We start from the raw sequence: 72,089 nt of genomic DNA, 5'->3' as shown, positions 1-72,089 counted from the left end.
CATGGACACATGTCTGTGACTTTGGGCCCTCTGCTTCACCTCTCTGTGCCTCAGTTACTGATCTGTAAAATGGGGATGATAACTACTTCCTTCTTCATGGGGTGATTGGGAGAGTTAAATGCATTATTCTGTGCGCAGTGCTCAGAATATAGGTGCCAAGCACCTAACAGTGAGAGAGATGTGTTACTTATTATATTAATGTCTATGCATACACTTACTACACTGCTGTTTCTTTTTAACCCTGAGAAACTATCTTTAGTTACAGTGTACAGCTTCTATTGCTAGCGTCTCATTTTGATGGGCGGCTGCCTGGCCCCAGGCTTACGGGAACTGTGGTCAGACACCTGCTGCGGGTTCTGCCCCCCCCACGCCGGTTGTCTGATCGCCGCGAGAGATATAGAGCCCAAGCGCAGGAAACCAGCAGGCTTGGCTGTCTCTCCTTAGTAGGGCAGAAGAGAAAGGGGGGAACTGGGGCCCTTTATAGACCAGGCTTGTTTTGAAATTTAAACCTAACTTCTTATTCATGTTGCAAGGCTTGGACTGGTAATAAATTTTGGCTGTCTAAAACTGGAAATCAGAGAGAATTGGGTTTGAAAAGTGATTTTAATGTAAAATCTTTATCTAATTGCAGCGCACCTTTCCTTTGATGATCTTCAAGAAAGCTGTGCTGTGAACTGGCCAAGGTAATGAATGCTCCAGGGCCGCGTTCCCCATCAGAACCGCCGGAGTAGTCAAGTTAGTCCGTGTAAATTACTCCCTTAACAGTTGCGGGTTTTCCTGGTCTCTAGTGTCCACTTGGGACTGTACCTTCCCGTGAGAGATGGGTGGCTCTTCTCCGCATCGTTTCAGGACCGTTTCCGCCGCAGGCCTCCTGCCAGCTTTAGAAAGTACAGCCTTGCGGGGAGTTCCCGTGACTCATGCTCACCGCCCCACCCTTCTGACTGCCCTTGGCATCAGGCAAGGTCTGATTCATGCATTTTTCGGAGATGCTCTGACCATTTGCATTATGAGACTAAATGGCTTTTCCCAGATCGTATTGCTGTAACTGACCTACGCTCAGCTCTGGGGAATGTTCTTACATGCTACCCGGCACCGGCCGGCACAGCAATCCTGCTACCTGTGTCTGGGGTTTTAGTGGCTTTCTCTTAGTTGAATAAAACTGGATGTAAGTAAATTAATACAAGGATGATCTACAGCTTTATCCTCCCTAATTTGATACGTTGATGAAAATCCTTTCCGTATATAAACCTCAATTTAATGTTATTTAGTGTTGAACAGGTCAACTTTAGCTCTGCCTGGGAGTCTGTTTAGTTCTGGGTTCCCAGAAAGAATATCCACATGGGGAACTTTCTCCAACAGGCCTTTTCGTGGATTCATGTACCTGCAGGTTTCAGAAAGGATAAGGAGACTGTTGTTACTACGCTCTGTATTCTAGAAGGTCAAGGAGGGGTGGTGAGGATATAGATACCCTGACTCACAGGTCCAGCTGGCGGAGGAACTGGCGTTCTGGTCAGTTCTCTTGCACGACAATGCCTTGGACCCCTTTATGTCGCATCAAAGGCTTTGTCCCAAAGAAGCGCATAAATTCTAAGGTTAAGTCTTCAAATGGGGTCATAAGCACTTTTCCTCTTTCCCTTTATATACACTGGGATTTCCATCTCTGTCCAAAATCTCATTTCTTTTTGGAGAAATATCAAGACAGAGGAATTAACCTAAATCTCACAGAGGGTGAGGATGCGGCTCCTGCAGCGTGCGTGGTCGCAGCCCACCGGAAGCCAACACGGAGAATCTGACTCACAGGGGTCTTGTTGGTTTTTTGTTTTGTTTGTTTCGTGTTTTTAGTTGGTTGTCAACATTTAAAATTGGAACCGTTTCCCATTTCTCTCAATCCTGGGAGAGCCATTCGGGTTTGGCCCACATAACCCTGTCGGCTGGAGCCAGGGGGAAGCTGTCCCTTGGCCGCGCGCTGCTCACTCGTCAGTGTCTGCCCTCGTTTGTGTGACTTGTGTGGTCCTGTGGGCATTTGAGTGGTGGCCGGGATCGAAGCCAGTGGCCTCCTCTGTTTTACGGCCGGGTATCTCGGAGCCTCGCAGAAAGGCCCAGGCCAGGTGTGGGCAGTGGCTAAACGGCCGCAGGGACGCAGGCCAGCGGCGCCAGGAGGTCCCGCCCGGGGTTGGGACGGGAGCTCGGGCCAGGGTGGGGGTGCGCGCTGAAGTGGCCGAGCGGCCCCTCTCCATCTGCTCATTCCTCATCCAGGGGGTGGGACATTTTTCAAAATATGAAAGAAAGCAGCCAGTGACCACGCCAGCCCGTTCGTAGGCTCATCAGACCGGCTCTCGGGACAAAAGGACCCGCTTCCTGTTTACCAGCCGGCCGGGCACAAAGCGGCTGTGCTTCCCGGCCGCGCGGGCTTGGCAGGCAGGCGGGGCCCTGTCCGGAGAGCCGGGGGCGCTGAATGCTTGCTCTGTGCTCCGCGGCGCCCCCGCGGCCTGGGGCCTGGATGCGGGCCACTCTCGGGAGGGCGCCCCCGGTTTGCTCCCGGACCGGCCCGGCTTTCTGAAAGGACGCAAGCGGGCACGGTGGCCTCGCCGCCTCGCTTTCTTTTCAGCTTTCCTTTCTCCACGGGCCCCCACCCAGGCGAAGGCCCTTGGCATAAACCTGAATGTAACAATAAACCCGTGTCTTTTGTTTTCGCGTCTCCAGGAAGCAGCATGCCGTGGGCGTTCGGCCGCCTGGTGCTGTCCTCGGGCGCGCTGGCCGGCGGCAGCTGTGCGCTCGTCTATTACCTGACGCAGAGTGAGTACCGGCCGCGCGGGCTTCCTCCCGGCTCGCTGCCCCTCTCCCGCCCCAGGGAAAAGCTTCGGAGCTTCCAGCAGATCAGAGAGAGGAGGAGGGAGCTATTTTTAGCAGCCAGGACGCCATTCCCATGGGCTGTAGCTTCCTGCTCATCCGGCGATCGGTTTCCCTGGACCTGCAAGTGCAGATAAAAGGCCCAGCTCCGTGGGCAGCCGAGGCCGTGCAGAAAGCCAGCCAGGCCGGCTCGCCAGGGCGCGCGCCAGAGAGCCCTTCCGGTTCCGAGACTCAGTAAAGAGGGGAGGGAGAGGGGGTACCAGATGGTTCACAGGTGGGGAAACCGGCTGTTTCTCAAGTGCCCTCCGCCTCTCTGCCCTGCCCCTCTCTGCTGCAGACTTAGTGGAGGAGGGGACTAGAGCAGGGGCTCTGGGGAGAGCAGAAAATAAAAGCAGAGTCCAGGATGTAAAATCTGGACAGAAGCCGCTTCCGGCCCCGCTGCCCCCAAATTTGAATTTGTAAAGACAGGCCACGGTGACTCTGGCGGCCAAAAGCAGCCATGGTTTTTCTCTAGACTTTCTTTGAAGATCCTTTATGCCCACCCAGCTTGGCTTCTCACCCTGACTCTGTGCCATTTTCACGTCCTGCCGGGATGCGAGTGTCACCAGCAGACGGCAAAGGGAGCTCAGTGTCTTCTGCGTCCACTCTGCCCTGCCTCCCTTCAGAGCTGGCCCTCAGGCCTCTGAGTCTCCAGTGGCCTGCGAGGAGCACCGCCTGGGATAGATAAGTCAGACGGGAATTCCTCAGTCTCCACTGCCCCTGCCTAAGGGATGGGGCCAGGACGCAACAGGAATGGATGCGTTTTATGGGTCGGGAGCCAGCCGGCCTTTCCCCCTTCTGAGGCCGGGGTTGGCCAGTAGACAGCTGAGACTCCGCACTGTCTGTGTGGCCCCGGGGGGCGGGGGTCTCTCCCCACAGTTACCTGTGTGATGAGGGATGATATCAGTGCCGGTGCCTGAGGTCGTTGTACAAGAAATCTCACAACCTGAGATACCGAGGATTGGAAGCTCTCTGAAATATTGAGGACAGTGTCTGAGCACGGAAATCGGAGCCAGCTTCTGCTCCCCCTTTTCCTGCCTTGGCTGGCCTGTTCCTGCCCACAGCCCCCTGCAGGCCCGGTCCTGGGAAGCAGCCCAGGAGAGGAGCACTGTCCCTGGCTTCTCCCGGCTCAGACTGGCTTTCCCGTCTGTTATGGGGATCGGGCCTACAGCAGCGAAGCTCTTTCTCGGTGCCAGACTGAACGCCGTGCTTGGGAGGCCGACCTTCACCCCTTCCCAAGGACAGCTTGTCTGCCGTGCGCCGCCAGGGCGACGCTTCCTGGAGTTACCAGCAGCCTTGGGGCCGGGAACGCACCTAACACTGAGAGAAGTTTAAAAGCTTTACCTGTGGGAACTGTTGCCTTAAACCTATAAACTTTGACAAATGAACACTTTCAGTGTCTGTTGCTTGGCCTAAGGGTTTTGCTGTTGAAGTTGTGGTCTTGTTTTTTGGTTGATCAGGACCTTCATCTCAGCGGAAGGGACAGTGTGTAGGAGTCCCGAGTCACAGATCTGGGCCCCAGCTCCGCCGCAGACTAGCCGTGTCACTTGGAGCAGGTCATGAGTCGTAGGACTTTAGAACCGAGAGGGAAGCTAGAGATGATCCGAGCCAAAGCTTGAGATGAGGAAACGAGGCGATGCCTGAGGCAGGAAATGAGAGATGGAGAAACTGAGGCACAGAAGGATCCAGTGCCTCGCCCAAGTCCATCTGCCGCGTTCCCCCAGGTGCCTTCTCTGAAATGGACCGCTTGGGAGTCCGTGGTCCCTCATTACTTTTCCATCCAGAAATTTCACATTTTTTCTGTTTCCGCGCTGTACATGAATTGTATCCTCTTTCTATAGAGAGTCTATGTGACCAAATCTAAAAAAGAAAAGTAAATGTGACAACTGTCTTTCCCCTCTAGAGGCCTTCTCCAAGGCTTCCTATTACCAGCTGGCCCTGGAGCAGCTGCACAGCCACCCTGAGGCCCTGGAAGCCCTGGGCGCCCCTCTCAGCGCGCACCACCTCCAGCTCTCCGACAGGGACAACTTCGTGGACATCGCCAGCGCCCGGGTAACGGCTTCCCCCGCGGGCTGCGGCCTGGGCGCCTGGGAGGCCGGGAAAGGACAGGAGAGGCTGCCGGCCGGGGGGCGTCTTGGAGGAGGCTGGAGTAAGGGATGGGGTGAGAAAATCACTAAGCCAAGCCACGACTGGGCATTGTGGAGAACCTTCTGTAAGAGCGATACGGATCAATTCATTGTCCTGTGTGGCGGGGAGGGCGTTGTTCTGGCTCGGGTCGCCACCTTGGACTGAGTGTTGTAGGGAAGGGACCGTGGTGGCGGACCACCGCTTCGGCTGGGGACGCGAAGTGCGTCCGCAGCCAGTGGGCGCTCCTGCGAGCGTGAGCAGCTCCTTAAACTGTAGTTTTCTCCCTTCCTCGCATTGCCTCCGAGGAATGCCGGCCGCTTTCTTCATGGCTCGTCCTTTCTGGTTCCCCTGGTAAACCCACTTGAGTGCGAAGTGCGCTCGTCTGTCCAACAAACGCGTCAGAGTCCGCGGCAAGTGAAGGACCGATTCTAGCTGAGTGGGGAATGCAGAGACGCAGAAGGCGCTCAAGGTCTCCGGTGTAAAACTTCCCAGGAAGACGGGGTGGGGGGGGGACCCCACACGGGCTGGGGTCTGCGCGCAGAGGAGGGGCTGCCAGGCCAGGGCCCGGCGCACGCAGTTCTTTTTTGGTGGCAGTTTGGGGCAGGTGAGATGTGCCATGTCTTAGCTCGTGAGAGGTCAGAGTGTGTTCCAAAAGATTTGCTGGTAATAGCTCCTCCTTTAAAACCAGGGATTTCTTTTTTCTTTTATTATGAAAAGTTTCAAACCTACAGAAAAGATAAAAGAATTTACACTGTGGCACCCACGTAACTGCCATCTGGATTCCGTGCGTGGCGCTGATCCTTGCCTGACACTGACCCGCGTGGGCCCACTTAACGCTGCGTTTCAGTGCAGCGCGGCCCCGTGGATGCATTTGCTCTTCCGTATGATTTTCTTGGCCTTTTTTCCCTCTTACTGTATTGTAAGACTAGAGTTAGAATACAGATAATACAAAGTATGTGTTAATCAACTGTCATGTTCTCAGTAAGGCTTCTAGGCAACAGTAGGCTTTTATTCGTTACGTTTTGGGGAAGTCAGAAGTTAGATGCGGATTTTGAAATCTTGTTCAAGGGTCAGCTGTTATTTTACTTGATTTGCTTTATCCCATAGCTGTTCATCTAGTCCGATCTGTCCATGAACACGTTATTTTCAGACATCCATACACTTCATCTAAACTCATAAGCAACATATCATTAAGCAGAGGTTTTATTTTTTTTGGGGGGGGGAAATTTCCCTTCAGGGAAGGATACAAATGTGTCTTATTTGATGAATTTTAATAAGTGCATACAATTTTAATAAGTGCAACTCAGGCCCCCACCTAGATGTAGCCTATTCCCATCGCCTCAGCGTGTGCACGCTCTTCCCAGCAGGTCCTCTCACATCCCTCAGCCCCGCTGGTGACAGTCACTTTTATGATACTTTCTCCAACATAGTTTAGCCTATTCCGGAACCGGAAATTGTGTGTTCCATACTTCCGGGCCTTTGACGTCCGTGTTGCCGCATGGAGCTGCGGTTTGTTCTCTTGTAGCAGTGGCTCTCCGAGTATCACTGTAAGTGCCCAGACCCTTGAGTTTGCCAGCGAGAGGGCTGCCACGACCTCACCAAACCGTCCGGAGAGGGGCAGGACGTTTGGATGGAGCCAGATGGAAAATCGGGGGGAAATTCTGCAGCTAGGCTCAGTCAGAAAACAGCCGATTCTGTGAACGATCATTGGACTTCTTAGGGTTCACTCTAAAAACATTTTTTCATTTCCTTAGAGGACAACAATCCAATTGTATCTCACATTTTTCACCCCCAGCTGAAGATTCCGGTCTCTGGCTCCAAGTCCCAGGGTCTTCTCCACGTCCACTCATCCCGAGACGGCCCCTTTCAGAGGTGTGTGGGAAGGTGGGTGGGAATGGGGGAGCAGAACTTTCTGACGGAAACAATCCTGATTCCTATTTTCACTTGTAGCAAAGTGATTGCCGTAATAGGAGTTTGTTTTTCAAAGCTTGGGGTCCAGGCTGTGAAACTTTCCAAGCCAGGGTGCTGGCTCTTCGCTCAGTCCAGACATTTTATCCGGTACAATCTCCCGAAGAGCCTCTCCTTGAAGAACTTCACAGTTAGTGTCTAGATCTCCAGTAATTGCTGCTGTGCAATAGCTTCTCACACGCCGGCCTCGGCCACTGCAGATGAATAAAGTCATGGGTTCCTGTTCCAGAACTATTCATCCCATCCCTTATATTAGATCTCCACCCCATTAATTGGCTTTTCTTGTCTGGTTGCCAGTAGCTACATTCGCTCATTTCCCCCTCGGGAAGCCTCCCTCTGCGATGCTTGCCGTTGAGCCAAGATGGGTTTGAATTCTCGAGGACGAGAGAGCAGACAGCCCTTGGGCAGCCCCCGCCTGGTGCCCCCTGGGCTCATAGACCCCTGAGCCTGGGATTAATGAAGGAGCTGGCGGAGCTCCAGCACAGCGCTGAAGGTGGATGTGAACTAGGAAGCGGGGAATAAGCCGCCCCAGCTCTTCCCCGGTGCCCCTTCCATTCACCCGTCATTCATTCTTTGCTGAACTTGCTTGACAGCGATGCTGGTTAAACACTGAGTCCATCAGACAATGTTCAAGCGTTATGGTAACGTAGCTGCAATATACAATAGTGTTTAAAGCTCTTAAGATATTGGGGCGCCTGGGTGGCTCAGTGGGTTAAAGCCTCTGCCTTCGGCTCAGGTCATGATCCCAGGGTCCTGGGATCGAGCCCCGCATCGGGCTCTCCGCTCAGCAAGGAGCCTGCTTCTCCCTCTCCCTCTGCCTGCCTCTCTGTCTACTTGTGATCTGTCAAATAAATAAATACAATCTTTAAAAAAAAAAAAAAAAAACCTTTTAAGATATTATTCAAAAATCAACTTTTTTTTTTTTCTTTCCTGGCCATGTCTGTTGCCTTGGTGTGCGTGAGTAGAGACTTTTCTTCTGTTTTTTTCTCAGATGGCGCCTTCAGGAGGTCGTCTTAAAGCTTCAGGATGGTCAGCAGATTCCCGTGTTCAAGCTCAGTGAGAACCCGGGTCATGAAGTAGAAAACAAGTAGAAATGATTGAAAAGACTGGGCTCCCTCCAGACACGGTCTTACCTCATCACCGCGTGCCCTCGTGGCTGCGAGCCAGGCGTCCCGCCGCCGGGGTGCTTGTGTGCGCCGGCATGTGGGGATTCTAATTCGACCACAAGTATTGTGGATTTTTTAATTTAGTTAGAAACGGAAATTGTACTCTAAATATGTAAGAGTCTGTTTGAAAGTTTGCGGTCTAAAAACAAAGTACAGAATGCCAGCAATCGGTACTAATAAGATGTTAATTTCGGCTAGTTCTCATCTCTCCTTTCTCCTCGCCCACCCCCTCCCCGTGGTTTTCAGTTCCGTCAGGGAGACCAGGACTCACTGGCACCGAGGAGGTCTTTAATTGTTAACACTAGAATGCCCTACCCTGAATTCATGTTGCTAAGTAGCTTGTGAACATTCCCAGTCCCTTAGGCATTTTTTTTTTTTTTTGGCTTCACTGCTGTTGTTTTTATCTTACTTCTCTTTTAGTTACCAACTGTCTGCCTGACTGAAGATTTGCAAAATAACTGCTTTAATCCAGACATCTTGGAAGCTTAAACTATTTATGTGTACATAGCACATGCAAAACTAAGTTAGGACTGGGTAGTTCGAAGCTAGCAGGTCCTTATCCTTCTCTTTCATGCACAACCCCCTATTCGAGAAGCGCACCTTTAGGTTTTACCTGTTTTATAAGGGAACAGTATTAGGAAGTCAAAGATCTTCCTTTCCTCTGAGCACCGGAGCTGATGGAAACCAGACATCTGATACCTTTGCTTTGAAAAGGCCAGTTTTACCCCCTTGGTGTTATTAGGCTTAATGCGGTTATAATTGCCTACAATGAAGGACATTCATGAGCGCTTTTCCTACATTCTTCATATTCCTTGAGGGAAGCCTTTCAGAAAATATTGAGCTTAAACACGCTGGTAGACCATGAGGCCTTTAGTCGTTGGAAGTTAGGTCTATTCTGCAGCTTGTTTCTTTAAAAATACATTCTTTGACTAGATTTTAGAGTGAAAAGTGAGTCTTTCCCTGAGAGCACTTTTGCCCTGTGTTTATTGATAAACATCACAATCTGTACAAGCTTTCAAAGTAAATGGTAACATTGGATACACAGTTTTATGCTGCTTTATTCTTTAAAAGTTGATACTGTTGATTGGAGATGTGTCGCTGTGTGTTGCTTCGCATCTGACTGTTCTGACTTTGGTTCCTTTCAGTGTTTGCTTGTTTTTCGTGCTGTTGCCAAATCACAGGAAACCCGGGCCTGGGTGGACCATCTGTTCTGAAGTCAAAGCAAGTGCCAGTTGTTGTTTGTGTAGAGCTTGAATTGAGAGACTTTCTAAGCTAACTGACAGGAAATACTATCATAGCAGGAGAAGATCCTGGACTTCTATTCGAAGGCACCATCTTGGGTGCTTTTCCCGGTTAAGTCTGCTTCCACGTATGCACTTCTTACCTTCTTGTATGATGGTGAACAGGCCAGAACTTGGGTCTTCGCAGTAGACAGACCTTGTCTTTCCTTGCTTTGAGCAGAGCAGTGACGTGTATCCGCAGCCCACGACGCCCTGTGTATCCAGTCATCACCGTGCCTCAGCCGTTGCCTCCCGTGAGCTACCGTGAGGACATCTTGTAATCCATAGTCATCAGAGGAAAAAGCAACTCGTCCCCATAAGCAGTTTGAGGAAGTGCCCCTTGCATACCCTGTAACGGACTGGACAGCCTGGGGACTGGAGAAGGGGCTTCACTAGAATCACAAGAATCGTAAAGACCGTGCAAGAGCGCACGCGGCCAACAACGTCACGGCCAGCAAATGGCAGTACGACTCCCCTGTGCCTCCTCTACAATATGCGGCTTGTTCTCGCCCCTGTAAGTTGCCGACAGCTGGCGTGCTGCGTGCGTGGGGAGGGACCGGAGAGCTGCAGAGTACTGGGATACTGTGCCAAGAGCGTTTCCAGCAGTGCTGTCAAACTGATGTAAAAGAGTGAGTTACTGTTCAGGAGCAAATCTAGGCGTGGTGCTCTGATGGGCCTGGAGATCTGAGATTTCACACAAGTGGAGAGAGCAACCCAGGGCAAGGCCTCAGCAGGACGAGTATGAACTGCGCCCCAGAAATAAGATGCCCAGTTGGCCAGGGTGTAGCTTAGCTGAAGACCTAGTAAAAGAAAGCCCTGGAAAGGTCAGCTGGCTCGAGCATGTGCCAGCGTTAGCATTTTGCAGGTGGCCGTTAGAGATTTTGGCGTAAGCACTGGATTCTACAGTTAATGAAGGTTTAAGCGACCATGATGAATGTGTCCTGACAGGGCTGGTGTAAGTGTGCTTTATTGACAGTCCTGTCCCTTATGCCAGTGTGTGAGAATTGGCTCCCTTCCTTCTGTCTTCCCTTCAACCACCCCCGAGTCTGGAGATTCACCACCACCCGAACAGACTAGGTGTGAGACTCCTGGTCTTGGTAAAGTTGCTTACAGCAAAGGTGAAGCTGAAATAAATTTCCTGTACAGGAAACAGCCAGAATTTGGCAAATAGTGATCTGTGGCTTCCGGTGTAGCGGAAAGGGCGAGGTAATGCTCGGTAGGCAGCAGCTCCAGCCTTCTCTGAAGGCAGCCGGCCTTAGGCCGCTTGACTCGGCTGTTTTCAGTTTGTCTGTATGGAAAGTAAGACTCGATCCTTCCCAAGCACCTGCCTTACAAGCGAGACCATGTTTACACCTGCCTGTCAGGCTGCTTGGGCAAAAGCGGCTGGTCCACCCACGACGCCTGATGACTGCCGGGGTCAAGGAGACGGCGGAAGGATGTGGGGAGACCTCCAGCGCCCGCCCACAGGATTCTCGCCTCCTTACTGACCTGTTCACGGTCCTGACTTGGGCCGACTGCAGCAGAGTCATTCAGTTGAAAGTACGGTGAGGAACGTGTACCGATGATACTTCATGTGGAAAACCCAAAAGATTCCACCCCAAAGTACTAGAACCATACAGCAGTTCAGTAACGTGGCGGGCTGCACAATCCACGCACAGTTGCTTTCTTTTACACTAACCGTGAAACTGTAGAAAGGGAAATTAGAGAATTGATTCCTGGGAATAAACCGAACCAGAGAGGTAAAGGATCTGTACTTGAGAACTACAGAACACTCATGAAGGAAACTGAAGATGACACAAAAAGAGGGAAGAGCATTCCGTGCTCCTGCTCATGGATCCGAAGAATAAACATTGGTAAAATGTCTGTGCTGCCCAGAGCACTCTATACTTCCAGTGCCGTCCTCATCAAAATACTGTCGGCATTTTTCAAGGTGCTGGAACAGTCCTGAAATTTGTATGGAACCGGGTAAGACCCTGAATCACCAAGGAAATGTTGAAAAAAAAAAAGTTGGGAGTGTCCTGTTGCCTGATTTCAAGCTTTATTACAAAGCTCTGATCACCAAGACAGCACAGTAGTGACAAAAGCGGACACATAGGCCAGTGGAGCAGAGTAGAGAGCCCAGATACGGACCCGCAACTGTATGGTCAACTCATCTTCAACAAAACAGGAAAAAATAATCCAATGGAAAAAGACAGTCTTTTCAGTAAATAGTGCTGGGAGAATTGGACAGCTGTATACAGAAGAATGCAATTAAGCCATAAACTCAAAATGCATGAAAGACCTCAATGTGAGACAGGAATCCATCAACATCCCGGAGGAGAACACAGGCAGCGACCTCTTCAACACGGGCCACCGCAACTTCTTTCAAGACAGGTCTCCAAAGGCAAAGGAAACAAACACAAAAACGAACTTTTGGGACTTCATCAAGATCAAAAGCTTCTGCACAGCAAAGGAAACAGTCAACACAAAGAGGCAACCCACGGAATAGGAGAAGATATTCGCAAATGACAGTACAAAGGGCTGATATCCAAGATCTATAAAGAACTCCTCAGAGAATCATGTCAAAAAATGGGCAGAAGACATGAACAGACACTTCTCCAATGAAGACATACAAATGGCTAAGAAACACATGAAAAAATGTTCATCATCACTAGCCATCAGGGAGATACAAATCAAAACCACACCGATATATCACCTTACACCAGTGAGAATGGCCAAAATCAACAGGACAGGAAACAAGTGTTGGAGAGGATGTGGAGAAAGGGGAACCCTCCTACATGGTTGGTGGGAATGCCAAGTTGGTGCAGCCACTTTGGAAAACAGTGTGGAGATTCCTTAAGAAATTACAAATAGAGCTTCCCTATGACCCTGCAATGGCACTACTGGGTATTTACCCCAAAGATGCAGATGGAGTGAAAAGAAGGGCCATCTGTACCCTAATGTTCATAGCAGCAATGGCCACAGTCGCCAAACTATGGGAAGAACCAAGATGCCCTTCAACGGATGAATGGATAAAGATGTGGTTCACCTATACAATGGAATATTACTCAGCCATCAGAAAGGATGGATGCTCAACTTTTGCATCAACCTGGATGGGATTATGCTGAGTGAAATCAGAGAAAGTCAGTTATATGGTTTCACTTACTTGTGGAACATAAGGAAATCGGAGGGGGAAACGAACCATGAGAGACGGTGGACTCTTGAGAAACAAACAGGGTTTTAGAGGGGAGGGAGTAGGGATTTGGGTGAGCCTGGTGGTAGGTACTGAGGAGGGCACGTACTGCATGGAGCACTGGGGGTTATATGTAAATAATGGATCTTGGGATACTACATCAAAAACTAATGAGGGACGCTTGGGTGGCTCAGTTGGTTGGGCAGCTGCCTTTGGCTCAGGTCATGGTCCCAGCGTCCTGGGATCGAGTCCCACATCGGGCTCCTTGCTTGGCAGGGAGCCTGCTTCTCCCTCTGCCTGCCATTCTGTCTGCCTGTGCTCGCTCGCTCTCCTTCTCTCTCTCTGATAAATAAATAAAATCTTAAAAAAAAAAACAAAACAAAACTAATGATGTACTATATGTTGGCTAACATAACATTTTGAAAAATCAGGAAAAGAAAAGAAAAACTAGAATTTTACAATCCAGGGTAGGAAAGTGGGAGATGAAAAAAACAGGCCTCTCAGATACAGGTCTATATCACAGATCACATACAGTGTAGTGTCTTTTATCACTAAATAATAAGCCTTAGAGGCAGAAATTACTTTTTCTCCACCACATAATACTTTTAAAAAATAGCTTTTAAATTTAGCTACCATGTGTCAGTTACGTTGCAGTCTTAAGAATTTACTTCCAAGTTTTATAAAGTGAGAAACTATAAACCAATCTCTCCCATGAATGTTGCTGCAAAATTCTAAATTTTAGCAACTGAATCTAGCAACATATAGTAAGTGACGTATTGTATTTTGCAAAATATTGTGCTGCCTATCCCTTTGCAGTGCCCCCCTCCATGGGATGACTATATAGCCCTGCTTTGAACTTAGGTGTCACCCCGTGGCTTGTTTTGGCCGGTGAATTTGTGAGTGGAAGTGATAGGGAAGACTTCTGAGTAGATGTTTTAAGGGCCAGGGAACCAAGGTCTGGTTCCCCATGTCCTCTTTTCGCTCTTCCCTAAAATCAGTAATATTCTAGATAGTAGCTACCCTGGGGACTCAGGTTCTGGAACGAAGCTATGTGACAGAGCTTACCGCTGAAGCATGATGGGCCGTGTAGCACATATGAGAAATAACCGCGATAAGCCCCGAAGATCAGCGGCCAGTTTTACATCAGCCTAGTCTAGCCTCTTGTAATTGTTCACATCAACTGAGAGAGGTTTATTTCAGGAGTGCTCGGTGGCTCAATCATTAATAGAGCTAAGGAGGCGAAATTAGGATACTTTCATACAGGATCCCCAGTTCCCCTTGCAGGAGAGGAGTGTGTGCACATGCCTGCATTCCCCAAAGCCAATAGCTCACTCAATGAGAAAACTACCAGAGGTTTTTTCCACTCAAGTCAGAAACAAGATGAGGATGCACTATATCCACTATTAACACTGTGTTATATCGGGTGTAGTTAGGCAAAAAAAAAAAAAAAAAAAAAAAAATGAAAAAAGCAAGAGGCCTAAAACCTAGGAAGAGGAAAGCAGTTACTGTTTAGGTAGATTATATGACTACATATCAGCAAAACCCAAAAGAATCTGTGGAAAACTACAGAGTACGTAGTGGAGAGTATAAGATTAATATAGAAAAATCTTCATGTATACAAGTAGTAACCAGTTTGAAGAAATAATGGAGATCAGACCCTATCTACAGCAGCAGAAAACAAATTATTTAGGAAAAAAACTTAGCAAAAAATCTGCCAAACTTAGAAGTGCTAAAACACTACCAACAGATGCAAAGTACGACTGGACAAATACAAAGGCTTACCACATTCATGGATAGCAAGGTTCTTCGTCGGAAAGATGCCAGTCCTCCTGGAGTTAAGTTTAATGTGTACCAGTAAAGATAACATGAGGGATTTTTAAAAGATCAGCTAATTAGTTATAAACTCATTTGGAAGAATAAGCAAAGGCAGCCAGGAAATCCCAGCAAAGCAAGAGCAAGGAGGGAGGGCTTGTCCTGTCAGACATTAAAATATAAATAATGCAGCGCCGACCCGCACAGAGAACACAGACGCATGTCCAAGTGCACACGGAAACCTGGTTATGGTAACCACTAGCATCCGAGTCGGGAGGGAGTGGGGGACATCTGAACAATGATGACAGCTGATAGCTATATGCAAAAGATAAAAACCGGACAGCTAGATGCAGAAAGACAGCATCGGATCCACTGTCAACCATACAAGTAACAATTAGATCAAAGATCTAAATGTAAAAGGAAACCGTCTCGATACTAGCAAAATTATAGGTAACTCTTAGAACCTGGAAGTAGAGAGATCTTCCCAATGAGTCACCATCTACAAATGATAAGGGAAATTAATAAGCTTGACTGTATAAAAACAAATTTCTGCATGTCTAGAAATAACAAAAAGCAAATGCTAAAGTGGGGGAAATATTTACCTTTTTTTACAAGACGTATTTATTTGAAAGAGAGTCAGGAGGGGCAAAAGGAGAAGGGGAGATCATCTCAAACAGACTCCCCAGCAGGTCCACAACCCACACGACCTGAGGGGAAACCAAGAGCCAGACCCTCACCAACTGAGCCACTCACGTGCCCCAACATTTATAATTTAAATCATGAAAGTTAACATCCATAATTTGTAAGGAGCAAAAGTAGAGAAAAACCATAACCTGGTAGAAAACTGAGCAAAAGATACTAATGAATGAATTCACAGAAAAAAAATGCAAGTGAATTATATTAAAGTTCAACCTCATTCTTAAAAAGAATGCAAATTAAAACTAGTGATACCATTTTTCTTCGAGCAAATTGGCAATAATTCCTAAGTGTGAGAACCTACTTTCTTGAAAAGCTGTGAGGAAACAGGCTCTCTTAAATTGCAGATGGGATGGGAACACAGTGATACAACTTCTGTAGAGGGGAACTTGACAATATCTAGAAGAATGTTATGTACCTTTACCATTTGACCCACCAATCCCATTTCTGAGACTGTGTGCTAAAAAGCAGCTGACAAAAATACAAAATGCCATTTACATAGTATATACTTAATGAACTCTATTTGTAATAGCAAAAACTGGAGACCTACAACCAAAATATCCATCAACAAACTTTGAAACCTTGGATACTTTAAAATCAATGAATCTCTATTATAAAATTGTGATTATTGAATGTTGGTTGATGAGTACATAGGGATTTATTTTACCATTTTCTTCTATTTTGTGAATTTCTGAAATTGGCAATTTTTATGTTAAGTAGCATTTCACTGTTTTCCAGGGGTAGTTTCCTTTCCTGAATATTAAGGCCACTGAAACATCTTTTTATGCTCTTTCATGAATTCTTATAATAAACCAGGAGTTTTCAGAGTAAGTGATAAATTAGGTATCATAACATTTCAGGCAAAACACTTCCCTTCTCCCTAGTATTTTTTTAAATTCTGCAACTAAATGAAGGTACTAGATGGTAAATAACCTTGAACAATTTTGACTATTTTAGTTTCATCAATGCAATTTAATTCTTACAAGTGTGTGTGAGTTTAAAATGTATTTAGGATTAGTTTGTTAATACTTGGCTAATAACCTTTCCCCCTACATAGGACCATCTATGTTGGTGCCAAGATCAATCCTGCTTTGGTTTCTGTGGCCTGAGCTAAAGACCACGCGTTACATTACTAGGACTGTAACTCAACTCTTGTCCAACATTCTCTGAGCAGCCTTTATGACTTTTTCTCTATTAAATTTTCTTCCAAACTGAGGTCAGTTGTAAAAGTTCTAGGAGTTTGTGGTTTTCTCTTAGCACCTGACCTTCCTCTAAAAGAGTGTGGCATTTTCTCCTACTTTTCATGTGAAAACAACAAAACATTAAAAATTTCCCAACTGACTAAAACCACTTATACATTTTGCCTATTTCATAAACTTCTCAAGCTAAAATATGACAATATGGAATTCATTATTAAAAATGGACTTACAAATTCTATGAACAAATTCAATAATACTGGTTTGGTTCTTCGTAAGCTTGTTAAAAGAAAAAATTAACATCATTAGGTGAGTATAAAGCTAACTGTTAAGTCACTAACGGAAAGATTTTATTTGGCCCAATTTCGTGAAGGCTCTTCAGGCCCTGTATAAGTCAGAAAATGTCAGTATATCTTTACATGTGTTTACAAAAGCCACTAAAGATGCAGCGCACTGCCAACAGCCAAGTGGCCAGCTGGAAGAAAACAGGTTTTTTTTTTTAAACAAATACAGCAACTACATTAAATGTATTTATTTTGAATGTAATGTAAAGTGGCTTGCAAAAAAAATCTAAATGTTACCTAAATGTTCTGGTTTTAAAACTGGACAAATCTATCAAGTATAAAACTGTGTCCCTCAATAGTGGACATTTTTTTCTCACCTCCCTTCTATTTTTGTCGGAGAGAGGTTTACAAAAATGTGCCTAAACTTGTGTTTTTCCTCTTCCAAGAGGAAGGGAACTTACCTGCGGCTTCACACAGTGGTCACGGGTTTTCACAGAAAACCCTGCCATCGTGGCAGCATTTCCTCTTCCTCCTCCTATAGCTCGTTTAGAAACGCTGGTTTCCGAGAAACTGTAAATACGGCCGATTTAGTGAGAAACTCAAACTGCCGGTTGGAACTGCCTCATCAGCTTCGGCTGATGCTGTATGAAGGTCGCGGGGCTCTGACACCTGCAGGGCAGGGTCCCGTACGGCACACCGCACACGCTTACAGCACGTGGTTAGGTGCTGCCACCAGCTCAGGACCCGGACATTTAAGAACTCGTGCAGAAGAGAGCATCGAGTGAGCCCCGAAGAGCAACTGTGAAGGGACTGGTCGGGCGACAGACCGGTTATATTCACAAGTCTCCTGACACCCTGAGCCTAATAAAAGATAAATAAGGACATGACTCAGACTTTTTTGTGTGAGAAAGATGTTTAGTTGCTTTAAGTTATACGGCGTACACTTTTACATTTCCATTTTTTAATAGGAATTTATTGCTCACTATGGGGCCTACTTCCAACTGAAGTGTTGATCCTAATCAAATTAAATTCTACGGAGTATCTTCATGTGAGTTCTGGGAATGGCTTCTTCCCTGATGACACAGTATCCAATGTCATGTTTTTCATGAACAAAATAAAGTTTATAAATATTTTGTTTTTTTATAACGTCTTAGTACAGTCAGAGGGCACAGAAGTAGAGGCTCAATGGCTAGGATGAATATGCTTCATCTCTTACCCTCTCGGGGGTTTTATTAACAAAAACAATGTAATAGCATCTTTTCACTGACCAAAGCAACCCCATGTTGATCAGATCACACGGACACTTGCAAGTGACAAGCACGTGAGAAGGCGGCACAGGTGCCACCTCCTTAAAGACAGTAGACAAGTAACCTGTGGTAGGGGAACTGGCTGAGAAGTCAGCACTGGTTTACGTTACAGGATTACTTAACCTTGACCTTAAAACCAGAATAGTCTGAGGTGAAAATTCATCACCACTCTTATGACACTGAAGAAAAAAAAAAAAAAATGAGCCAGGGCTTTTCACTGATAGGTTACAAGCATTAGGCAAAAGCAAAGACAAGAGAAGTCAAATCAAGTCAATATAAAGCAGTAATAAAATATAAAAATATTATCAAACTCTAGTGGATGTTATTCTAAATTTGGAAGATACATAATTAAAAAGCTTACTCCCCCCTCCAAAAAATCCAAAGTGAAAAAGTATCAATTTTAGCAAAGATATCTATATCTATATATATTCATATATATATGCAGATATAGATGCACATGAATAATGCTAAATAGATTTACAAAGATGTTAATTTGGCACTTTTACTTGGATTTTTAAAGAAAGGAAATACAGATATCTTTGCATAACAAATTCTCATTCTGGAGAAACAAGATTTAGAAAATAAAGGTTCAAACATCTCCCTTCTTAAAAAAATAACATGGACAGAGATAACTTTACCCGTTAAAACTCCTGTTTGGCAGCTTTATAAATCTGTCTTGATATAACTAACTCCACAAGTTTGACAAAGTTATTTTAGTTTCTATCAGTGATACCTGGTTTATCCACTTTCAGTACATGTACCATGTGGCCAGAAGTCCATAAATAATGTTTTCAATGCAGAAATCTTAAAGTTTTAAAGGGAAGTACTGCTCAGTAGATAAATTCTCCTGGAATTTCTTGTAGCAAAGGTTCCTCAAACTTAAATCGTTTGGAAATGGCCTTTTGCTCCATTTTCTCTTTTTCAGACTGTCTGCATTGTCCTAAAGTATATGAAGTAAATACAATTAACTCCTCTGTTGCACCTGATTCCTCGGTTTCCGGTTTCTGAGTATCTGAATTAATTTCAGGCACAGCATCACCTTCTTGGAGTGCATTTGCTGCTTCTAATGCCCCTTTCACTTTGAAAGAAGGATCGTGAACACTGCTCTCCGTCAACCACGGATGCTTTAGACATTCTTCGGCTGTGGCTCGATCTCTGTAAAATGAAACACATTTCACACTTAAGACAGTTTAAAATCTCAACTAGAGGGGCACCTGGAGGTTCAGTTAAGCCTCTGCCTTTGGCTCAGGTCCGTGATCTTGGGGACCTGGAATCGAGCCCCGCATCGGGCTCCCCGCTCAGCAGGGAGTCTGCTTTTCCCTCTCCCTCTGCCCTCAACTCATTCTTTCTCAAATAAATAATCTTAAAAAAAAAAAAAAATAAAACTTCAATTATAAATTAGAGCATACCGGGAGGTCCCCTGGCTAGCTCAGTCGGTAGAGCACGTGACTCCTGATCTCAGGGCTGAGTATGCGCTCCATACTGGGTAGAGAGATTACTCAAAAAATAAAATCTTAAAAATACGTAAATCAGAGCATAAGGTGTATTTATTGTATTATATATGGGGAGGTATGAAGAGTTGACAAGAATCTTATTGTGATCCCTGAGTAAGACTGGGAGTTTTGGCATCTGTGTGCAAATGCCATTCCCACAGTGTTGGAAAACACTCGAAGGAAGAGATCTCTGAAAAGCCCTTTTGGAAGACCAAACAGACAGACAATAGCTGTTTCACTGAGATGCGGCTCACGTTTTCTAAGAAACTTCATTTTTGACATTTCCTTTCAACAAATACAAATGGACTCAAGGTTTCATCTAGTTTAATGTCTACATTGTCCTGCCTTCCGTTTGGTGTTTCAGGTTAGCTGGCTTTTGCTGAGAGCAGATCACTCAAAAATGGACAAAGATCAGTATTCGCTAATACTTACTCAGGTTTCTTAACTAAAAGTGCCTTGATGAAGTCAATAGCAGACTCAGACACGACATCAAATTCTTCCTCAGAATAACTTAAACTCATTTGAGAGATGTTTAGGAATGTTTCTTGTTTATTATCACCTAAGAAAGGTGAGACTCCTGTGAGCATGACATATGTTAACACTCCAATGCTCCTAAAGCAGAATGAAAATATAAGAAAAATTAGTATCCTACTCATTTCTTGAAACCAATTTGATCAAGTTTTCAGAAATAACTCTTACCACATATCCGTCGCCATGCTGATAGGATCGTAACTAAGAATTTCGGGAGCTAGTATCAGAAACAAGAAAACATTTAGCTGTGTGAAAAAAAAATTCCTAATTTGCACTTTGAAATAAAAGTTTTTTTAAAATACGCATCAGAAACTCTACGACACCACCAAGATTTGGGCTAACATGAAATAGCATTATATAAATTAACATGAATTACTGTAAAGTCTAACTAGGTGTAATTAACTTATTTTCCCACCAGCACCCTCCATTGTTGGGTCTTAATATTTTTTAAATACCCGAATGCATGAGCACTGTAACAGGAAGTGACAGCTCTGACTCCTTCCTCTTCCCATACCCACGATAATCGAGCGTCCTCTCTGACAGATGACGGCTTTTAAATCTTTCTCGATGCCATCCAGGGCGCTGCTTCCCCCTGACTTGCACCCTAGTCCATGGCACTTTCCCCTGACCTCCCTGATCTCTTCTCCGTGCTGCGGCCGGAGGAGGTTTTAAGATGTCCACCCACTGACAAAAAGTCAATCAACAAGGTTAAAGAAAAAACTGGGCATTCTCAGATGACACGCATCACACACACAGACAACAAGTTGCCTCTGTAGAGTCCTGGAAAACAGCATGCTTTGATAACGTGTAACTAAACTGTCCCAGCAAGCGATACAAAAGGCATTCTCAAATGTGCAAGGACTTAGGAGAAATTTATGAAAATCCTCCTTGAAAGGCAAACTCACTGATATAATCCAGTCAACCACAAGATGAGTATTTTTTTCAAAAGTGGGAAGAACTCAAGACAGGCAATCAAGTATTGAATCCATTTATAAACAGATCAAAAACTAAACAACTGTGGTAATTACAATTTAAAAAAGGGGGGGGGTGAAGATATCTAATCCTAGGAAAAAACAAAACACTCAAGTCACATACTCATCACTGGTAGGGGACGGGGGGACACACACACACAAACACCCCAATATTGAGGGAGGAAGAAAAGGTTGGGAGAAAATGTTAGGTAGGTTAATTTCAACTTCACCTTCTGATACTGAGTCGTGAAACAGAGGTTATGAATATTATTTTAAAGTTTTAAAAGAAACTATTAGGAAATTTAAAATGAAATGCACAGCATCCAAACTACTGGAGGGGAAAAGGAGACCAAAGAACTGCTGGGAAGAGGGAGCAGGAAGTAAGAGTAGCTTCCTTTCTCATGTTTATTATAAACTGAACACGGACGTAAGAGTTGATAGAGCCAATCTGATGGGTAGTATTATGGTAGCCCCATTTTAGGGACAGAGGCATGGGGGGTCTAAAGAGATTTCAGGACCGAGGTCACGTGTACAGCCCGCTGCCCAGACAGGATTCTGTAAAGAGAACAAGTTGGGAGGCTTACACTCACCTTGAAAGTGCGGTAAGGAAAGAGAGGAGAGGCCCCCTGGTTTGTCTCTATTATATAGTTCTGAATTATTTTTAGTTTTCTTGGATTGGGAATTACTTTTATAATAAAGATAGTTCTGGTTTTTTGGAGGGGGGAAAAAAAAAGTTCTTGGTAGAAAACTGAGAATGGACCCAAAGAACAGAAAGCATAAAATAAAACATAAGAGAACTCCCTTCAGGGCAGTAACCACCACAAGGTTCTCATCTCACAGCCCTGCGTTCCGCGTTTGCTCCGGTCTGCAAGGCTCTCGACCGGCTGAGGGATCTGGGCTGCTGCTTCCCAAGAGGAGGCCTGCGAAGCCCCATCCTTAAACCTTCCTGAGTGGTCACGACACACACTGGAATTTAAGTGTTCTAGCCCACAAAGAACACATGAACATTCTGAAGGTTTGTCTGCCAGTGGTATCTTTCATTACCTAATTAAGGATGTTTCTAATCGTAGGACTTTAATTTTAAAGCGTTGAGTTATATATTTTGCACTATCATTGCCCAACAGCTTTGTTTTCCTCAACCCTATCCGTCCTCTGGAATTGACACTTCTTGTAAACAAAGTCCAACTACCCTCGGCTCCTCTCCGAAAGGAGGCCTCGGCTGCCCAGGCCCTCTAGAAATGCAGCCAGCCTGTCCCCTTCACACCTCCAACCTCCGCCTTCTCCCCTGCCCCTGGCTGCTGTCATCGGACACAAAACCACCCCCTGACCCGCCGGCCACCACCCTGGACAGTGTCTGCACTCGTGTCTGCCCTGGGCAGCCTGGCGTCCAGCTTCTGCTCCTATAGGTCTAGAGCGCCGCGGGCCACAGCCCTAGTAATGATGGAGAACTGTTCCAGCTCTGAAATTGTAATTGTAAATATTGTAAACTCTTGGTCACCACCTTTACACTCTTTCACTGCCTTGCTCTGCTTCCGGGTATCTTTTTTAACCTCATTCAGGCCACAGCTCCTTTTGCGTCCTGTAGTTCTGCCAGTCTGTCCAAAAAGTCAGAGTTCACTTATTTTTGAACCAAACTGAAAAGCCACGGTTCATCCCTTCGGCTGCTCTTGTACCTTCAAGGCTTAACACTTCTTTCTGCCAGAAGCTCTCGACCCTGCATTAATCCAACGACAACGAAATGCCACATGCCGACTGTTTCACAGGGCTTGCGATTACCCAGCAATGTTTGTTATGAACTTAAAGTTCTTTAAAGGTCCTTACTTGTTAAACATCCTCCCACCTTCAGGTAACCTGATATCCTATACTTTGTTAAGAAAATCCTTTTTGATTCCTTTTAGAAGCGAGCCCTTCAAATTCTCTTGATTCCCTTCAGGAAAGCTATCATCAGTTTGGTAACTTACCGTTTAATGTTTACCATTTTTAAATTTTTACACAAAAGAAGGACTCTGATGGTAGAATTTTAACACAGCAGATGGCCTGCCCCACTGTTAACCACGCCGCATGTGAGCTCCCTAACGAAGACGATGCCTGACCCCAAATGCAGAACATAACCCCCTCTCAGGAGTACTTACCCACATATTCAGGAGTACCCATAATTTCTCGGAGCTCTTCGCTGTTCTTCATTATTCTTGAAAGACCAAAATCAACTATCTTAATGTCACCCAGCGGAGATGCACTTGTCAGCAGAATATTCTGAGGCTAAAAAATACAGAAAGAGCAAGTAGCCCATAAAGCCTACACAGCTCGCCGGTGAAACCGGGATCGACAAATGGAACAGCAGCAGTCATTCACTAAATACTTCTACAATATATTTACAATACATAAGGCAACAGGCCTCATACAATCTCTTCCCCTTGTACTGGCTCCCGCTCAGCACATAAATGTGCATCTACCCCATCTTAAAAACAAAACCAAGCCACTCATAAATATCCTATAAAACTCCCCATTTCTTTCTAGCCAACGCACTCACTCCGGGCTACTCCCTCAAAGCTCAGCTTCTAGAAAGCACGGCTGTGTACACTTGCTGTCACTTCTCAGTGCAGCTTAGTCTGGATTTTGCCCCCTCTCTTAGCTCTAGCTGTTCTTACTAAGATCACAAAATCTTTAATAATCAAAGACCCCCCAAATCGAATGAATGTCTTTCAAGGCACCATTGTGGCTCTATGATTTGGCCTGCCAACCACCCTTTTACACACTCTTGGATGTTTTCCTCCTTAATAGATCTCTCACCATTTTCTAAAGATTTCTTCCTTGTTCCCTCCTTTTAAATACTGGTGTTGCCCCAGATCCCTCGTTGTCTGGCCCTCCACTATGTCATCTACTACCGAAGCTTCAACCGCCACTTACAGGCTAGTGACCTCTATCCTAAGCCCCTCGCTGATGCATAGATCCAATTAAAATCAGATCTTTTCATTTGGCTGAAATGGGCCACAGCTTCAACTCCCACTACTGAGCAAGGCCATCAATCCAGTAAACAGCTCGGGCAAGAGCTCTTCCTTCAGCCCCATCCACCCCATGTCTCTCCTCCTCCTCCTCCTCCTCCTCTTTTTTTTTTTTTTTAAGATTTTATTTATTTGACACAGAGAGAGAGAGATCACAAATAGGCAGAGAGGCAGGCAGAGAGAGGAGGAAGAAGGCTCCCCGCCGAGCAGGGAGCCCGATGTGGGACTCGATCCCAGGACCCTGAGATCATAACCTGAGCTGAAGGCAGAGGCTTAACCCACTGAGCCACCCAGGCACCCCATGCCTCTCCTTCTATACGCCCAATGTCATTGCCCGGGTCAAGCACTGGGCGGAATCAACCTAAAGTGCTGTCTCCTTCATTTTCAACCATGTCTCACACCTAGTGAAGTCACCAGCATGCCAGTACCATGTCCCAAATCTCAAAACCCCCAACTGCTTCAAGTTTGGGCTTTCATTATTTCTCACCTGGACCACTACCCTCCTGCCTCTAATTTTCCCCATCTTCAACCCATCCTTCACTGAACAATGATCTTGCCATAAAGTAAGTCTGATCATGATACTGGTTGCTAGTCCTCACCCACGAACACATTCTCGGAGGGAATGTATTTGACAATGGGCAACAGAGCTACCCAAGGCCAAGGCCAAATAACCTCAGACACTTTTACATAAAAAGTCAAACATATATGCTAGAAAATAAAATTCACTTTAATTTTTAAAATAAAATGACTTTTTAAAGATTTTATTTATCAAGAGAGATCACAAGTAGGCAGAGAGGCAGGCGGAGAGAGACGGAGGAAGCAGGCTTCCTGCTGAGCAGAGAGCCCAATGCGGGGCTCGATCCCAGGACCCTGGGATCATGACCTGAGCCAAAGGCAGAGGCTTTAACCCACTGAGCCACCCAGGCGCCCCAAAATAAAATCACTTTTGAAAGAAAAGTTTATGTTGCTTCAGAAAAGGGCTGCACTTCCTGTCTTCTGCCATTAAGAATATTTCCAAAGATAAATTGAGAACCATTTGTACCAATAAAGTATAAATACCTCACTACAGCACCCCAAGTGTTTCATGATCTGGCTTCTGCCTCCTCTTCACGATTCACCTCCTGCCACCCTCCCACAGGCAATCTGTGTTCCAAATCCAACAAGCTGTAATCCCTAAACAAGACGTGCACACCCCCATCTCATGCCCTTGCCTTCTGTGCTCCCTTCGCTCAGGAAGCCCTCTCCCCTTCTCTGCTTGCAAATTTAGTTCCATCATTCACTCCATGCGTGGCGGGTCTCAGCAAGGCATCGGTGCCTCAAGAAAGCCAACTCTGACGCCCCCTCTGGCCCTCCAGGGAGGGCTCGATGCCTGTCCCCCTCTACTCCACAACACCTTGTATGTGACAGACGTATGCCCCTGCTTGGTTTGTTGTCTTTTCCTCTCCCCTCTGTCACACTGTGGTTCTCCAGAGGTTTGTAATGAACGGTAACATCTCCCTTCCTTCCATGCATATCCAGCCACTCCATCTGACTTGTCTCCTCCTTCCTCTCCCATAGGTCACTACAATCCAATGACCTAATCCCACGCTTTCTGAACGACCGCCTTAGCAGTGCCTGACGTCGCTGCCGCTCCTTCCTTGTTTACAGACTCTTTTACTCTTGGCTTCCACAGCAAAGCACTATCCTGCTTTTCCTCCTAACTCTCTGGCTGCTGCTTCTGTCTCCTTTGTGGGTTCATCGTCCTTTAACTGGCCCATTCAATGGGTTTCTCACAGCCTGGTCTCGAGGCTCCCCGCTCTCACCTGACACAGTGCATCTGTACCCAGGGCCTAAGTATCGCCTAGACATTATGAGTCACAGATTCTTATCTCTGGCTCAGACCTCTTCAACCAACTGCTTACCTAATCTCCCTCCTTTGATGTCTCACAGCTACCTCAAATTCAGGACGCCCAAACCACACTATTTTCCCTCCCAAATCAGATTCCCCATATGCCAGTGACTGTCACTTCAGGGAATGCCACTCTCACCTAGCAAGGTAGAAGAAAACACTAAGAATCACCTTGGCCATTCCTCTCTCCCCACTTTCTCCTCATTTAGCTGACGTTTCACTACACCCTATGGAGTTTAAGTCATAAATTTAAGCATTTGTAGACTTTATTTCTCTCCAACTACAGAACACTCATTCAAGGTACCATCAAGTGTTTGCTCAATTGCAACAGCCTCTAAATGGTTTGCTAGGCTCTATTTCGCCCAGCCTTCTGTAGACAGAAGGATCTTTTGCTCCATACAAACCTGATCTGTCACCCCCTGCCTCAACCCGTCAGTAGCTTCCCGTTAGCCCTAACCTCCAAACTCCTTAGCGTGCATGCAAACCCCTGCTGGTCCGAGCTCCTCCCTGGCTCTCCAGACTCATCAGTAACCTGTTCCCCTTGGCTCGGCGACGGTGGAGACTGTCTCGGCAGACACTGTCCAGTGTCTCCTACTTGCCATGCTCGCGCTCACAACAGTATCTTTGTGTCCTTTTCTCCCCATTCTTCTATGCATCATGTCAGCTTGCTGAGAAGACCTCTAGGATGGCAGCGAAGAGATTCTAACAATGTTCAACAGGCAAGAACATATGAAACAGGAAGTTGAGGTCTAGGTGGTTCCTCTCTTTTAAAGGGGTTACTGTCTCCCAACCGTCCCTCCTGCCCTTCTCTATTAGGAAAATGCTTGTAGACTGACCCAAGTCTGGATTCAGGGGCAGAGAAGGAAGAATCCCCGGCTCCAGGAGTCACGCAGTGGGCCGGCACCCGGGGGGCACACATTAGCTGCTGCTTGAATGAAAGGAAGAGACAGAACTATACAAAAGAATCTAACAGGTGTCCACTTTGTGTCAGGATTGGAGGCACTGCAAATACGAGTGATCCCAACTCTCCGGTGACAGTTCCCCATCAGAAGAGAAATCACAGGGAAGCACCCAGCAGGCTCGACTAGCTCTGCTGTGCGTTTCAAGTGTGCTCGTGGACAAAGCGCTCAGGCCATCCATCAGCGAGAATAATTCAGCCTTGGAGAATTGTACAGGAGAGAAGTGAGCAGACCTTGGAAGAGGAAAAGGATACTGTCACTTATTCAAAAAAATTTTACTGAATGCCTACTGGGAAAACAGAAAATAAGACCTAAATCCCACGTTCTTTTGGAGGCTTACATTCCAATGGAGACAAAGAAGCACGAGTAAGTAGTAACACCTCGGGTGGTTTTAAGAACTAAGGAGAACTCAGTAGGGAAATGGATGGGAGTGTCTGCTGGGTGTGTCTGTTGTGCATGAGTGTGCTGGTTCCGGGTAGTCAGGCAAGGTTTCTCTGAGAAGGCAGTATTGAGCTACAAAGGAGCCAGTCACAGCACAATACTCGGGGGCCTGGCGTTGGCAGGGGGCATTCCGGGGAGAGGAAAGACCCCGCCAGAAGCAAGGACAAGCTATGAGTGGAGGAACGGCAAACCGGAGAACAGCACAAAGGTGGAAGGAACGAGTGCAGTGGCAGGCAAAGCCTAGTGAGCAGATGGGGGCGGAGGAACAGGAATCAGAGGCTTTGTGAGGCATTCTGCAAGAACTGGTAGAAGACAGACTAGAGGGGAGGTCAAGAGGACATCCCAGGGAAAGAAAAGGCCACACACCGAAGTATATATAGGTGAGCTAATATACAGCGTGATGCGTGCAAGGGATTCTCAAATACGAGAATGTCTTCGAAGAATGTGCCTCTACCCTGTTTTTGCAGTCCTGAAAGGGAGAGAGAGAATGAGGAAGATATGAAGAAGCACGGAATAAAACAAAACAAAACAAAAACAGAAGAAACTTTACACTTCCAGTGACCAAATCCACAGCCCAATGGGACTGATGCTGTGGAGGCACAAGGTGCTTAGATCATTCACTGATTAATAGAGCCAAGGTCAGCAAGAGAGGACAACTGGTTCCATTCGGATTCTCAGACCCAGAAGGAGCGGTGCCTGCAGAACCACCCCGGACAGCTGGCAGTTCAGTCTGGAGAGAGTCCGGGGCTGAGGATACGACTCCAGAGGACAAGGACACAGAAGCAAGACTAACACTATGGAAGTAAATGAGAGGAAGAGAAAACGGCAAGAAAAAAAGGGGCGAAGATGAGTTTGGACCAATAACTACATCAAATGGAAAGCAACAAGAGTGACGAGCACGTTCAGAAATAGTCTGAGGGCGCCTGGGGGCTGGGGGGTTCAGTCGGTTGCGCATCTGCCTTTGGCTCAGGTCATGATCCCGAGGTCCTGGGATCGAGTCCGACATTGGGCTCCCTGCTCAGCCGGGAGTCTGCTTCTCCCTCTGCCCCCTCCCCCGCGTACGCCCCCCCCCCCCCCCGGTCAAATAAATAAAATCTTAAAAAAAGAAAAGAAAGAAAGAGGAAAAAAAAAATAGCAGTCTGAGAAGTGAGGCTAGGAACCCAGGTACCATGTTGTAGTAAGAAAGTCAGGAAGGTGAGAGTCAAAGGTCCTCTTTGACATGGGAAAGAGTGAGGACCAAGAAAAGGCCACTGAATATAGCAAACAACCTCTGAAAGACTTTTGAAGAAGTAATTTTTAGTAAAACCCTGGAAGAAAAACCCAGATTATATTAAGTTGAAAAATAAGCCGAAAGGCTAAGTGATCTTTATATTACAGGTCATTCAGGCTTAATTATCTGCGGCTGTCCTCTAAACCGATGCTGTCCTAAGGGAAGGTAATGCAAGTCACAGAATGTAACTTAAAATCTTCTATGGACATATTATAAAAGGTAAAATGAAACAGGTGAAAATAATTTTAATACTTCTTTAATATATCTAAAATGTTATCCCTTCAACAGGTAGTAATATAAAATTTTTGAGCTATTTTACTTTTTTTTGCCCCCCATACTAAGTCCTTGAAATCTGGCACAAAGTTCACACTTGGAGCACATCTCTGCTCTCAAGTGCTCGACAGCCACAAATGGCCAGTGTTGCTGGATTGAACAGTGCAGCTATAAACGCCTTTAATTAAAAATAAAAAATCCAAATGATACCCCAATAAATGTTCAGAGAATTCTTAACATCTCTTGCATAATGTCCTAATTTATTACCACTACACAATTACATTATAGCAGTTCATCTTGAAAACTTAATCATAAAAACTAAGACTTTCTGTCTATAGTGAAAACAACTGGCTCAGTGTAATCTGTAATTTTGTACAAAAAATTGTTTTCTGAATCAAAGAAAGTTTTGGCTACAGTAAAAACTTAAAACAGAAAGACAAAAACCACGAATTGCTGTCACTACAGAAGTCTGGACTGCAGAGGCAAGCTAACTGTTATAAATTAATCCAAACCAGATAAAGCATCCCTCCTGTCACATACACAAAAGGACAGAAAATATGCAACTGATCACTGTTAGAATCAGTTTCTCTCTCTTTTTTTTTTAAGATTTTATTTATTTATTTGACAGACAGATCACAAGTAGTCAGAGAGGCAGGCAGGGACAGAGGAGGAAGCAGGCTCCCCGCTGAGCAGAGAGCCCCGATCCCAGAACCCCGAGACAACGACCTGAGCCAAAGGCAGAGGCTTTAACCCACTGAGCCACCCAGGTGCCCCAAGTTTCTCTTTTTAATCATAAAATAACAAGAGGTTTTGGTAATGTGTATAAACAAGCTTCATTATAAAGCTATTTTCTCTTTGTTAATTAGCTTCTAGCTATTTCTTAAGGGAAAAAACTAGGATTATGAGTCCCAAGACTTCTCAAGGCAATTTTTGTATTATTACACTAACTAATGAGATACTCCAGTAAAATAAAATGTCAATATTCAAGCAAATTAGATAAGAGAAGTTGCCTCTGTTACATATATTCATCATTGAACATGTTGTGCCCTCCCCAGTACATAAAAAATTCCAAGAGAAATATTGCAAAGTGGAAATCTTTACCATATCATAAGGGCCATCTGTGATTACTAAAACATGCACAGTCTGTAAATGTTCTTAAATACCATTTGTTCCTTTAAAATAGCTTAAATGTTTGTCCCTTATATTTTATTTATACTTTACATTCCCTGGGAAATGCTTTCTTTGGTAATCATGTAAAAATTAGTTGGAGTGGTGGTAATGAAGTAAATTCTAAATTAATGTGATCAGATTATTAAAACGTTACTGTATTTGAAATCTAGGCCCAGTCACATGCATCCATCATCTATCAAAGTGAGAGACATTAAACGGTTGACAGAGGGATTGCTAGGAAAAACCACGTTTTACAATCAGAGCTCTTTCAGGGAATTTCACAGTTAATGCTTACTATGTAATTTCTGCCAACTGCCCTGGTTTGACCACAGATACAGTTTAGAAACAGACCTTACTCTTCTAAATAAAACATAAGTACAGTTACAGGACTATAATCTGCCCATCTGTGATGGCAAAATATACCCACTTCCAGGAAGTGAGACAGCTGTGCTGCAAACAAAGAGAAGGACATTAGCATTTACAGCTGGACTAGACCTGCTTTCTAGAGAATCCAGTTCGCATTAACGAGCTGTGGCTCATGGCACCTAACTCTATTTAAAATGCATGAATCCCAGGTGGTAAAAGAAAACAAGAAGGTCGCTGGAGAAGCAATGACAATGGAAGAAACAGGAAACACACAAACTGTCCTCAAACAGACAAAGGCAGTCAGGAGGTCTTTGGATTACTTTATTTCTCTGCTTCACGGCGGTGGAGGAGGGGCGGCGGGAATAATTTCATTTATCTTGGTATTGTCATCTTCTCACATAGCTCATTTAATAGTTACTGAATCATCACCCCGGAATAAGAGCACTAGAAAGTTGAGGTTGACTTGCTTAATTAGCCTTAAGGTACCATGAACAAAATTTTGAGGAACATTTTTATCAGACAATGAAAATTCAAGCTTTTTATTTATTAACACCCAGTCATAGTACAGAAAGAGGTTAATACTACTGTCTAAATCAGTTTGGGAGACTGTTTAAAAATGTTACCCCTGGGTGCCCGGGTGGCTAAGTTGGTTAAGCAACTGCCTTCGGCTCAGGTCATGATCCCGGAGTTCCAGGATCGAGTCCCACCTGCATCAGGGTTCCCTGCTCAGCGGGGAGGTCTGCTTCTCCCTCTGACCCTCTCTCCCTTCTCTCTCAAATAACTAACTAACTAACTAACTAACTAAATAAATAAATAAAAATTAAAAAAAGAAATGTTACCCCTCTTTCAAGTAATACACTGATGTTCACACTGTCAGTGACGAACTTAAATCTCAAAACGGAAAGTTCCAGCTTCTAGTTCCTGGCCGGCTCCTCTGCTTGTCACATACATGAAACAGTGTGGACGAGCTCATGACCGAAGACCGGGTATAGAACTGTTGAGAGATCTAACCAACAAAGACCACTCAAATACAAAGAGCACCAGGTTTTAAGACTGGATTTCTCTGTGTTCTTTCTGGTCAAGTCCATCCTGTGACCGAAGCAGGCCACTATCCCAATGACTAATTCGCCAAATCGAGGTCATTTTGAGGTTTTTAGCTTTGTCCTGACTTTGGCAGAGCTGTTGTTTCTCAGAGTTTGTCAATCCTGCCACGATTTACGTGAAATGAGTGGGCTTTCCCTTCATCACAGTTTAGTGTCTTTTCTATTTTTGCGGTCGTAAAAACAGTCCAAGATCTGCATCTGCTACCCCTCAAAGCATTTGCCATGTTCAGTTTAAGATATCTGGCTGAGAGTCATCAGTGAATCAGTCTTTTGGCAAACTGCCCATCTGGGATCTGACCTGAAGCCAAATAGCATATTTCCCATTGTGACAATTATCTCTTTTATAGGACAACTACAATAGTTAGTCTAGTTTCTAACTACTTGTCTCTGGGACAAGAATGTCCCATTTTAACTATAATGGAGAATAAACAGTCTACTAACTCACAGTTGCCCTAGACATGGGGATTGTCAATTTGAACAGAATTAAAAGTTCAGAAAACATATTTAGCTTTGTAGCTTTCCAGCCCTTAGACTCAGAGTCAACATTATAAGCATAAATTGTCATGGCACAGATGGCTCTTAAAAGGTATGGGACAGCAGACTCTCTGTCCAGACTCAGAGAGGTCACAGAAAGTCAACTGGAGAGGACCTTTTGGTAGAAATCACTCCCATCAGCACGGCTGCAGTACCAACTCTGTCTCCGACCCTCCCCCTTCAGCGGTTCACGTAGGGACACATCTGACTGCACCTACGACACTGTGAGACAGAGGGACGGCTGAGAACCCCCCAGGCCACCCAGTCTTCTAGTTCCTCTGGGCCTACGAAACATGAAGAGTCCAGTTCCCAACATCAAAGGCCCATCATCAAAGCCTCTATTAAATCCAGAAAGAATTCTACACCAAGTGTACTGGGAGAAAGGAATAGGATTTATACTGAGTGTATTAGGGAGAAAGGGATATAATTTCCTTGAGTAAATACACAGTTAAACCTGGTATTCAAGAACTTAATTTTCACCTTCGGCTGCTTTGCTTTCAAGTAACATCAAAGACCCATGACACACAGTGTTGGCAACCTGTCTGACCTGCTACTTAATTAGTTCCTGAATAATAGTTAAAGGTTGAGCTGTCATAAATCGAAAGCGTATTTCCTATAGGTGCAATGTTATTTAAATTAGGGTCCATTCCTGGAAGTTCTTTTCACATCATAAAACCAGCAAAACATCATAAAAAATAAATATAGGACTTTCCAAAGTTAAGTGTGTAAAACCAAACATAAAAAAAGAAAAAAAAAAAAGCTTAGTGCAAACATGACGTGTGGGAATTCTGCTGCATGGCTGACACTAACTGAGGCTTCCTCAAGTCCGAGTCTACTGAAGTCTGGGCTGCAGAGACCATCTCTTCTGGCTAAGTGTTCCCGAGGGAGGCAGTGTTGTGTATTTCTTCCAGAAAATTTCCAAGCATATGACAGACTAAAGGGAAAAAATAAAGCCCTCATTCCCTCAGCCGTGCTAGGAGGGTTTTACACAGCCCATTTCAGCTTCACCATCCTGGGACTCCATGTGGGTACACCTGCTTTCTAAAAATGCCACTTTACCTACCATAATCTACAGTGTCATAACCATGCATTTTAGCCACTGGAGTAAAAAATTAACATCCCTGAGAAAAACAGGTTTACAGAATGAATGTAAATTGGCGTTTTTCAGAAAAGAACAAAAAAGTTTCCAAATTGTTTTCTTTCCCCTGTATTTTCTGTAGGAAACTAGCATTTGAAAATATCTATTGCCCTTCCACCTTATTTCAGACAGAGTTTTATCAAGTTTACTTAAGAAGTCAACCTCCAGAGCACACACCGTACACTCTTGTACTCCTCCCTGAGTGTTCCTTCACGCACTGAAGATAAAACACTGCTATTTAAACCGGAGGACATCTACCACGCCCCACAGCAGCAGTTCCCAAAATGGTGCCTGTACTGGTATCAGTACCCCATGGGAACTCTACAACTGGGGCCTAGCAATTTGCTTTGACAAGCCTTTCCTGGCGGTCCTGATCCCTGTCGTGGTTGGAGAACCACTGCCATAAGCAGCTCCTTTCTGCTAGAAGGTGAACTACAGCAGAAGTCAAGCAAGATCGGCAGATGAGGAGTAAAACGAGGCTGCAGAAGTCCAGAAGAGGAAAGCCTTTTTTGGGTCCAGGGGTTCCGTCTCCTTGGGTTACCTTCCTTCTTAACCCTGTCTCCTCTGGCTGATAAAGAACTGGAGTCACTGGTGTGTTCCTTGAGGAATGTTTCCTTTCCCACAGTCACACCGGGACTGGATATGGAAGCAACCATCAATGGGGATCGTAGACTCTCCTACCCCGGATGCCTGAAGCGATGAGCTAAGGATACTTGTAGTGGACACTCACAGTCTCCTGAGCACCCACCCACCCTCTGTTCTTTTAGAAAAAGAACTGATCTGAGAATCCAACTCTTCCCCACTCTTGGTCCAAATAAAACTTTGGATGGGAGGAGGAATTTACCCCTCTAGGGTTGGAGCAAATGACACTGGTAATGCTGGCCTGGCCAGTCAAAACCCTGCACCATCCCCCCACCCCCCACCCACACATGCTTATTATTAGTTCCAGACTGATCTAAGTTGGTTTGGTGAGAGTGCATCTCAGGACTTCAGAAAGAACTAATTAGTAGAACCTGGCTCTTTCCTGCTATACCTCTGGACAATTCTAAGGCTTAAATGGCAGCAGCTAACTTACCATCTTTTTGCCATTTTGAGAAGGCAGAGCTGGGGATTGAAGAAAAACCAACTACTCGTAATATTTGAATTAATGAATAGTGTCATACCTTAAGTTAAAATTATGCCTGGTCTTTCTAGCCAATAAAATTTCCCTTTTTGCGTCCCCTACTTTCAGCTGGAATTCTGATTACTTGATATGCTGCCCTTTGTATATTCTTTCTTCCCTCCTCTTCCTTCTTTGATAATTTTCAATTCTAAATCTACCTGCCTTAAATCTCTTTAGTTCTCTATTTTATTGACTGCTGCCTGCCTAATTTTCTACAACACGATCTTTCAGATATTCCTGCTAAAATGTCATCTCCCTCTCCATGATGAAACCCCTGGAATCTGGCCTTTTCTCAATTGTCAATATCTCCTATTTCATCTCTCAATTCCAGTGACACTATTCCATTTATGTTTGCCCCACAAGTTTTCCTAACTCGTGACAGAATTTTATCTTCTATTTTCTGAATTTTCCCATATTTTTTCCTATATTTTCTCTATCTATTTAAATCTTTTTTTTTTTTTAATTATTATTTTTTTTTAGGTCTAGCTCAAACCCTATCTTTTATCAGGAAGAGTTTACCTATCCTACCAATATCCTCTAAAATTGCTCCCTTTTTTGGATCAATTTATTTACCTTTCTATGTACACACCTGTACATTACTCCCTTGATAAAACTGGCTAGAGGATAAGAATAGACTTGACCTTTATTTCCTTATTACCTAATAAAGCATACAAACTTGATAAATGTTTGAATAAATCATGTTAAACACTTTACACCTGGAGTGTCACCATTCTTTAACCATCTCAAACTTGTAAAGTAATTTAGATCTTACCTTCAAATCGAGATGAACTACATCATGAGCGTGTAAAAAGCGGACACCTTCTAATATCTGCCTCATGAGTCTTTGAACATCTTTTTCTTTAAAGGCTTCTTCTCTGTCTGCAACACACTGGTCAAAGATTTCACCCCCTGCAGCACTAGGGACAGACAGAAATACACTTCAGTTATAAAGCAAAGGGGCTCATTAAAAACGAGCCTTTTTTTGTTCTTAACATTTTGCATTAAGTATCTTTATTTAAAGTATAAGCTGAGGGGCGCCTGGGTGGCTCAGTGGGTTAAAGCCTCTGCCTTCGGCTCAGGTCATTGATCCCAGGGTCCTGGGATCAAGCCCTGCATCGGGTTCTCTGCTCCACAGGGAACCTGCTTCCCCCTCTCTCTGCCTGTCTCTCTGCCTACTTGTGATCTCTGTCTGTCAAATAAGTAAATAAAATCTTAAAAAATAAATAAAAAATAAATTAAAAAAAACAATTAAAGTATAAGTTGAGTGTCTGTGAACTTCTGTCTACTTGCCTAAATCCATTTTTCGTTTTCAAGTAAAAATATGAAGCTTCTAATATGATCTAAGATTAACATTTCCAAAGCTAAAGAAAAACATCAGTTTAAGAACTTCAAGAATTAAATATTAATAGTGAAATATACTAACACCCTTTCAAGTGCAAATTTCTCTCTTTTTAAGATTTTACTTATTTGAGACAGAGAGAGCGCATGAGCAGGAAGGAGAGAGAGAAGCAGAATCTCCACTGAGCAGAGAGCCCGATGCGGGGCTCCATCCCAAGACCCTGGGACCATGACCTGAGCTGAAGGCAGACTCTTAACCCACTCAGTCACCCAGGCACCCCTCAAGTGAAAATTTCTCAAAATTTTTGATTACAGAATACACAGAAATATTTTTATAAAAAATACAAATAATGAAAATAAAGCAAACACCCTCCAATTAATTAAAGGTCCCTTCTCCAATCCTAGCTAGGGCCACATCTCCTTTTGGTGTACTATTTCTTTCCAGATTAAAAAAGAAATTTTATATATATATATATATTATATATTATATATATTATATATATATATTATATATATATATTATAATATATATATGATATATATATATGATATATATATATACATACACACATACATGAAAATATATACTTATTAAATGTACACAAAAATATTAGTTGTGTGGATTTTTTCAAAAAACATAAATGGTAAATAGGACACATTCTACTGATGCTGTTCTAAAATTTTTTCTTACTTAAACATGTCTTAAGAATCTTTCCTTTGATGGTTTTATATTTATCTACCTACCTCATAATTTTGAACTCTTATATCCCTGTGAATAAACCATACCCCTTTGAAGGATATTTACTTTCTTCCTAATTATTCACAATCACAAACAATGTTGTGGTAAGAAGGCACATTAGAGTTTCTCCCATGTTTCCTCATGTGCCAAGACCTCTCAAGTGTAGATACCTAGAACAAAACAGCTGGAGTGAAGGGAACGTGCATTTTAAATTTTAATAGGAAGAGCCTCTCTTCACCAGAAGTTTAATACTGATTTAAACTTTCTTCCAACCTCTGGGCAAAGCATCTCAGTTTGTTTTCCTCCATATAATTTTGCCAATAAGAGGAAAAGAAAAATAATCAACATTTAAAAATTTTATTTCTCTTAGGCTGAAAGTCCATACTTAAACATTTTGTTCATACCAAAAATGGCAGTTCATGTCTTATCTCAAAATGTCCTCTATGTGTGGAAAAAAGAAAAAGACTAGGTTGTTTTCATAAAGTTGCTATAAATTATCATGAAATATAAAACTCCAAACAGCCATGCTGCTGTCAGACCAGAGCTACTTATTAATTGCCTTTCAGTATGATAACTTAGTTCCTTTTTTTCTTTCCTTTTCTGTTACAGCAACCTATTTCCAAATTCTGCCCATATAAGGAAAGACAATTTGTCACCAGAATTAGATAAAAGCATACTTAAGTTTAGCGGAACAGTTGCAGGTGATGAAAGTGAAAGCAAATAATTCATTGGCTGATAAGGTTTTCATTTTGGCTAAACCTATACAACTGATTTTTTATTTTATTGTGATTATAGTATTAAAATTATGAAAGCATCAAAATAATTTTTATGTATTTAATTGTAAAATGCCCATATATAGGCATAGTTAAAGTAATATACGAGTCATAAGAAAAGAAATGAACAGTCACAACATCATTACAGAGTACGTTAACTGCAGCCTTGCTCTACCGTACTCTGTGAAGATGGATTTGATGACCTAAAGCAAGAGTCAGTATGAGCTACTCAGTCCCAAGCAGCTAGAGATACACCATGATGGAACATATGGCCCTCTGCACACGTACAGCACCATTTGCCAGTTACAACTGAGAACTGTCCTCCTCAACTAAAACAGAGAACTGTATTTTGGTTGAAAAAGTTTCCCAATCACAATGGAGTCTCCCGGAGTCTCTCAGCTCATTACTACCATTCACAATAAAATTCAATAAAGGTCAATTTACGTAAGTGAAAAGATTTAAGAGCAATTTCTTATTACTTCATTCCACTATAAGGTGTACCCATCCTTGGTTTAACCCAAGGGTTTCCTTTGTTTTCCCAACAATTTAAGTAGTTTACATAAGCAAAGCATATGAAGTACAAAACTACAGTTTTCTGAAAATTTTCAGAGATGTATTTCAAATGCAGACTATCAAAGCCGTAAAGGCTAGCCTTCACTGACAGCAAGACTCGCACACCCTTCTGACACAATGTGCAGTCATCCCGGTTTACATCTGCTGAAATGTAAGCTCGACCGCATTAGCTGTCATATTAGTGAATGGAACCGAACAAAATTATACTAAAGAACAATCTGCAACACTTAAAAGCATCTTGTTACATAGGGTTACCAGGACACAGAAGACTATTACCAACCACTTCACAGGAAGTATCTGCCTTCACAAAGAAGCCAGAGAAACACTACAAGTTTTGTTGTGCCCTTTCTTTTAACCGCAGCAACACTTCCACGATTATGGTGTGGTATATTTACTTTAGTAGTGCTTATATTCCACTACTTTAAAATTACCCAGAAACTGAGAAATTAACTTTATGATGAATTACATATAATTTTTTATCAAAAAAGTTTTTACAAAAACATTAATTCAGGAACTTTGCCCAAAAAATTTTACACAGAAACTATTTTTATAAAACATATAAAGAACTTTTCATTTCAACGTTCTAGTGGCTCTTAGAAAGTTAAGGTTAAGTATCTTTTGATCAACATTTTGCAGATCCGTGTATGTACATGATGTTTGCAGGCTAAATGCACTGTTTGCCTGGCTGCCTGCGCCTTGGCTAGACTCTTGACACCAAACATTCCTTTTTCTATCGAAACTAGCATATCCATTTGTACCTGCTTCAAGGCTCAGTTCAGATCTTTCCTCCCTCACTCTTCAAAATTAACAAATACCAATCAAATATGTTAGGTCCTGTGCAATGTGCTATGGATAGAAAGATAAATTATAAATAAGTATGGGGATGCCTAGGTGGCTCAGTTGGTTAAGTCTCAGGTCATGATCACAGGGTCCTGTGATCGAGCCCCACATGGGGCTCCCTGCTGAGCAGGGCGCCTGCTTCTCCCCCTGCTTGTGCATGCTTGCGCTGATACATAAATAAATAAAATCTTTAAAATAAAGAAATAAGTATGGTTTATAACTTCAGGTACTAGTGCGAGAGAGAAAAATGAAACATTTTAAAGAATACATATATAAAATAAATGTGCATGTGAAATTATATATCAAGTGATTTGATAATTCAGCAACTGAGCAATTCATTGGAAAGGAGAAAATAAAGCTTAGAAAAAATGACATTTATTCTGAGACTTGTAGAAGGAAGAGGAATCCACTAGCTGAAATGGTTAAGAGCACATCCCAGGCAGAGTGTACAAAGTATAAGGGCATGATGGTGTCAAAAATACAGGACATGACTCACTAAAGGTTAAGAACCTACTTCCCCTTTGAGCCAAATGGCAGAGAACTTACCCTTTAGCCATAAAAACTAGAAAATGAGCAAAGTATACGAGCCAACTGTTTTCAGACATGAGAACGCAAGCAGTTCAGACCATGATCCCAAAGAAAAGGGACACCAATAAGTAGCCCTACTGTCTGTCTTCCTATTTGGAAAAAATTTATGGACTGTGATACAGGGTGGTAGAGAAGCTTAAGCAGAATATGGCAGCCTTGCTAAAATGAAGACACAGACCAGGAGTTTGACAAAGCTAATGAAGTTGGATTTCAAGAGGAGTGACCTACATCTCCACACATCTGCTTAGCTGTATCTTGAAGTCTTAGACAAAATACTAATAAGGGCAAGCATAAGGTGAAACTCTGTAAGGTCAAGCAAAGAACTGCTGGGAAGTTAGAAGCTGAACAATTCCTAGCATTCACAGAGAACAGGAGAAGATATTTGAATCCTGTCCAGTTCAAGTAGACAAATCATGTGAACCACTTGGGCAGTCAGCAGGCCCCCCATCCCAGAAGGGCCATACCTTAGTAGTAAGATTAGTAGCCTCTGAACTGCCCCAACAAAACTGATTTACAAGTGATTTAACTGCCTGTCAAAACAAACGTCATCATTTTTAATGAAAGATCATAAAGTCCACTCAACACTGTGACAATCTTAATGTATGGCATCATTCCAAAAATTACTAGACATCTGAAAGTGCCACAAATTACAATCCATTAGGGGCACCTGGGTGGCTCTGCCTTTGGTTCAGGTCATGATCCTGGGGTCCTGGGATCAAGCCCTGCATCAGGCTCTCTGCTCAGCAGGGAACCTGCTTCCCCCCACCCCCTCTCTGCCTATCTGCCTACTTGTGATCTCTATCTGTCAAATAAATAAATAAAATCTTAAAAATTACAATCCACAACTTACAGGAAAACAATAAAAACAGACCCAGAAATAACAGAGATGTGGAATTGGCAGATAAGGCATTATAAATATACTCAAGGATTTAGAGTAAAATATGACCATAACGAGAGAGATGATGGGTATGAAAAAGGACCAAATGGAACTTCTAAAGTATCTAAAATGAAAACTGCTCTGGATGGGCTTTAAAGAACTGTAAAGAATCGGTGAATTTTAAGATATAGCAACAGAATTTTAAGACCTAGCAATTCAATCTTTAGAGAGGGAAAAAAAAAAAAAAATAGGATCCCAGGGACCTGAGTGACAATATCAAGCAGTTTAACAGATGGTAATTGAAGGAACAAGAGAAGAGAGTTGGGGGGACACAAATATTTTTTTAAATAATGGCTGAAAAATTCCCAAACTGATAAAAACTATAATCCCAAAGATCCAACCAAGTAGCTCAAAGTAAACCCCAAGCAGAATAAACACAAAGAAAACCAAGGCTCATCATGCTCAAATTTCTGAATTACTGTCTTTAAAAGACACATTTATAAAGGAACAGAGAATCAATGCAGACTTCTTGTCATAAACAACAAAAGGCAAATGACAACTCAATGATATCTTTAAGTGCTAAGAAAAGACAGTGTGTCTAAAATGCACACTGTGGCTGGAAAAGGACTAGCATGAGAGGAGGTGTAAGTCAGACAGAAAAATAGGAGAGGAGGTCAGAACAATCTGAAACATTCTAGGTAAGGCAATGGGTTAGTATATAACCCTAAATATCTCCCTCCTAGATGTATAAAGCAGTACAACTCATGGCTAAAAGCTCTGGAATCACACACTCCCAGACTGAATCTTGGCTCTGTTATTTAGTGTGACTTTAGGTTGATTGGTCCTCTGAAATTTTTTCTCGTATAAAATTTTGTTCTAAAATTTACAAATAAATCCAGTAAAGTTGCAGGATACAAAATCAATATACCAAAATCATTGTGTTTTTATACATTAACAATGAACTTTCAGAAAGAGAAATTAAGAAAACAATCCCATTTTCAATGGCATCAGAAAGAATAAAATACTTAGGAATAAATTTAACCAAGAAAGTGAAAGATCTACAAAATGAAAACTATAAAACACTGATGAAAGAAATCAAAGATGACACAAGTAAGTGGAAAGATATACCATGCTCATGGTTTGGAAGAATACTGTTGAATAGTTCATACTATCCAAGGTAATCTACAAATTCAACACAATTCATATCAAAATTCCAATGGCATTTTTCAGAGACACAGAAAAAAAAAATCCTAAAATTTGCATGGAACCACAAAAGGCCCTGAATAACAAAGGCAATCTTGAGAAACAACAAATCTGGATTTCAAAATATATTTCCAATTTCAAAATAAGTTACTACTCAACCATTAAAAAGAATGAAATCTTGCCATTTGTGACAACACAGATAGACCCTGATATGCTAAGTGAAATGATAAACACCATATAATCTCACTCATATGCGAATCTTAAAAAAAATGAACAAAACAAAATTCATAGATATAGAGAACATACTGGTAGTAACCAGAGGGTAAGTGGGGAAAGAGGTAGACAAAAGTGAGTGAAGGGGACCAATTATATGAAGATGGATGGTAACTAGACTTTTAGTATTGATCACTTTGTAGTACACACACGTCAAGTCAAATTTTGTACGCCTGGAGTTTACATAATGTTATATGCCAATTTTACCTCAAATACAAAAAATTTCTTGTGAAAAATCTGTGGGTGTGTGTGTGTATGTGTGTATTAAAGCTACAGCAATAAAAACAGTATGGTATTGGCATAAAAAGATAGATCAACGGAACAGAAATAGAAAGCCCAGAAATAAAACTATGCATAGATGGTCAATTAACTAATGAAAAAGGAGCCAAGAATATAGAGAAAGGACAGTCTCTTCAATAAAAGTTTTTTTTTTTTTTTAAACTGGATAGCTACATGTAAAAGAATGAAACAGGATGCTTACCTCACATCATGCACAAAAGTCAACTCAAAATAGATTAAAGATTTGAATATAAGACATGAATATAAAACTCCTATGAAAAAACATAAGCTGTAAGCTCCTTGACATCAGTCTTGGCAATTTTCCTGGTTTGACAACAAAAGCAAAAATAAATATGTGGGACTACATCAAATTAAAAAGCTTCTGCTCAGCAAAGGAAACCATCAACAAAATGGAAAGCAATGTACGGAATGGAAGAAAATATTTGCAAATCATATATCTGATAAGGGCTTAATATCCAAAGTATATAAAGAACTTACACAACCAATCTAATTTTAAAAATGGGTTGAGAAACTAAACAGACCATTTTTCCAAAGAAGACATATAAATGTTTAACAGGTGCATGAAAATGTTCTCAATATCACTAATCATCCAGGGAAAGGCAAATCAAAACCACAACGGGTATAATCTCATACCTGTTAGGATGGCTATCATCACAGAGACAAGTGTTGGCAAAGATGCAGAGAAAAGGGAATCCTTGGGCACTGCTAGTGGGAATGTAAATTGGTGCAGCCACTATGAAAACAGCATGGAGGCGCCAGGGTGGCTCAGATGCTTAAGAGCCTGCCTTTGGCTCAGGTCATGTGGGATCAAGCCCTGCATCTGGCTCCTTGCTCAGCAGGGACCCTGCTTCTCCCTCTCCTGCTATTGCTCCCCCTGCTTGTGCTTTCTCGCTCTATCAAATAAATAAAATCTTTAAAAAAGAAAAAAGAAAAGGAAAGGAAAGAAAAGACAGTATGGAGTTCATCAACAGAACTTCCATATGACCTAGCAATCCCACTTCTGGGTATATATACAAAGTACATGAAAACAGAATCTCAAAAAGATTAACACTCCCCTGTTCACTGAAGTATCGATGAATGGAAGAATGGACAAAGAAGATGTGTTATATACATAAAATGGAATATTATTCAGCCATTTTAATAGATTCCACATATATGTGGAATCTAAAAAAGCAAAGCTCCTAGAAACAGAGACTAGACTGGCAGTTACCAGTGGGTGGGGAGGTGGAGGAAAAGGAGAGATATTGGTCAAAGGGTACAAACTTCCAGTCACAAGACAAGTAAGTTCTGGAAATTTAATGTATAGCACAGTGGTGACAGTTACTAATATTGTATACTCGAAAGTTGCTGAGAGAGTAAATCTTAAATGTTCTTACCCATCCTCCCTCCCCCCCACACACAAAAGGTAATTATATACCTTGATGCAGGTGTTAACCAATGCTATGGCGGTAATCATCACACAATACATAAGGGTATTGAATCAACACATTCTACACCATAGACTTACAAAATGTTTTATGTAATTATATCTCAATAAACCTGAAAAAATTTTTTTAAAAATAAAACAATGTATATACAGCACGTGAATACTTTCTATAAAGCTGGCTGATTTGACTTAGCATAGTGCCTGGCACACACAGTCACTTCTTACACGACCATGACACTTTGTTTCCACAGCAACTAGCAAGCATTTCTGGTAAAACACAAACATCGCTGTAATCATTTATATTTCCTTCACTAAGCCTGTAGCATGGGGAGGGCAGAGGCTATGCTGTTCTTACTTTCATACTTTTTTACTTTCATACCACTTTTATACTATTAGCACCTAGTGCATATGGCAGGTACTTAAGTGTATGTGAAATGCATTAGTGACGCGGGGATCATAAACCTGCCTGTTTCCCTCACAACAATCTACTGATGTGGCTGAGAATTCTGATACCTCAATATCCAAAAGCATATTTCTAAGACTTTCCCTTCACACAAAAAGTAGAATACAAATATTTTTAGACAAATCATATTGATGTGTGGTCCTGAAACCATGATCACTAAATCAATAGAAGCCACCGAAGATTTCTAAGCAAGGGAATGATATTACCACATCTATGTCTTAGTAACCTACCAGAAGCCTGTGGAACATCCTAGAATTGAAGCCAGAGTGATCAGTCAAGAAGCTACTGAGAGTCCATCAGAGACCCAACAGAGAGAAACAGCAGGTACCAAGAAAAAGGAACACAGGGATGAGGTTTAAGTAGAAAACTTGGTAATTTATTACTTACAAGCTTTTAAAGGAGATAAGGGAAAGGAAGAGAGTCGAGGTTTCAGGCTTGAGCTATGAAATAAATGGGGAATAACAATGGAAATGGGGAACAGAAGAAAAACAGGCATTATCAGGGCAATGCAGGGGAGCCCACATATTCATATCCTGAATTGATAATGATGTGTGGCTGGATACAGAGAGATGCAGTTGGAACTTAGAAGGTCCAGGGCTGGAGACAAAGATTTGGAAATAATCACTATAAATAATAGCCAAAGCCACAAACACAGGTTGTTATCACTCAGAGTAAATGCACAGATATAAATGCATGACAAGAACGCCACTAACGAACTCTGGGGAGCACCTGTATTCACACGGCAGACGCAGGGTGAAAGGCTGTGACACATTTAAAAGGAAAAAAAAAAAAAAAAAAAGACCCTGAAAGCCAAGAAAGAAGATCATTTCAAGAAAGAAGGTATAATACAACAAAGGGTTTACAGAGAGTAAGAAGTGGAGTGAGCGCTGAAAAGAAGAGACGGATTTTGGCAAACAGGGTTTGGGAAGAGCAGGTGCAGCAGCGGAGAGTCACGGAGAGTCACGGCGCACCGGCCCGTGGCACGTGGCGAGGATCGGCCGAGAACTACACGGGCGAGGTGAGGAAAGCTGTGAACGCAGCTGCTCCTTTGGAGAGTACGGCAGGGAAAGACAAAGCAAGCCAGGACCATGGTTTAAAGACAGTCAAAGCTGAGGAAAAGGAATTTTAGGATAAGAGAGACAGCCACACTGGAAGACAAGGGCAGAGCACCCCCTTGGAAGAGGGGCTGAAAAGCTGAGAGAGGTCAGTGAACTCACCTTAAAACAAAACTACGGCCCTAGAAAAGAAGAGAGTTAAAGGGCACAAGTTAAGGTCTTAGCCTCAGAGGTAAGCAGTGGAAACTTCTGATAGAAACGAAGGGGTGAGGGATGCTGTGGGAGAGTGCCTGCCAGCCTTTACTCTCTCCAGGAAGGGGACAAAGGGCCAGGTGTCTCAAAAAAGATGGGAAGCAGGTGATGTAGTGAGTGTGTTAAAGGTTTTGAGTAGATCCTGGCAGGGGCGATCGGGGGGAGCACCTTGAAAGAATGAGAGATTAGGTAAAGAACTACCCAAGGACAGCGAAAGCTCATCTGAGACTGGGAGGAAGAAGGAAATAACGTGAGGTGCTGGCGAGAGACTAGCTGAACTAGCCACCGAAGAAAATCGCAGGAAGGAAGCGAGTCGGGAGCCCGCAGAAAGACTGGGAGACCTGGGAAGAGCCCAGGATTAAAGGCGGAAGAGCAGGTTTGGCGGGAACAGGAGAGGAATGAGATCTGGTCAGAGAGTAGCATTTCACACAGTCTTTTCTAGATCAAATTCCAGTCATGCCTTGATCCTCTCCAAAACAAACTGGAAACCAAAATCTAGGTAGGCAGGGGATTTATATATGAGATTCCTAGACCAACTTTTTTTTAAGTTAGAAAACTTTATTCAGATATGATCCACATATACATTTGTTAACCATCCCGTCATTTTTAATATTTTTATTATTATAATTAAAAATACCCTATGTGAAACACATTTTATAATTTCTCTAGAAGGGATTCCTATAAGTGAAATTACTGAATTAAAATTTGTGAACACAATGCTCTTGAATTACATTATCAAGAGGAAGCCACTATTTTAGCCATCTAGAATTTGCTTTCTACAAACTTTCAAATTTTTTAAGAACAATACTACACATTTGTAACTTTTTCCTTTTTAACAATATTTTTTAAAAATCTGTTGAAACATTTATATCCACCTTAGCTTTTTAAATGATTGCACAGCAATTCACTTTGTGACATTATCACTTATTTAACCAACTGAGCCCTTTCTATTAAACAATTAGGTTATTTCTTTTTTGTTACATTAAAAAAAAAACCTTCACTGAATATTTTCTAACACATCTTTGCTCAACTGCCCCATTATTTCATTGTGGAAAAATATGTAAGTGAAATTGCTGGATTAAAGAGTGTTCGTTGTCGTCGTTGTTTTCAGTTTTTGATACACAACTCCAATCTGTCCTCCAGAAAAGTTGCACCAATTAATATTCCCACCTGTAGCATAAATCAGAAGGTTCAACCCACGAACATCACTTTTTCTTTATGATCTCTGCCACTCTTATAAGGGGAAATATTTTTAAATTTACATTATAAAAATCCTAAGAATCAATATTTTTCATATACATATAGGCCATTTATATATATGTACATCTATGTGGAATTTCCCTTCATATCTGTTAAAAAGAAAAGCATAGGCCCAACCTGGTGTCACAAGATCAACAAATCACCAAACTGGGGCTTCATATCTAACCTAATTGCAGTTTTAACCTCCCCCAGAAGTATAAGTCTTTTTTTTTTTCCCCAAGATTTTTAATTTATTTATTTGACAGAGATCACAAGTAGGCAGAGAGTAAGGCAGAGAGAGAGAGGGAGGGGAAAGCAGGCTCCCCGCTGAGCAGAGAGCCCGATGCAAGGCCTGATCCCAGGACCCTGAGATCATGACCTGACCTGAAGGCAGAGGCTTAACCCACGGAGCCACCCAGGCGCCCCTAGAAGTATAAGTCTTAACCAGTCAGTCAGAAAATTTCTGACCAGCATCAGCAAGGAATCTCACATGGGCCTATCCATACCCCCAAAAGAAGATGAGGTAATGCACCTAATAAGAACCCCTGCCCTCCCCATAAGGGAAGGTGATGTTGCCTGAAACAATCCTTTTTTTTCCTCTTTTGCTAATAACTTCTTGCCACACCCTCCTTCCTAGAAAAGCTGTCCACTTTGTACAACTCCTTGGAGCTGCCCTCCACTTGCTAGAATCGCTTAATAAAGCTGATCAGATTTTCAATTTTACTTGGTTGAAATTTTGTTTAACATATCCTTTGGCCATTGTTTTTAAACTGGGAGGTTCACGTTTTTGGGTAATTTGTAATATCTAGTTACAGAGTAAATAAATTTTAAGCATTTTGGATGAACAGATAAAACTATTCTCCCTGAGCTTGTCTTTTCATTTTGTATTTGTTGATGTAGTTAAGACTTTTATATTACTCAAATCTATCAATCATTTCCTTTAGTAGGAGAAGTAGAGAGGGAAAATGGATTTCTTAAGAAGAAAAAACTGTCCATTTTCCAAAGCTGTTTCCTATACAGTCCCTACTTACTCAAATGAAAACATGGTATGAATCAAACAATTGTGTCTGAAAGAAAGGAGAATATTAACTCAGACTATATGAACATGTAAGAGACTGTGAAATGTCTCTTATTTTAATATTACCTTGGTATCACTTAGTTTCTGAAGAATGCCTCTAATAAGAACACAAGAGAACTTTACTATCAGAAGAATTTCATTAAAGAATGAAAATAAAAAATCTAATATACATGCATTCTTCTTAATTTGGTATTTTCCAAATTAACAAGAGAAACACATGAAAAAATTCTGGAAAATCTTCAGATTTCCAGAGCTAGGCTACAACACATATCACAGGTGACTAGCATCCTATGAAGTATGGACTATCTAACAAACTCTAAGGAAAACAATACTTACTATTCGAGAACTAAGATCATTTCTGATGGTGTTTCATAGACTTCATGTAAATTAATGACCCAAGGATTGTCCTGTGCGAGTTCAAGAACAGCAATCTCATGAATTATTTCCATCCGACAATCTTGACCTTTTCTTCTTTTTCTCATGAACTTTGCTGCAAATTCTTTTCCAGAATCTTTCTTTATGCATTTCCTCACCACTGCAAATTTCCCCCTAGAATTGAACAAAAACATTCCCTGTTAAACTTGACAACTTTCTAGAGATGGTAAACTTTCATAAAATTTCCAAATATTCATCAGTGGATAATCAAATTCAGACCATATTCAATCACAAATGCAGGACTACCACTTAGGAATTCAATAGGTACAGCTCTAATCAAATAAAATGTAACTGGTAAACCTGCAAAATTACTTCTGAATAGAGAATAACCGTATATTAAAGTCAATATTTTTTGCAGTTATACAATTTATTTTTTTACATTTATACATAAGAATGATTTGAATCTTGAAAAAAGGTATTAGGCTTGTTAAGAGAAACTGGTTATCAGAATTCCTAAAAGAACTGAATTGACTAATACTATATTGCCTTTCAAAACTACAAAAGTTAGGGATCTCATTTATATATTTCAACTACAGCATCAGCTGGAACTGTCTTGTTTTCCTATAAAGAGAGATACAACAAGCATCATTCTGATACACTACACTATGATTTGTTATTAAACTAATAAGGAAGTCACAGGGGAGTGAGTGTAACAAACTAAGCAAATTAAGGCTATGAGTTCTGGAATTAGATGTGGGTTTGAATCCCAGAAACAGCTCTGCAGCCCACTTGGGCAATTCATTAAACCTTTTTAAATCTCATCTTCCTTATCTGTAAAAGAGGACACACCAGAATCCACTTGACAGGGTCGTGTAAGAATTCAACCATATAATACATAGCAATTGCTCAACATGGGATTTGTCACAAAATAAGTGCTAAATAAAAAGTTATCAAACAAATCATTAATTTGTGATAGTCATCACCCAAAATACCCAATCTTTAAGTTAGAAGGCAGCTTAGGAATCAGTTTTTGTTTCTGGGTTTGTTTGTTTTTTTCTTTTTTTTAACCTACTGCCAGTATCAATGTCTTCTTTCAAACTGTGAGGTTGTTTCTTCCACTCTTGGATGCATATTATTTTAAGAAGATTTTCATCACAAGCCTAAAGTGAAGGGCTGTTGAGTCTGGGCTTTTTGCTGAGCGGTACAGCAAGATCGTTCTCTTCCAAATGCAAATCTATTGGGTATTGATGGAAGCTGGGATCTGTTAACTGCCACTCCCTTTTCCCATTTTTTTTTTTTAAGATTTTATTTATTTGAGAGAGATGGAGAAAGAGTACAAGTGGGGTGGGGCAGAAGCAGAGGGAGCTGAAGAAGCTGGCCCCCCGCTGAGCAGAGAGCTCCATCCCAGGACCCTGGGATCACAACCTGAGCCCTCACGCGCCCCTTCTTTTTCCAATTTTCAATCATTCCTTATCGCCATAAAGGTTCTGAAGACTTTCTCATTATTCTAGGTTTGGACCCAGCATTCTAGACTATTGATGTAATTTTGAGTACTAATTCTTCCTTCCTAGCGGCTGTTAACCACAAATATATTTTTCATGCACTTTATACTTTTGTAACCCCCACTAATAAAAATGTTAAAGGATATATCTTTAGGTATAACTGTGAACGTAGTTGTTCACATAAGTAACAATCTACCTAACAGCATCCTCGTTCAGATCAAAATTCTTTTTGTTCACAAAAATGTGAAAGACGCTTAGAGATGCTTAGAGGGATTAAATCATAAACCTATTCATCACAGACTAATGCCTTTTATTTTACTCCACAAAATCATTAGACTAACATCTCTATCAAGTTTTAAAAGATTCCTGATGACTTTTGAGAAAAAAAATCATAGATATTAAAAGAATCAGGGGCGCCTGGGTGGCTCAGTCGGTTAAGCATCTGCCTTCAGCTCAGGTCATGGTATCAGGGTCCTGGGATCAAGCCCCACACTGGGCTCCCTGCTCAGTGCAGGGTCTGCTTCTCCCTCTCCCTCTGCCCCTCACTTGTGCTCTATCTCGCTCTCAAATAAAATCTTTAAAAAATAAGAAGAATCAAATTATTACTATGTCAGAAGTTTCAAAAGAGAAAAAGAGAGAAAGTTTCATTTATAAAAAACAGGCCAACATATATAATTGACAGCAAGCATGATCCTGGTAATTTAGAAATGACTCTGCTGAACTGCTTTGAAAATACTCTTCCATCAAATACACAAATGTTCACTGTTCACACACTTAACATTCCAGGCAATACAGTACTCTGCAGTAAGTAAAATACGACTTCATATCTGGCCTGAATGTGTATTTTAAATAGATGGGAAGACAAATGACTCAAAAGAGAAAGGGATTCAGACACATTGCAAACCTACAAACTCTGGGAGCCCTTTTACAGAAAAGTTATTGCTAAATTCCAGAACCAGAGGCAAAAACAGGAAAAAGACCCATACTCAATTCGACATCTGGAGCCATACAACCATTTCTTAGGGTCGCCAGCACAGTTCCCGTGGCTCTCCACCCCCACCAGTGACTAGTCTGGACACCGCCTTTGTTTTTGTGGAAGCACTCTTCACAGTTTTAGGTTTATTCTTTTCTTTCCACCGTGTCATGCACTATATTGGAAGTCAGCACATTTTTCTGTAAAGGGGGAGATAGCAAATATTTTCGGTCTTGCTGGTCTCTGTTGCCACTATGCAAGTCCGCTATTGTAAAATGAAAGCACAGACAAAAGGTAAATGAATGGGTGGCTCTGGGTTAAAACAAAACAGAACAAAACAAAACACTTTATGGACTTTGTGAATTTCATATAATTTCCATGTTATCAAATATTACTGAATTTTTCAACTATTTAAAAATGTAAAAGTCATTCTATATAGCTCAGGAGCCTTACGAAAATAGGCGGCCAGCAACTGTCAGCCAAGCCCCGCGCTATCCCACACGGAAGAAACTCGCCCAGCATTCTGATACTAACACTGACAGCGAGAACAGCAGATCAGGAGGGTTTTGAGGAAACCTGTACTGCCTTCACCTCTAGATGACTGGCGCAATGCGAGGGGACCGCTTGAAACTACTCAAGGAAGAGTACAAAGAAGATAAAAAGATTTCTGAGACTGTTCTTTCTGTAGAGCAACACGGTACCCAGAAATGGGAGATTCAGCATTCAAGGTGCGGAGTCCTAGTGAACACATTAAGAATTATATCATCACAGTGTTTAAATGTCACACCCCTCAAGGATTGAAATATGCACGTTTTACCACAGCTTCATGGTAAAAACAGTGATTGTATCTAAATCCTGAATTTTAGGTTACTTGGGCAAAAAGATAAAATAAAGTGTTCTCCAGACACTAGTGGCCACAGTTAATATACAGACTTGAAGCTGATGAGGTTCAAAAGGCATAAGATGTTTGTTTCACATCTGGTTTCTTTATTGATTTAGCCAAAATTCTTCCTGGACTACACAGTTATCACAATTTACTGAGTTCTCCATGCATTTCACAAAAATCTGTGGTTCACTATTACACACCAAACTGACAACTCAGGTTTGTATGAAATAGTTTTTGGTGGGGGGAATATAAAAAGTCAATATATTTCAGAACCACTGAATGATAATACATTGCAGAGAGATGGGAAAGTAAAGATATATCAACAAATAATTAGAGGAAGGACATTGAGTTAGTCTAAGCCTCCTGGGTTTTGTCATCTTGGCACTGCTGAGGCCTAACTTAGGAAGGTGTGGTACACATCTTTAAGAAGTATGACACGCTAAGGAGTTTGGACTCTCTCAGTAATGGGCACTTGTTAGAATTTTTAAAATAAAATTTTTAAAGATAATTCTGATAGTGTTATTAACAGTTTATTGCAAAATGTTAACTAGAAACTAGGGAAACCAATAAAATAATTTAAGGTAGTAGGTCTCCAGTAAAACAGCAGCATAGAGGCTAGGAAAAGATGATGCATTTAAAAGAGGGTCAAAGTTCATAAGCATTCTTTGGCAAGATGCAACTGCAGGCAGAGCTGAGGGGAAAAGGGAAAAGTGGAAGCACTTTTTTGTTCCACAAAAATCTGGAAGCAGATTTTTACCTGAGCACTGGATAAACGTGGTACCATCAACTGACAGACCGATTATAAGGATGGTAACAGGTTTGGATGGGTTTGCACATGTTATTTAAATTGGTCTGACACAGTACCATTTGTTGCACTATGCCTGTTTCCCTAGCCAGGCTAGGAGGTCCCTAGTTAGACCTCACTTATCATTCATCTTTGTATCTCCATAGTGCCCTGCACATGGCAGGTGCTCAAATAGGGTATCAGATAAGCACGCTGAATATACACAACTGTTCCTGTTTTTTATTAAATAAAAGTTCTATGGCAACTTAATCTTATGAAGTTTAATATTTTAACCACATCAGACTACTTGCTATTCCCTCTTTCACTGAATTTTTCTGCCACTGTGCTTATTTATTTTATTGCCAATGGTCGGAGGAATATCTTTCATCACTACTACTGGAATTCCATCCATTCATTAAGGCTGAGCTCAAATGTTATTTTCCCCATAAAATTTTCCCAGGTGACATGTCTTCTTGTTGATAAAGGAAATAGTGACTGATTTGTTACATTTGAGAATAATTGCCAGATACTAGCAAAGTGCCTTATGTGCTTAATATAGAACATTTACTTAATAGCACTGGAGTGCTATTAAATGTAAGAAGTTCCACTCCAGAAAGATCTATAACAGATTCTACCTGTCTTCCTTACCTCTGAAAGGAAACCAGCGGAACCCAAAATATCTATGGATCCTAAGTGTAAAAGTCAGTGAGTCCTTCAGATCAGCTATCAGCATGAGTGACAAGAACAGGCAGGGCTTTAAAAGACAAACTATTTTCCATTCTGGCTTGTAACTGCATAATCTTAGGCAATTTACTCAACTATTTCTGAGCCTGAATTCCTCATCTGTAAGATTAGGTTGATGGCACCTAACCTTGCAAGATAGTAAAGACTAAACGAAATTATATCTCTACAGTGTATAGCATTCAACAAATGATCAGTAATCAGTAACTATTTTTCTTTTGGGGGGCACAAACTTCAGATCTATAATGATAGTAATTTGTAAAGAAGAATCCTAGAACAGAGAAATTTTGAAGGTGGCTAACTTGAACTCTCTACTTGATGTAAAATTTCCCTCAATAAATGTAGTTCCTTCTTCTTTACCTGAATAGGTGAATCAATTACAATAGCTACTTAGCTTTCTAATGCACTTGGTTCAATAATCTGATTTTATAAAATTTTGTTAATATAGCTTTATGGAGAGGCTGAAATTCTTTAATCCTTAAGTTAATGTATTTTTTTACACTTGATCTTAGCCAAAAGTCTAAGAAGTGACTATATTTTATTTTTTTTAAAGATTTATTTTGAGAGCCTGTGTGGGGGGAGGGGCTGAGGGAGAGGGTAATGCAGACTCCCTGCTGAGTAGAGAGCCTGATGTAGTCTCCATCCCAGAACCCTGGGATCATGACCTGGACTGAAGGCAGACACTTAACCAACTGAGCCACCCAGGCACACCAAGTTTATGTACATTTTAAATTAAGATTTCAACATTTTAAGTCCCAACTTTCCAAAATTAGAACAGCTGACTCAATGAAGTATCTGCCTTAGAACTTGCTAAGTAACCCTGCTGCTGAACCACAAACACAGCCAATTTTTTTTAATCCTTCCAAAAATATCAGATTACACACAACTATTGGTAAATACTCTTCAAACTAATCACTAATGGCCAAGAAATCTTAAATAATATCCATCCTAAAACAAGGCAACTTCTACATGGACAATATTATTTACCAAGGGTCTTCATTTCTTTTTTTCTTTTTAAAGATTTATTTATTTATTTGCGAGACAGAGAGAGAGAGAGATGGGGGTAGGGGGGCAGGGAAGGTGGGCAGAGGAAGAGAGAATCCTCAAGCAGACTCTCCAGTGAGCGTGCGGCCCTATGTAGGGCTGGATCTCAGGACCCTGAGATCATGACCTGGGCAGAAATCAAGAGTCAACAGCTCAACTGACTGAGCCAGTCACATATCCCAGAAAGGTCTTAATTTCTAAAGAAATTATGAATTATAATTTATGACACATGCTCAAGTAGTTGTAAGGTACAAAAAAGCCTGAAGCCATTATCTACAGCCATGAATCCAGGTAAAGAACACACAGTTCCTGAAATATACCCGCCCTCCTTCAGCTTGAACATTCTCTTATTTTCTGATAATAATCCTTTCTTATTCTAGTTACTCTCAACTGCTCTGAAGAGAAAGATACACAACATCCCTATCTACCATAAAGCCCAACTGAAGAGGAAACTATATGACACAGAGGCTTCACAGAGTTCGTCCCAACATGGAACTCATGTCCTCTCATAAAAACTATGAGAAACTGCTTCAGCTACAAGGCAGACTGCAGATTATTCTTTGAGAAACATCTGACTTATATAACAGAAGGGATTTTTTTTTTTTTTTTTTTTTTTCCCAGAGAGAGCGAGCACAGGCAGACAAAGAGGCAGGCAGAGGGAGAAGCAGGCTCCCTGCTGAGCAAGGACCCTGATGTGGGACTCGATCCCAGGACGCTGGGATCATGACCTGAGCCGAAGGCAGCCGCTTAACCAACTGAGCCACTCAGGCGTCCCAACAGAAGGGATTTTAAAGAGTGCCAGCTCAGCAGTCTTTCATAAGACTCCATCAATCTCTGCCTTGGTTTTCTCATTGAAAATGGGACTTCCCGGGGGTGCCTGGGTGGCTCAGTCAGTTAAGCATCTGCCTTAGGCTCAGGTCAGGATTCCAGGTTCCTGGGATTGAGCCTCATATCCGGCTCCCTGATCAGCAGTGAGCCTGCTTCTCTCTCTTCCTCTGCAGTTTCCCCTGCTGGAGCTCTCTCTCTCTCTCTCTCTCAATACATAAGTAAAATCTTAAAAAAAAAAAAAAAAAAGGAAAGAAAATGACTTCCCAAACGTGCATGTGAGAATTAAGTAAGATAATACAACTGAAAGAACCTGTATAACCGTAAAGTATTTATGAAATACTCGTTCAGCAGAGAATTCATATTTTTTCTCATAGGGAAATTCAACTATCAGTATGTAATAATTTATTTTTTTTTAGTATGTAATAATTTAATAAACAAAAGATATTCTTTTATTCTTTTGGATTTAAAAATCTTTTCTTAAGATAAAATTTATCAATGCATAAAAAGTGTTAAAGTTGAGGACTAAATAATGAAAACACATGTAAGGCAAATCATTCAATGTGAAATTTGTACTATTTTAAATTTCTAGAAACATATTTTTGTTCCTATACTTTCAAGATCAAGGGGAATCAATATTATGAAAAAATTCTCAGAATTCAAGGTAATGTCTCCTGTACCTATAATCATTTATGTGGCTTACACTGGCACATATTCTGACTGAAAGAAAGGTAACAAGCTTTATGAATAACAAGTCAAGCTTCAAGAAACAAAATTTTACATCCTATATTTACATCCTATATTTACCCACATTTATGTTGCTATGGACTCTGTTGGAAACATCAAAGAATATGATCTGACATTTCTTAAAAATAATCAAAATCACAACCTCTCATTACTATAGAACCAAAATAGACCACTTCAAAAATTCTCTTCAACCATTTCACTGAAAGCTTTAATTTTGTGTAAGATAAAAAATGGTAACTTCTTAAAGAACTCAGTTTCTTTGAACATTTATCTCTTCTCATCTCTTCAATATTTTTGACTAAATGAAAGGCCATAGAATGTAGCAAATAGATCTTCTCTTTTTCCTACTACATCATTAAAATATAACAGATAATTTTGTGAATTCTGTATCAGAATGAGATCAATTGTTATACCAGAAATGCAACCACAGTTCATAGCTGGAAAAAAAGACACCTTTCTTATTACAGAAAAGGTTATGAATAAACAATTATGTCAGAACCATAATATACAGGCAAAATTTATAAACCTTAAACAGAGACTGCTAATAACAGAAAATAGAACTTTTGCTTCCTGAGAGTTCTAAACAGTTCCTGTCTGTTTTGCAATGAGATTTCACTACTTTCACCACAGACAGAAGCATAAAATTGTGCAGGTTTTCTTATTTTTGCTTTCTGGTTACATGTAAAAGAACATTTATTGTTACACAATGAATTACATTTATTGAGTGTTCCCCTTAAGAAAGGCACAGCCTTAATGCTATAGATGTGTTCTATTTAATTCTCTCTACAACTGTGAGGCAATAAATGGTTAAGTTACTCGAGTGCATGTAAGTGGTAAAGAGCTAAGATTCAACCACAGCCTGTCTGACTCCAAAGACCATGGTCTTTATCACTGCATTAAACCTCTCCGTGACAAAAAGAAAAAAGAAAAAAAAAAAAAAAAGGAACCAAAAAGAAACAAATACATTAATTTGGTTTTTCTGTTTTGGGTTCTTACATCAAGTAGCTATCTAATTGCACTGTTCTTCTTCAGGAGTTATAACTTTTGTAAACAAACTTATGTAAGCATATAAATATATGTAATATATTTGCAAAAGATAAATACCTGTAGCCAAGTGAATTTTACAACACAGACAAAAATAAAAACTGAAAAGAACATTCCTGGAGGAATTAGTATCAACACCTGGTAGGGTACAAATCAATTTTTCAGATTAAGTCATTTATTATAAACTCTACAAGACAGTGCTTGCCACCTAAAGATATTTCGGCTTTGTAATGCCAGTTTTCCTTCTGTGGAAGGAAGCCAGACAACCAAATAATAGAAAGTCTTAGTTTTCCCTTTTCAGGAGACCAGGGCTACTTCACAATGTCTGGAATTTCGATGAGTTAGAATACCTAGCTGAGTCAGTAGCTCTCTAGGCCTTCTCTGGTATAACTAATTGTCACATTTAAAGTGTGTACAGATCCAGTTAATTAGTGTGCACCATGGGGCGCCTGGGTGGCTCAGTGGGTTAAAGCATCTGCCTTCGGCTCAGGTCATGGTCTCAGGGTCCTGGGATCAAGCCCCACATCGGGCTCTCTGCTCAGCAAGGAGCCTGCTTCCCCCTCTCTGTCTGCCTGCCTCTCTGCCTACTTGTGATCTTTGTCTGTCAAATAAATAAATAAAATCTTAAAAAAAAAAATTAGTGCGCACCATAGCAAAGTGTATCTTGCTCTGAAAGGTATTCTTCCTTTTGTTAACATTTGGAATAAGGATGACATGTTTAAGGTAGATTCCCCTCCAAAAAATAAACCAAAAAACCCCCAACCCCTATTTCTAAAAGCCAGCTTAATATATGCAAAATTGAGCTTTTTAAATCCTGCTTGTGAGCGATGTTACAAGACCCTCCTTTCCCAAGACCCCAGGTGAAGGCAGTCACCACCGTCAGGCCCTTGCCCCATCCCACCGTGGTGCTGTCTGGCAAGCCGGACAGCCGTCTGCAGCAACGGCTGACGTTTACTGAGTGCTCTGTGCCAGGACCTGCAGCATGTGCTTTACAGGCCTGTCACCTGCACAGCACCCCCGCGAGGGAGGCGGGCACGGTCACGACCCTGATTTTATGGGTGAGAAAGCAGGAGTCGAAGTGACCCACTCGAAGGCACACGGAGCGAGCCGGCCAGGCTGAACGCGCTCGGGTCTGACTCCAACACCGACGCTTCGGACTTCTCCACTTCAAACTGCTCGTAAGGAAAAGGGGAGTCGGTCCCCAGACCCCTGGCCCTCCATCACCCCTCATCAGCACACAGTGTAAGGTCTCCAAGCAAGCCTTCGCCTTTCACAGTTTTTACGAAGAGCCGAATGAAGAGCGGCGGCGGGAGGAGAGGACGACGGCCGGCGTGGAGCAGAGGGGAAAGCGCGAGGCGAGGGCCAAGAGCCTGGGAGTAAAACCGACGTGAACTGGGCCACAGAGACCTAAATACTTCACAACTAAAGTCGCACGAAACCAAGAAACCGAAAACGAAGTCGGCGCGAGGCTGAGACGTCCGCCCGGCGCGGGGGCAGCGGAAGCCGTCACGCCCCGCTTCGCCTTCCCACGGCCACGGAGGGGACCGAGCACACACACGCGAGCTGAAGGGCGAAGCCAGCGCCGAGTCCGCAGCTGCGGCTCCCCCGGGAAGTGCACGCACCTCCCACGCCCCCCTCGCTGCCCCGCGTGGAAAACGCCTCAGATGCCGGAAGGGCCTGCGCAGAGACGGGGCTGACGGCCCCGGTCCCCGCCGTCGGGAGACTCGGTCACACCCGCTCCCGGGTGAAAGCCGCACGCCGGGGAGCGCCTCGCCGGCTGCGGGGACAAGCCGTGGCGCGCGGAGGGCTGGCTGCTGCGACTCGACCGCCCCGCCCGCCGCCCGCACCCAAGTTTGTGCCAAGTCACGGCGCGCGCTATCGGCCCGGGGCCCGCCACCCCCACGGCGCCCGCCCGCCGGCTTCTGGCACTTATCGGCCGCCGGGCCCCGCCCGCCTCACCTGCCCAGCTCCCGGCCCGGGCTCAGGCTGTAGCCGTCCTGGAAGGGCTCGGTGCGCACGGCGGTGCGGATCTCCGTCAGCAGTCCGCGGGCCTGAGGTGGGGGCGGCGGCCGGCGCGGCGCGCCCAGACTCCTGTCCGCCCGGCCCGACCCGGAGGCGGCGGCCGAGGGGGAGCCGCGGCTGCCGGGCTTCTCCAGGGGGATCATGGTGGACCGGCACGCTTCCTTTCCGGCCGCCCCGCTCGTTCCCGGCTGCCCGCGGGTAACGGTCCCACCTGCAGCCGCCTCGCGCGGACCCAAGAGCCTCCAGGAAGCCGCTCTCCCCCCAGTCAGCGCGCTTTAACTGCGGAGGGCGGACTCCCGGCGTCCAGCCCACGTCCCGCCCCGCCCCCTGGCCCGCCCCTCGCCCCGCCCCCCCCCGCCCCGCCCCCCCCCCACCCCCACCCCCCGCCGGCCCGCGCGGAGTCGGGAGTGCAGGGTATCTCACGCGCTCCATCTGCAGCCGAGAGGGAGAGAGTGCAGCCTGGGGGGCCGCTCCGGCCTGGGGGAGAAGAAAAGCAGCACTACACTTCCAAAGCCAGGGCTCCCGGCCCCAGCCAGTTACACACCTGTTGAACATCTGAGTGCTCCAAAACTTGATCCCTCCGTCAGTGAAAGGCATAAGTGTTGCCAGCTGGCGCTTTACCTTGGGCGCGGGCCGTGGGGGAGGGGGGCGGGTTGTTATGAGACTCCGAGCCGAGACTCCAGCACGGGGAGTTGACCAGGGCACCTCGTTGCTTCACACACTGCGAGGAAATCTGGAAGCGGAAGTTGAGTAAATATTATTAACCCCTTACTCTAGCCCTATGCAATACGCAGTATTATATGTCTATAGTCTTCTCTGTATTTAACATGGTGCTCTCGTCTGGTATTTCTTCTAAATATTAGGGTTGGGTTTTTTTTTTTAAAGATTTCTTTTATTTATTTGTCAGAGAGAGAGAGAGAGAGAGAGAAAGCACAGGCAGACAGAGTGGCAGGCAGAGGCAGAGGGAGAAGCAGGCTCCCTGCCGAGCAAGGAGCCGGATGCGGGACTCGATCCCAGGACGCTGGGATCATGACCTGAGCCGAAGGCAGCTGCTTAACCAACTGAGCCACCCAGGCGTCCCTAGGGTTGTTTTTTTTGAATGGACTTTAGGGGCGTCTGGGTGGCTCAGTGGGATAAAGCCTCTGCCTTCAAGTCAGGTCATGATCTCAGGGTCCTGGGAGCGAGCCCCGCATCGGGCTCTCTGCTCAGCAGGGAGCTTGCTTCCTCCTCTCTCTCTCTGCCTGCCTCTCTGCCTACTTGTGATCTCTGTCTGTCAAATAAGCAAATAAAAGAAATAATTAAAAAAATAAAAAAAAATAAAAATTTAAAAATGGACTTGATTTTTATTTTAGAGAAATTTTAGGTTCACAGCAAAACTACCTGAAAGGTACAGAGATTTCCCACATACCTTCTCCCTCCCTCATCTGGTCTGTTTTTAATTTAATTAAAATAGACACACAATATTGTATTAGTTTCAGGTGTACAAGATAGTAAGTATATTTTTATACATTATGAAATGATCGGCATCATAGGTCTAGTTGCCATCTATCACTATACAAAGTTATTACAATATTCACTATATTCCCTATGTTGTACATTACATCCTCATGACTTATTTATTTTTATCTAGAACTTAGTGCCTCTTAATCCCCTACACCTATTTTGTCCCTCTTCTATCTGCCTCCCCTCTGGCAACCACCTGTTAGTTCTCTGTATCTATATATCTATAAGGCTGTTTATGTTTTGTTTTGTCTTGTTTTTAGATTTCATATATAAGTGAAATGATATGGTATTTGTCTTCCTCTGACCTATTTCACTTAACATAATGCCCTCTAGGTCCATCCATGTTCTTGAAAATGGCTAGATTTCATTCTTTTTAAGGGCCGAGTAATATTCCATATATATTCACTGAACCTTCTGCATGAATTTACATTCCAACCAATAGTGCACGCCCTCACCAACACTTGTTATTTCTTGTCTTTTTGATAATAGCCATCCTAACAGCTGTGGGTGGCTATCTCCTGATGGTTCGGACTCCCATCTCACTGATGACTAGTGATGCTGAACATCTTTCTTGTGTATGTCGACCATCTGTGTGTCTTCTTTGAAAAATTGTCGATTCAGGACCTCTGCCGATTTTTTTAAATGAGGTTGTTTGCTTTTTGTTATTGAGTTGTATGAGTTCTTTATATATTTTGGATATCAACCCTTTATCAGGTATATGATTTGCAAGTATCTTCTCCCATTTGGTAGGTTATATTTTGTTTTATCGGTGGTTTCCTTCACTGTGCCAAAACTTTAGTCAGAGACAGTCCCATTTGTTTATTTTGGGTTTTTTTGCCCTTGCCTGAAGAGACATCAAAAAAATATTCAGTGATAAAGAGCTTACTGCTTGGTTTTTCTTCTAGGATTTTTATGGTTTCAGGTCTACATTTAAGTTTTTAATCCTCTTTGAGTTTATTTTTGAATATGGTATAAGAATGTGGTCCACTTTTATTCTTTTGTATGTAGCTGCCCAGTTTTCCCAGACTGCTTTTTATTTTTTTTAGATTTTATTTATTGGACACAGAGAGAGAGAGAGAGGACAAGCAGGCAGAGCAGCAGGCAGAGGGAGAGGGAAAAGCAGGCTCCTCTGAGCAGAGAGTCTGAAGTGGGGCTCAATTCCAGGACCCTGAGATCATGACCTGAGCCAAAGGCAGTTGCTTAACCAGCAGAGCCCCCCAGGTGCCCCTCCCAAACTGCTTTTAAAAGATACTGTCTTTTCCACATTGTGTTCTTGCCTCCTTTGTTACAGATTGGCCATGTAAGCATGGGTTTATTTCTAGACTCCCTGTTCTGTTCTACTGATCTGTGTGTCTGTTTTTGTGCAAGTAACGTACTGTATTGATTACTATAGCTCTGTAGTATAGTTTTATCTGAAAGCATGATACCTGCAACTTTGTTCTTTCTCAAGATTGCTTTGCTGTTCTGGGTCTCTGGCAGTTTCATACAAATGTTAGCATTATTTGTTCCAGTTCTGTGAAAAATACTATTGGTATTTTGGTAGGGATTGCATTAAATCTGTAGATTGCTTTGAGCAGTGTGGGCATTGAAATAATACTAATTCTTCCATCCTGTGAGTATGGCATGTCTTTTCATTTATTTGTGTCATCTTCAGTTTCTTTTAGCAACGTCTCATAATTTTCAGCATATAGATCTTTCACTTCATTTGTTAAACTTACTCCTAGGTTGGGGCACCTGGGTAGGCTCAGTTGGTTGAGCATCTGACTCTTGTTTTCAGCTCAGGGCATATTCTTAAGGTCATGAGATCAAACCCCCAAGATCAAACCCCATGTCTGATTCCATGGTCAGCACAGAGTCTTCTTGTCCCTCTCCCTTTGCTCCTTCCCCCACTCATGCTCTCTCTCTCTCTGTCAAATAAGTAAGTAAATAAATAAATAAGTAAAATCTTAAAAAAAATTGTTCCTAAGTATTTCATTCTGTTTCATGCGATTGTAAATGAAATTTTTTCTTAATTTCTTTTTCTGATAATTTGTTATTTGTGTACAGAAATGCAACAGATTTCTTTTTTTTTTTTTTTTAAAGATTTTATTTATTTATTTGACAGAGAGAGATCACAAGCAGGCAGAGAGGCAGGTAGAGAGAGAGGAGGAAGCAGGCTCCCCGCTGAGCAGAGAGCCCCATGCAGGGCTCGATCCCAGGACCCTGAGATCATGACCTGAGCCGAAGGCAGCGGCTTAACCCACTGAGCCACCCAGGCGCCCCAAGAAATGCAACAGATTTCTGCATATTAATTTTGTATCCTGCAACATTACTGAATTCATTTGTTCTAATAGCTCTTTGGTGAAAGCTTTAGGGTTTTCTATATATAATATCATGTCGTCTGCAAATAGTGACAGTTTTACTTCTTCCTTTCCAATTTGGATGTTTTTATTTGTTTTTCTTGCCTAATTGCTGTGGTGAGGACTTCCAATACTATGTTGACTAAAAGTGGGGAGAGTGGCCATCCTTGTCTTCTTCCTGATCTAAGAGGAAACCTTTTAGCTTTTGTGTCGATTATGATGTCAGCCGTGGGTTTGTCATATATGGCCTTTGTTACGTTGAAGTACACTTTCTCTATACAGACTTTGTTCAGAATTTTTATTGTCAAATACCTTTGCCTGACTCTATTATGATAATCATGTGATTTTTTTTTCTCCATTTTGTTGATGTGGTATATATCACATTTGTTTGCAGATCTTAAACTATCCTTGCCTCCCTGGATGAATCCCATTTGATGATGGTGTATGATCCTTTTAATGCATTGTTGAACTTGGTGTGCTCTTCTGGGTGTTCTCTGGTTCCATACAAATATTAGGATTATTTGTTCCAGCTCTGTGAAGAATGCCGATAGTACTCTGATAGGGAATGCATTGAATGTGTAAATTGCTTCGGGTAGCATGGACATTTTACCAATATTTGTTCTTCCAGTCCATGAGCATTGAATGTTTTTCCATTTCTTGTGTCTTCTTCAATTTCTTTTATAAGTGTTCTATAGTTTTCAGAGTACAGAACCTTTACTTTGGTTAGGTTTATTTCTAGGTATCTTATGGTTTTTGGCACAATTGTAAATGGGATCAATTCCTTGATTTCTCTTTTTTTCTGCCTATTATTGTATAGAAATGCACCTGACTTCTGTGCCTTGATTTTATATGCTGTGACTTCACTGAATTCCTGTAACAGTTCTAGCGATTTTCTTGCTGGAGTCTTTTGGGTTTTCTACACAGAGTTTCAAGTCATTTATGAAGAGTGAAAGTTGGACTTCTTCCTTGCCATTTGGATGCATTTATTTCTTTTTGTTGTCTGATTGCTGAGGCTAGCATTTCTAGTACTATGTTGAACAACAGTGGTGATAGTGGACATCCCTGTCATGTCTGACCTTAAGGGGAAAAGTTCTGTTTTTCCCCACCGAAGATTATACTCCTTGTGGGTTTTCCATATACAGCTTTTATGATATTGAGGGATGTACCCTCTACCCCTACACTGTGGAGAGTTTTAATCATGGAAGGATACTGTATTTTGTCAAATGCTTTTACTGCATCAATTGAGAGGATCATATGGTTCTTGTCCTTTGTTTTATTAATGTGGTGTATCATATTGATTGATTTGCAGATGTTGAACCACCCTTGCAGCCCAGGAATAAATCCCACTTGGTCACGGTGAATAATCCTTTTAATGTACTGTTGGATCCTAGTAAGGTAGCATCGTGGTGAGACTTTTTGCATCCTGGTTTATCTGGGATATTGGTCTATAGTTCTCCTTTCTAGTGGGGCCTTTGTCTAGTTTTGGGATCGGGGTAATGCTGACCTCATAGAATGAGTTGTAAAGTTTTCCTTCCATGTCTATTTTTTGAAACAGCTTCAGGAGAATAGGTATTAGTTCTTCTTTAAGTGTTTGGTGGAATTCTGCTGGGAAGCCATCAGCCCCTGGGCTCTTGTTTGTTGGGAGATTTTTGATGACTGCGTCAATTCCCTTGCTGGTTATGGGCCTGTTCGGGTTTTCTATTTCTTCCTGTTTCAAATTTGGTAGTTTACAAAGTTTCTAGGAATGCTTCCATTTTCTTCCAGATTGCCTAAATTATTGGCAAATAATTGCTCATAATATTCTCTTATAATTGTATTTTTTTGGTGTTGATTGTGATCTCTCTTCTTTCATTCATGATTTTATTTATGTGTGTCCTTTCTCTTTTCTTTTTGATAAGTCTTTTTTCTCTTTATCTCTGAAATTTGCAAGCTTCACTATTATATGTTGAGGTGTTGACCTATTTTTATTGATTTTGAGGGGGGTTCCTTGTGCCTCTTGGACTTGAATGCCTATTTCTTTCCCCAGATTAGGGAAGTTCTCAGATATAATTTGTTCAAATAACCCTTCTCCCCTCTGTTATCAGGGTATTATTTCGCTTTCTGGCACTGCTGATTTCTCAAGTCTCCCTTGGTGATCCAGTAGCTGTCTTCCTCTCTTTTTCCTGGCTTCCTTCTTTTCCATCCTTTTATTTTTTACATCACTGACTCTCTCTTCTGCCTCATTTATCCTTTCTGCTAGAGCTTCCATTTTTGACTACATCTCAGTAATAGCCCTGCCCTGCCTGTCCCCCCAAAAGTAGGACACAGAGCTCCACACAGAGCCTCATGTGGTTCCTGCCCCTGTGGTGAGGGTGAGGAGACTGGAGGGGCAGGCCTGGTCCACCAGACGTCCTTGGCCTGGTGCCTCCCTGCCAGGCTCATTTCATTTGCTCTGGATTGCACTATGTGGTGCTGTTTTGCTCCCTCAATGCTTTCAGCACCAAGAGGGGGGATAAATATGGCAGCGCCCAGACCTCTAGCCCTGGAGCTGAAAGCTCGCATCCCCCATTCTTCAGTGATCTCTGACAGAAAAGCAGTTAACCCCTCTTGTCCCTCTATTTTCCATTAGAACTCTGTGTTCATTCAGCCTGTGACTGAGTGTTTTCATCTCAGGCATTGGACCCAGTTTTGAGTCTCAAGACTTTACAGACTCCTGGGGTGTGCACCCACACTGCTCCTCCCTGGCGAGGTAGGGAGGTCTCCCCACCTTGCCTTTTGTCGGGCCCCTGTCAGGAAAGTAGTTGCGTGACCATACAGTGGTTATCAGTTTATGGCAACATCGAGCCTGGCTACAGACAGCTTCCCCGCTCTGTTGCCTGGGAACCCTACCACACTCAGGCACCCCCATTCTTTTAGTGGCCCCAGGGATCCTGAGACTACACTGTCCCACCTGGGATTCTGGCCTGCTTCACCACCTGAGCACCTTTAAGCCAGGGACATCCTCTACCGTGGCAGGCTTCTAAAAGTTCTGATTTGGGGCTGCTTATAATACTTTGCAGTGACCTCCTTAAGCCGGTGCCCTCCCTCTGCCATATCCTCTGATAGATCACCCCGACTCATGTCTCTGCACCACCTACCTTCCAAAAAGTGGTGGCTTTTCTATTTGTAGAATTGCAGCATTTCTTTTCTCAGGTCTCTGATTGATTTCACAGATGTTCAGAATGATTTGATCATTATCTTGCTGAATTCTAGGGATCAGAGGAAATCAGGGTCCCTTGTTCCTCTACCATCTTAACTCAAGAAAGCAGACTCTAAATTATGGAAAACAAACTGATGGTTACCAGAGGGGAGGGGTTGGAGGTTGGGTTAAATAGATTATGGCATTGAAGGAGTGCACTTGTGATGAACACCGGGTATCGAAATGGAAGCGTTGAATTGTTACATTGCACACCTGAAGCTGATGTAACACTGTATGTTAACCGACTGCCATTAGAAGCTGAAGAAAATGACAGTTACTCCTCCCACGACTCTACAAGTAGTTTCTACTATTTACAGTTCTGAGATCTGAAGACATAATGTTAAAAAAGATTAATACACTTGCTTACAAAATCATTTCTGATGATATATCCAGGAAATGAGAGGAGAATAAAGGTCAGTCTTTTTTTTTTTTTTTAAGATTTTATTTTTTTTATTTGTCAGAGAGAGAGAGAGCACAAGCAAGGGGAGTAGCAGACCCCCTGCTGAGCAAGGAGCCCAATGCAGGTCTCGATCCTAATGCCATATGGTACTATACATGTATTTTTTCTTAGGATTTTCTTAAAAACATGTTCCTGTCTCTAGCTTACTTTATTGTGAGAATAGAGTTTATAATACATATACAAAATATGTGTTAATTGACTGTTTGTATTATTGGTAAGGTTTTTGGTCTGTAGCAGGCTATTAGTAGTGAAGTTTTGGGGGCGTCAAAAGTTATATATAGATGTTCAACTGCGTGGGGAGTCAGCACCCCAAGCCTGGTATTGTTCAAGGGTCAGCTGTACAAGACAATGTCCGTAGAGATAAGTAGTATGAAAAAAACATGAAGCAAAAATAGGGTGTAGGGAGGGACTGGGGGCCATATTTCAGAAGGATTGGCCAGGAGATATCTTTGTGAGAAGGTGACAATAGAGAGAGAGACCTGAATAAAGCCAGGAAGGGAATCTTTCAGACGTGCAGAAGAAGAGCATTTCAAGCAGAGGAAATCATGACTGCAAATGCTCTCAGGGGAAAAGGAGGCTGGGGTGTGTGGCTAGGAGAGAGAGGTAAGAGATAAATAAGAGAGGTTAACTCATGGTGAATCATGGTAGGGTTTAAAAACTGATGGGAAACCACTGAAGGATTGAAACTGAAGAGTGACATGCTTTAACACGTCTTATAATGATGATTTGGCTGCGGTGTAGAGGACAGACTGTAGTGTTGTGACCTGGATACAGGACAGCTGGCTAGGAGACTGTGACAGTCACATCGGTGCACGATTACTGTGGCTCAGACAAGGGACATGGCGACGGGATTGACGAAAAGTTCCAACAGGAATCGCTGGCGGATTGGATGAAGAGTTTAGGAGAAGGATCTCTTTCTGCAGTTTCTTTGAGTCGGGGGTCGGAAATGGGTGCAGCTCCATGATGGAAGGAACCATTGCTTTCGGAAGGTCACTGTGCTGAGGAGGCTTCTAGTTTGTTCTCATTCATTTCAGTTTATCTCAGCTCCTTATTCTAGTTCCCTCCTGCTTAATATCTGGCTTTTCCTCCGATTCAGGTCAACCACTAGCTGCACGGCTTCCACGGATTTATTCCCCAGCTCCCACAACTGTGTAAGGTCCGTCTCTGTAATAAATTCCTTGTTCTGGATCAGAGTGACTGTACTTTCCTGGCCAAAATCCTGACTGATACACATATGATTTATTAGCCCACTGAATAGAGATGTTCAATGGCCAGTTGAATATGTAAGGATAAGAGATGTTTTTGCTATTTCCATGAGTTAGGGATAACTCGTGTTCTGTTATTATCCCATGGTAAATAATTTTTTTAAGCATTGGCTTTTAATTTTGTTGCATTGTGGTCAGAGAATGTGGGGCTATAATTTCTTTGGCATTTTTTCAGACATTGTAGTCTTTTTTTTCTTTTAATGTTTCATGTGCTTGGGAAGAATGCATATTCTGTGTGTTGGGTAAAGGATCTTATGGCTATCCACATAGTAGGTGAATGTAGATATTCATAGAACCCTTAATAACTCTTAATAACCAAGAGAGTAGAATTTTAGGTGAATATTGATGGGCACTAAGAAGTTCATTACATATTTGTAAAAGAAACAAGCCACCAAGGAGACCTAACAGTCATAAACTTATATACACATCATACATAGTCTCAAAATAAATGAACTATAAATTCAAAGAATTTTGGTTTATAATTTATGCAAATTAGTAACAAGAAGTAATTTAAACCCAAATCATATTTATGTATATGTATGTGTTGCTCTGCCACTGAAACAAATTATATTTACTATGACAAATTTAAAAAACATTTATTAAACAACTATAAATCTATTTTTTTTGAAAGTTGAAGTTCAACATTCTTAAGGTAGAAGTTCAGCATTTGTGCATTCTTATCTCAACCTGAACTTGAATTTATAAAATGAAAACTAACAGAGCATTTATTTATTTTTACTATGCAATTATGATAAAGGTACATTTTGTAAATACATATATATGAGAAATATAGATTCATTTATTTTAGAAGGCACGTCTTTCAAGTGCTGTGAGCTGCTATACATTTTCATACAAGTTAAATACCTAAAGAATTCAAGAGGCTTGTTCTAGGAAAAAAAAAAAAAGGGAAAAAAAATCTCAGTATTGTCCTTTTCAAGCCTGCCTTTCTAGGCCTATAATCTCTGTTTCTGATTTATGTATTTTATCATTTCCTTGTCTGTTTGGACATTTCAAAGTACTTATACTTCTCTTAGATTGTGGTATATTTCGAGTTTCTCCCGTTCATTCTATCTGTGGATTCTGTGGATTTCCTGGCACTGGAGTTCTTCATGCATTTTATAATTTTTTGTTGATGAGCTCATGTAAATATGCCAATTTCTCTTCTGTCTTCAGTCTCATTATTAATTTAAACTGTGACTACCATGCATAGTGGATGCATTCATACCATTAAACTAAACTTTCTGTGCTTGGTTTCAAAAGTTATCCCAGAAAGGAAAAGATGCCTAATGGTCTTTGAACTGGTTATGCACTTGCCACAATAATAGTGTATAACAATCACAAAATATCACTGGCATATAACTATGAACTTCTATTTCACATTTCTGGGATCAGCTGGAATTTGGCTTACGTAGCTTTCATAATCTTGGTTGCGTTTACTCAAATACCTGGGGGGGTCATCTGGCTGTTGGTTGACTGAGCCTGGTCTCATCACTGCTCCCCATGTGCTCATCCTCTTCTTCTACCAGGCCTCTGCTTCCATGACAGTTGAGTATAAAGACAGAGAGGGGTTAAGCTCAACTGTGCAAGTAATTTACATGCCGCCGGGCTTGGCTCCCTGTCAGAGGTGACTGGGTATGGCTAATAGGAAGGGATGAAGAATTGAGGCCATTTAATGCGATCTATCACAATCTTAGAAAAGAGACTCTCTCTATTATCATGTAATTTTCCCTACTAAAGTAATAAACTTAAAAGAAGAGTGGTTCTTTTTAAAAACGACAAATATTAAAGTTTGGATATGATAAAAGTCATGATCCCATTTTTATTACATTAAAAAAGTAACAGGGACTATGTAACTATAAAGGAAAAAAGAAAACTGTAAGATATACCCTTTAGAAAAAGATGGAAAGAAATACAAATTCTTGAGTATTTATGAGATGATTAATTTCAACACATTTTGTCACTAATTCACTCAGCAATTCCAGGCATTAAAATAAATCTCTTTCCAGCACTCATCTCCCAGGTCCTCAAGGTATGAAGTTTCTTTCTTTCTTTTTTTTTTTTTTTTTTAAGATTTTATTTATTTATTTGACAGAGAGACACAACGGGAGAGGAAACACAAGCAGGGCGAGTGGGGAGGGAGAAACAGGCCACCTGCCAAGGAGGGAGCCCGATGTCAGGCTCGATCCCAGGACCCTGGGACCACGACCTGAGCCAAAGACAGATGCTTAACGACTGAGCCACCCTAGGTATGAAGGTTCTTAGGCTGATTTGGTCAGTTCTCATCCCTTCTGTTACTATTTCATTCCTCTCCAATGGACCCAATGGCTCTTGTTTTCTTTTCCCCAGAGCATTTTGCTTATTTATTATTGTTTTTTTAAATGCCATCATACCTTACTCATATGTGTAAGGAGCTGGGGTGGGGTTGCGGCAGGAGGGACGTTTCATATCAAAAACAGGGGTCACATCTCACATGAAGCAGAAGAATGAATTGTGTATTGCTAGACCATGAACTCTGTGAGGCAAATATTACCATTTTCCCCCGTACCCAGCACAGTATTCAATAAATGGTTAATTCAAGGAAGGTGGTGTGTGGTGGTGGTTGACTGTTTGGCCTCTGGAAGGAGCCCAGCCTCCCATTCAGATCTTGGCTATATCATTTGCTTTGGGCAAACTAATTGGCTTCTCTATGTTTCAGGTTTTTTTCAGCTTAAGATAGGGATGTAAGTTATCTCATAGGGTTATACATGAAAAGCACAAATTAGTTCTTAAGTAGTGAAAAAATTCATTGTGATCACAGTCATTTTCATTATCCACTGATTTCATAATCCACTGATTAAGTAGATGCCACAGGGGTGCCTGGGTGGCTCCGTGGGTTAAAGCCTCTGCCTTCAGCTCAGGTCATGATCCCGGGGTCCTGGGATCAAGCCCCGCATCGGGCTCTCTGCTCAGCAGGGAGCCTGCTTCCCTCTCTCTCTCTCTGCTTCCCTCTCTGCCTACTTGTGATCTCTGTCAAATAAATAAAATCTTTTAAAAAAATAGATGCCACAATATTAATTATTGATTTATATACTAAACTATTTTAAAAAGCAGTAAACTTACAGGCAATGTTTTTTATTCCTTCTGTAATTTTTGTAAGAGCAATAAAAGAGCCTGGTGAACAGTGTGGTTCTAAATATAAGTTAGCTTTTATTATTATTACTGTTACTGTCGGGGCTGATGACATGTGGCAGGAAGGAGGATAACATGGGATTGGATTGTGTCCCCCATAAATAATACTTTGGAGTCCTAACTCCCAGTACCTCAAAAACGTGGACTTATTTGAAGTTAGGGTCTTTACAGAGGTAACCAAGTTAAAATGAGGCCATAGAGCGGGCCCTAATCCACTATGACTTGCTGTCCTTATGAAAAGGAGAACTTTGGACACACACACACACACACACACACACACACACAATGTCACATGAAAATGAAGGCTGGGGTCTCTGTGCCTAGGAAGGCTCAGGATAGCCAGCAAATCCCTGCAAGCTAGGAGAGCGGGATGGGACGGATCCTCTCTCAGAGGGAGTCAACTCCACCATCACCTTGATCTTAGACTTTCCGCCCAGGTTAAGCCAGTTTGTGGTCCTTTGTTACAGCGGCCCCAGCAAAGCCATGTGGAGGGTCTGTAGCCGTAGGCAGCCCGCATCCTTCTTTGGCGAATTCACACTGACTGGATTCCTGGCATACCCCATGGCGCGCCAGATGGATAACCGCCTCCCTCTCCCACCCTCCTGGCCAATTTCTTCATGGTTATACCAGGTCCAGGAGCTCAGGACCCCAAGGGATATTTTGCCACAGGGCATACCTTTAGCCCTCAAGATAAAACCTGGTGGCCTTGAGCAAATCATCTCTCCTGGCCCCAGATTCTTTACCTCCAAGAGAAAATTCGTCAGACAGGAGTGTCCAAGTGTCCCTCCCCAGCCAAAATTGTAATGATTTCTGCAGCAGTGATAAAGGTTAGCCTGACCTTCCATTAATTATTCATTTCTCTTCATTAATTATTAGAGAACTGTCCTCTACAAACATACCTAAACTGTGTCTGGGCTTTAAGATATATGTGCCTTTTTTCCCCCCACAGTTGTCAGCTCCGTGTGTTGGAAAAGCATGGCCACAGAACTGGGGAGATTTGAAATCTAATCTTGATTTCAGAATAATGATCAGATTAAAATATCAAATAACATCATCTACTGTCTGTAAATTATGGTTTAGGTTAATTTTTTTATTATGCCTTAAGAGAAAAATTATTTTCAGTTAGAATGAATCTAAAGTAACCCAGAATGTGCATAAAAGTGCAATATTGAAGCTTCTCGGGTTTTTTGGTCTCTCAGTCCTACCCACACTATCTGATTTTTTTTTTCCCCCTCAAAGAATAACTCAGCTTCTGACTGCCCAGCGACAGCCACATGGTGTGTCTTTTACGGACTCCCAAGACCGTGGCGATATTGGGAGCTCCGGTACGTGCCACTGGACACAACATTTCTGCCTACTGCTCTTTTCTGAGGGTCACCCTAGGTGTTGGGCTGTAACCTGGAGTCTTTGTGGAAGCATCTCGACACGCAGGGATGTAATAAACCCGTGTGTGCCTGGTTCAACATGAAGGACACTCACAAGCACGGCCCACGTGGCTTGTGTGCTGTCCTAACAGGCATACAGAAGGAACTCATTACAAAACCTGTTCCATTATTCATGGATTTGTGAACATGCACTCTGCTCTTTTGGTAAATAATTTTTCCAGGGATGGTTTCTCACAGCAGCTGACCGCCTTCCGTGCTGTTTTACTGCTTACATCCAGTGAGAGCATGGGCATGACACAAACTGTTATGCATTACCCTAGACTTCTGCTTGCAATAAGGAGGACACACGATGCCATACCAAAGTGAGTTTATTGACATTCCTTGAAGGTGGTATGATGGAAGAGAAAGCTCGGCCTGAGTATCACATGACATTTTTCTTGATGGAAGCAAAAGCAGCCCAGCTCTGTGGACTTCTCCTGCTACTGACTAGAACAAAGACTTTTAACAAAACTGTTATAGACATTTCCTTAGGTAAGTTGGAAGCTGCAGGAAGTAGGCTAATGGAACAAGATTTACTCTATACACTACCTCTAG

General features: G+C 42.4%; 2 protein-coding genes across 2 annotated transcripts in view; one reads left to right on the top strand and one right to left on the bottom strand.

Moving 5' to 3' along the window:
• LOC111157005 overlaps window positions 1–8,347 on the top strand; it is a 14,301-nt gene extending 5,954 nt beyond the window's left edge. The window contains exons 3-6 of the mRNA XM_022518211.1: window positions 2,286–2,796; window positions 4,793–4,941; window positions 6,812–6,888; window positions 7,976–8,347. Coding sequence (XP_022373919.1) covers window positions 2,286–2,796; window positions 4,793–4,941; window positions 6,812–6,888; window positions 7,976–8,075 — 837 coding nt within the window. The 3' untranslated portion in view covers window positions 8,076–8,347. The remainder of the gene's footprint in view (window positions 1–2,285; window positions 2,797–4,792; window positions 4,942–6,811; window positions 6,889–7,975) is intronic.
• A 9,735-nt stretch (window positions 8,348–18,082) lies between these two features.
• On the bottom strand, window positions 18,083–58,393 carry LOC111157036 (serine/threonine kinase 17a). Its single transcript, XM_022518244.1, has 7 exons — window positions 58,096–58,393; window positions 47,552–47,764; window positions 34,971–35,115; window positions 23,025–23,151; window positions 20,090–20,138; window positions 19,823–20,002; window positions 18,083–19,052 (listed from the first exon to the last, which is right to left on the bottom strand). The coding sequence occupies exons 1-7, from the start codon at window positions 58,299–58,301 to the stop codon at window positions 18,728–18,730; spliced, it is 1,245 nt and encodes a 414-aa protein (XP_022373952.1). The 5' UTR covers window positions 58,302–58,393; the 3' UTR covers window positions 18,083–18,727.
• Between the last annotated feature and the right edge of the window lie 13,696 nt (window positions 58,394–72,089).

The sequence above is a fragment of the Enhydra lutris genome, unplaced genomic scaffold, assembly GCF_002288905.1.
Source record: "Enhydra lutris kenyoni isolate GAN:26980312 unplaced genomic scaffold, ASM228890v2 scaffoldscaffold51, whole genome shotgun sequence".
Classification (NCBI taxonomy): Eukaryota; Metazoa; Chordata; class Mammalia; order Carnivora; family Mustelidae; genus Enhydra; species Enhydra lutris.
The sequence above is the reverse complement of the archived record's forward strand: the minus strand, read 5'-3'. Positions and strand labels throughout refer to the sequence as shown.

Bases quoted from the DNA above. Each gene is read 5' to 3' on its own strand.
- LOC111157036 (XM_022518244.1), bottom strand. From the start codon at position 58,301: ATGATCCCCCTGGAGAAGCCCGGCAGCCGCGGCTCCCCCTCGGCCGCC. The intron at 35,116-47,551 runs GTAAGTATTGTT...GTCTGTCCCTAG, and splicing joins ATGATCTTAGTTCTCGAATA to TGCTGCAGGGGGTGAAATCT. The intron at 19,053-19,822 runs GTAAGTATTAGC...TTCATTTTACAG, and splicing joins CTTTTAGTTAAGAAACCTGA to AGATCGAGCCACAGCCGAAG.